The following is a 60,948-nucleotide window of genomic DNA, read 5'->3' on the forward strand; positions in this document are numbered from 1 at the left end:
GAGACCCAAAACGTTGCTTTCAAGTTTCACTACTTCAATGTTCATTGATATGTATATCTCCGGATTTGATCCTTGAACATGAAATCCCAGTCTCCTTTGTCCCACTTGAGTCATTGATTTCTGGAAGAAGTCCTTTGGTTGAGTTGTTGACTTTGACTTTGGGGTGTAATCAAGTGCCTCATTGCCCTTTACACCTAGTCATGCTAAATAATACCCTATCTCCACTTTGACTTTGGATGTGGATAGGCTGCAGACATATCACTCTCTTGGCCATGGAACGAAATAATTTTGTATCATATAAACCAAAATACAATCAACACTAGAGACTAGAAAATCAAATCGATATGTTTTAGGATATCAATAATATATATTTTGGCCCATATTTTATAACGGACAATTAAAAAGCTTTTCTCTTTTCTAAAGTAAGAAAGCGAAATTTGCATTTAGTATGCGAAACTGTGATGTGACAAATGTATTATTGTTTCCAGATGGACATATCCCGGAAGACGTGTGCTTTTCCTCTGAAATCCCGGCGGAATTCCTCGACACTATATACTCAAAAACAAAAACAAAAAAAAACAAAAACAAAAAGAGGGAGACGTGATTGTGCGCGTGTCTCTCTCTCTCTCTCATCCTCATTAGGGGGAGAGAGATTGATCCGTTACACTACAATGTCCCCCCAAACTTAGCTAGCTCTCTAGTATATATATATACATACATACATACAATACATACATACATAAGACAGACAGACAGACAGACAGACAGACACACGTACCTGATGACCTCATTCCGCTCTATGGGTTAGCTAGCTACGTAGGTACTACGTACGTGAAACATACTCCTAAACTCCCTCTCTCTCCACCAGCAATCTCGATACTGCTGAAAGCATACATACGCTTACAATTCTCTCCACGATTTTTGATACCTCCTGGGAGCATCCAGATTCCATACAACACACCTGGTAGTCAAAAAGTAAGTGGCTCTCTGTATGACTGTGTGTGTGACTCTCATGTACATAGCTGGTCCCTAACGAATACAGGTACCTATCTATACATACATACATACATACATACATACATACATACATATATATTCATACATATGTATATGTGTACATCAATACGTACGTACGTATATATGGGCATCCAATACATCATCCATCATATACCATACGGGTGAGAGAGTTCCGGCTCCCAAATTCTCCCCAACGAATGAATTCTCGTCTATATTTATTTTCTTAGTACTTCGTATATACATACATATATGTACATACATGTAGTGTACTACTACTTTACTACCTACATGCCTTGTCCTTCTTCCCCCTAGGATGCATACCCAATTAGTACGTACACGGATAGGAGGAAGAGGTAGTTAGGTTACAACTTACTACTACTGGTTCCCTTCCTTATTCACCCACACCCTCCCCATTTTTACCCTTTACCTCAAGTACGCTTCCCATGAAAGAAAAAGAGTAAGCATTTATATATATATATATATATAGAATTCTATTTCTGTCTTCCCCAATCTGTTTCTAAAGTTTCAATTAATGGTTCTTCCCGACGAACACACATCCACCTGTAACTAACTAAGGCACAGGTTCTACAGAACCTAGCTCCGATCCCTTAGCTCTCATTTACAGTCTCTATCCTCTTATAACATAGCTCTACATCCACTAATTTTCATTATCATCTTGACTAGTTTTATCCAGTGACTCCTTAGAGCACAATATTGCCCCTGTTTTCTAGCTTAATTTGTTGTGTTTATATACACATATGCATTGCTTCCACCTCATCCAGTCCTTTTGCCTCTACTTTCAGGCATGCCTCTATGACACTGGCAAACTCAGGCATGTACTATTATTCCAAGATCCATGTGATTATGAGCCAAACAAAGCTGCCACACTGATCTTCCCGTGTGCAGAGATGTGTAATCCAGCGGACCGCACAAAGCAGTGGGTGGTGGCGGACCTTGAAGGAACACTGACCAGGTCCAAGAGGTCATTTCCTTATTATATGCTTATCGCCATTGAGGCTGGGAGTCCTTTCCGAGCATTACTGCTGTTGATTTTGTCACCATTCATATGGATGGTGCAAACTATTGTATCGGAAAACCTAGGAATTCAGATGCTCATCTTCATCTCCACAGTGGGTGTGAGGGCATTCGATGTGGAAAGTGTTGGGAGGGCCGTGTTATGTAGGTTTTATCTTCAAGATCTGCACCCTCAGGCTTATCAAGTGTTTGTATCATGTGGGAAGCGATGTGTGGTTACTGCAAGTCCCAGGATTATGGTGGAGCCATTTCTGAAGGATTTCCTGGGAGTGGAGCACATTCTTGGGACTGAGCTTCACACCATCAAGGGGTTCTGCACTGGGTTTGTGCAAGCTCCGGGTGTTCTTGTGGGTCACAAAAAGAGAGATGCTCTCAGGGGCATGGACATATTGAGACAGCAGCAGCAATTTGATGTTGGGATTGGCAATCACCCGAAAGACTGTTATTTTCTTTCATTATGCAAGGTATGCAAGTTAAGTTCTTACTTCTAATTTAAATATACTGATCTGTCTCTGTTCTGAACAATTAAAGTTGTCCTCTGAGATGAGTGGCATGAATATGAGGAAACGAAAACTGCTTGAACTTCTTTGCCTATTCATTTTTAACACAGCTAAAGAGATGATAGAGACAGAGATCAATGCCTTTTAGAGGAAAAAGATGATGGCCCATGAGATCCATTTTGACCTTACAATTTACAACTAAATTTGTTCTCATCTTATAACCTTGGGAGAGAAATCCAATGGATGTAGCTTAGTTGGTATGGTGTTTGCCAAAGACTTGATGGTCATGCATTCAACCCCTACACTCTGTAGTGTGGTCTAGTTAGTTAAATAGTGCATATACTGTTATTTGAACCAGTCTGATAAGAAAATGGCCTGCCAATTAGGGTAACGCCCCAGAGAGATAGGTATTAGAGAATATGCATCTACAACACATGCTTCCAGGGCTTCAATGTGAATGATGATGATATGTAGTTTGTGTACCACTGACTAGACAGCCGGTTACACTTAAATAGTGCATCAGCAATATGGAAGTGTGGTTTGAGAAGGAACCTGTCAAACTAATGATGGTAAATTTGTTGGTGATATGCAGGAAGCATACATGGTTACATGTGAACAACAAGTACATTCGGTGCCAAAGGAACAGTATCTCAAACCATTGATATTTCACGATGGCAGGCTGGTCAGAAGACCCACAGAGCTGACATGCTTGTGTGTATTTTTGTGGTTGCCAATCGGCTTTTTACTGGCAATCCTTCGAATATGTGTGTGGATATTCTTACCAGTGAATTTAGCACTACCATTATTTGCACTGTTAGGTGTACGAATAAGAGTACAATCTCCTGCATCATCATCATCAGAAAGATTGGCATTGAGAGACCAAAAGGGAGTTTTATTCGTGTGCACACATAAGACAGTTATGGATGGTATGGTGCTATCTATGGCAGTCGGTAAGAAGACAGCAGTAGCCATCTATAGCGTAAGTAAGTTTGTAGAGGCACTTACACCCACGAGGACAGTAAGGTTGGTGCGGGATCGGGTACGAGATGCAGAAGCAATGAGGAAAGTATTGAAGAATGAAAACCTCACAATTTGTCCGGAAGGAACCACATGCAGGGAGCCTTATTTGCTCAGGTTTAGCTCTCTCTTTGCAGAGCTGAGTGATACTATTGTGCCTGTGGGATTGAATGTGCATCAGAGCTTGTTCCATGGGAGCACAGCACGAGGCAACAAAATCATGGATCCCTTGTTCTTCTTCATGAACCCCTCCCCAATGTACACTGTGAACATCCTCATGCCCTTGACGAAAGAAGAATCATGTGCCTCAGGAAGATCTGCATTTGAAGTCGCAAACTACATCCAGATGTTGCTGGGTCTTGTCATGGGTTATGAATGTACACAATTCACGAGAAAGCATAAATATCGTATTCTGGCTGGCAACGATGGCATTGTTTCCTCATCCAACTAAAAGTAGTCTTTGTGGAGGATGGGCATTTTTGTTTTTGCTAGTTACCGCAACTGCATTCTATTTATTCCTTACGGTGAATACCAAACTCACTTGATTCTTTGGATTGGAGGCTAGCACAGGATTTTTCAATATCAACATTATTTCGTGGTTTCCTCCCAGCATTGTCGGGTAGTTTTCCGATATAATTAAGAGAATAACAGAATTATGTATAAATGGCCCCCTTCAAATGGGAGAAATTTCTGCATTTCTATTGTTTCCTGTTGTGTTATATAACTTCATGGGTGCATTATGTTCTCTCTTGTTGGATATAATCAGCTATATATGCAAGGGAAATACATCTCTCTAGATCAATGGGAAGCAAATTCTTGCACATGGGGCCATGTTAATCAGCTACACATTAACATGTTACCAAATGTGTATCTTTAATACAATCGAGCTGACCATGTCTCATGGATCCTTGAGGTTGGCCTTGCTTCCTGTCTTTTTGTCATTGTGTAAGCAGGTGTTAGAATTTTTATTTTTGAGAACAAGCTATAAGATGTACATTGTTTCAGCTTTCATCTCTTGAACAAGCTCTTAGTTAGATGTATATTGTTTTGCTTTCACAGGTCTCACATCGGCCTTTTTAGAGACTTTGATACATTTATTCTCTCTCTCTCTCTCTCTCTCTCTCTCATGGGCCAATTTTGGCCTTAGAAGTCGTTAATATATCTTTCTTTCTCTCTCTGTGTGCATATTGTTTTTCGGCTTTGAATCGTGATGTGGCTATCAAGCTTCTACAATTGTAGCTTTCAGGTGTATTTACCCTATAACATTGTAGAAACTATCAACAAATAAGAGGACATCACATGATATCATGTTTATTGGTCGCATATGACATTTCAGGCATAGTCGTTTTCCAGGTTTGAACCAGCAGACGCATAACTTTGTAGCTTTCAGTTGTACTTTATAAGACTATGGCGATAAGTAGAAACTGTCAACAACCGGATGACATATTTGAGATACAGGTAATTGGCTTTTAGCATTTAATGTAGAGAGTATGTACATAAATAAAAAGGTAAACCGCCTGATATTAGATAATGTGGTCTGTCTACACCAGAGAATGCTCAAAATCTCACCCTAAGTCTACAAGCGTTTTGACACACGCGTATATGTAAGAATTTCTTGTTAAAAAAATAAAAGAAAATCTCTACGCTCGCACAGGTCACATGTGCCATTACAAATCTGAAAAATACGCCACTGCATCCATCACCGGAGGCAAACCACTTGTGCAATTTACTCACATGTAAAGAGAGAGAGACAGAGAGAGAGAGAGATGGTAACCTGTGAATCCTTCTGACGCTCCCATTTGGGGGGTAGAACATAAATGGCACCGTGTGACAGTCGAAAAGAATCAACGTCTCATTCATTGCACTTCTCTCTCTACCTTTCGTTCATTCCACCTTCTCTCTCTCTCTCTCTCTCTCTCTCATACTCATATTTGTATTCAAGGCTTCCCGCGTCCTGCCACTTTTTTGGGGGTGGGGGTAAGAAAGGTGTGTATTATGTATGTATGTATGTATGTATGTATGTATGTATGTGTGTATGTATAGCTGTTGCTCGCTGCATGCGTTGACGCAAAACAAACAAACAATGGTGGGGTTGGAGTTCACTCACTGACTCGTCATCTGTCCATTCTGACTTTTGGAAGATATTGTCACTCTACACGAGGATTGAATTCACTTCGTTTAAAAATGCGAAAAAACTGTGAGTGACAACGCTAGCTTCTATGTCAAAATCTGTCCGCACCTCCTTTAAACAATACATGTAACATGATGCTTAGGCTGTGGGTCTATTCTTGTTTGTCCACATAAATCCGAGGCACGTCTCTAAAAACTTTTTCGGTGTCTCCATTACATATTCAATGTTTGACTTTTGCTTATCATTGGCTCATAAATCTTATGGTTTATACACATTCTATCAATTGTCTATCACTTCAAACAATTGTAATTTTTAGTCACCCATATGTATGTTGTAAGTACAATTCTAATTGTAGGAGTAGAGGTGTATTAATGTCTTCAAAGAGGCCAATGTTGCCTATGAAAGCAAAACAATGTACCAAACGCTTGTTTGTCAATCAAGAACTGAAAAATAATAAAGTGTATAGCTTGTTTCATTGTCTGGAAATGAAAATGAATAAAATGGAGATATCAAAAGTAAACTTGATCTGTTGACCCAACCATAAACCCACATGGGACCTTCCATCTTGATTGGATTGCCACACTTTGTTCATTTTTGGTGTATCCTAACTGTAAGAGCTCCAAGCTACAACTCTTTCCAATGCAATCACTTAAAACATACTATGGAATCTGCCTTAGATACATAGTATATAGCACAACAACAAATGTTATGCTTCTCTCATATAGCTAGAATAGCATATTGTTGCTTTGTCTAATCTCTCATAACCATGGCGTTGTGAGAGCCTCCTTGAACTTCTTGTTGTTTTCTTGTAGGCTTGGGAATTGTAGGCGCTCCACCTATTTAACCACCTCATTTATGATAAAAATTCTAACTCTGTTTGGAAACGTTGTCTCGAAGATTTGCGCGTGCGTGTGCTACTCGAGCGACCACTGGGGTCTTGGACTGGGGAGGACATTTGCGGAATTATCGAAGAGATGACGATCAATGTAAGATTGGATGAACTTTGTTCACTTGAGAAGAAGAAAGATTCTACACTTGAGAAGTAGAAAAATATGAAGAAGATAAAGACAAATATAATTATATTGATGATAGTGGTGTTGGCGCACATGCACAACCGCCGAAGTCTCTAGAATAGGTGTGGGGATATCCTTTCGTCCTCGATCTTCTTCCTCCTTGTGTTGGGCCTTCGTCTTCCCGTCACCACCTTCCGTCTCTCCGGTCTCACGTTGACATATGGGCGCAACCACCGAAGTCTCTGGAACAAGTGTGGAGAAAGTCTCGACATGGCTATCCGTCGTCGACTCGTCCATAGCCACCTCCGACTCGATGTCGTTTGTCATGGCTACCTCCTCAACCACGTCGGACTCAAACACTCTATCTCCCTTGATCATGCAAGCTTTTCTCATGCTTGCACCTTCATCACTCGATGTTTCGTACACAATGTGTGTTCTGAAACATTTATCCTCCCTCGAAGTGGCGTTCGCCGTCCTTGAATCATCGGCCTCCTCCTTGGCCGTTGTTTCTTCGTAAGACAAGAAGGTGACTTGTTTCGCACCTTCTCTCTCGGTACCGTCATACCGAACCTTAGCTTTTGTATTGACCACTTCATTAACCTGCATTTGTTGGGAGGTCTCTTCTTCCTCGATTACCATTCGCCTCGGTTTTGTCTCCCTTTTAAGCTGCATTTCTTTTGTTGGTGGCGCGTTGCTGCATCTCGTCCCTCTTCGATCGTCCCTCATGGCTCGTCTTGTTGTCATCGATATTCTCGCTCGCCCCTTATCGTGTAGTCGCCATACACTTTCCACTTTGCTCGAATCCTCGATGAGGCCATTTGCACTGTCATCTTCTTTGAGTTTGAGGCTGATGACCATCCTTTCCATTCGATCGATTGACTTCACGAACATAAGGACCTTATCGACCCCCACCAATCTTTGTTCCCGCTCTTAGAGTTGAGAAAAACGACGCTCGAAGTCTACGAATGCTTGTGCCGCGCCTTGGTGGGTCTTCGCCGATGTCACCCATTGGTCAAAGTTGCGTCGATCTCGTCCCTTCAGTCTCTCATAGCCATATTCCTCCAATAGAGCCTTCTCGAAAGTCGCCCACGAATCATGAGCTTCTAGAAGCTCTTTTACATCTTTGAAGATCGGTTGAGACACCACCCGACAAAAGTACTCTAGCCTCATAGCTTCGTCCACACCTCTTGAATCCATCTCCGCATTGTAGACTTTTAGAAAACTTTGGACTTCGGCGCCGTTGAAATAGCTCACTCGCTCAACTACCCTCTCGACGGCTTGTTGGGCTTCATTTCGTCTTTTCCCTTCTCTCAGAAACTCCATCATCCTTTTTGACATTGCCTCCATGAGATATTCAACATCCATCTTCGTCCTCCCATGTTGCTCTTCACGTCGGGTTCACCAAATAATGTCGCAAAGATTCGCGCGTGCGTGTGCTACTTGAGCGACCACTGGGGTCTTGGACTAGGGAGGACGTTCGCGGAATTATCGAAGAGATGACGATCAATGTAAGATTGGATAAACTTTGTTCACTTGAGAAGAAGAAAGATTCTACACTTGAGAAGTAGAAAAATATGAAGAAGATAAAGATGAATATAATTATATTGATGATAGTGGTGTTGGTGATATCACATATTGAGCCCCCCTTTACACAAGCTCCACTAGGGTTTTTATAGCTCTCTTCATGCACAAAACCGTGGGTTTAGAACCATGGTTTTGGGGACACGGTTTTGCTTATGACATGCACAATCCATGGGTTTAGAACCATGGTTTTGGGGACATGGTTTTGCTTATGACATGCACAATCCATGGGTTTAGAACCATGGTTTTGGGGACACGGTTTTGCTTATGACATGCACAATCCATGGGTTTAGAACCATGGTTTTGGGGACACGGTTTTGCTTATGACATGCACAATCCATGGGTTTAGAACCATGGTTTTGGGGACACGGTTTTGCTTATGACATGCACAATCCATGGGTTTAGAACCATGGTTTTGTGCACATGGTTTTCTATGGTTGTTTCGTCTATAATTCGTATATGAAAAGGAAATACATAAAATCTACATTATATAATAGTTGTCCTAGTGGTAAGGCAAACATCTTGTATCTTAGCGGTGCAAGGTTCAAACCTTGCTTGCACCCCTCTATATGAACTCAAGTGCCACTAGTAAGGACTTAGGCTTATTTGCTAAGTGCATGTGCAATGTTGCACATCCTTGGTTTATTCGTCTCACTTGGTTTCACACAGTAGTTGAAAATCGTCACGACAACGTATGTTGTGCCTCATTGATGTTGCATATGGACCTAATGTGGTTACATGGGGAAATGTCTTTTGGATGGATGTAAATGTGGATAAGCATAATTATGAAAGGAAAAAAAATATTATTTACCCTTCAAAGTAGGGGAAGGCAAGTCAAGGATCATTGTTGTAGAATACTTAGCATAAAATACGTGTAGAATACGGTATTCTAAGTATTCTACAAATATTCTAACTATTTTTTTAAAATACTTAGAATACGTATTTTATATATAAAATACGTTAATTATGTTAAATACTTAGAATACTTGTAAAATACATTAAATACTTCTTAAAGTTTAAAGTTTAAAAAAAAAAAACAAATTAAAACTTTTTTGAAATGATAAATACTTGTTAAATACGTAGAATACATCAAATTTTTAGAATACGTAGAATACGTCAAATTTTAAAAAACAGTAGTTCTAAAACGTAGAATATGTGTAGAATACTTCAGAGTGTTCTAAACCGTATCTAAACATAGAATACACATTTTTTAACAACTATGTTAAGGACGTACTATATTTAGGCTCAAATCAATTGAATTTAGATGCCACAGTATGGGCAACGATATCATCGATGATTTTGTGGAATATATCGATGCAAAAATGTGTTTCAGCCAATAAAGCAAAATCTTGTTCATTATGTGAAGGAAAGCTGGTTGATGCTTATTTCAACTTTAAAAGGTCAATATGACTCCTTCATTGGTAATGAAGATACCATTTTTCGTAAACCACGGTCCTTTAAAAGCAAGTGGAAGGATTCGTTTGTCTTTATGGAGAGAAATGACAAAATGGTTTGGCAATATCTACTCCCTCGATGGTTGTTTCCTCCATAGGTGGAGTTCAGTACCGCGAAGAGAGCTTTGGAATAGGATGGTGGAAATTGGCATGCCATTAGAGTATCATGTCTATTGAACGATTATATGAGCAAGTTAGATGTCAACTAAAATCTGAGAATGATTTCTCAAAACACTTTTTAAGCAACACGGGGTTTAAGCAAGGGTGTCCATTATCACCTACACTCTTTCGTTTATGCATTGAAAATTTGGAAGAAGTGGTTAATCGGGTTTCAAGAGAAGAAGGATTAGACGCCCCAAAACTAATGCAACAAGTTATCTTATTGCTTTTATATGTGGATGATGTGGCTATCTTTTCATATTATGTTGATGGTATGCAATGTTTACTTGGAGCATTAGAAACATTTTGCCAAGGAGTGGACTAACCATAAATGTGGATAAAACAAAAATGATGGTAGTGTGAACCATCCAACCTCACAAATACCGTATGCTTACAAAGCTTTAAGTATTTTGGTATTGATGTACTTGCCACAAATAAATGGAGTGTATGCTTTGAGTTTAGACTTCAAGTTGGTTGGAAAAGTTTTTATATGCTGGAAAATAAATACAACTAAAGTGATACTCATGGATGGGAAGTGAAACTAATGTTATTTAATGTCATGGTAACACAAGTTTTGCTTTATGGAGTAGAAGTGTGGGGACACACTATCTCTCATAATGCATGGAATGAGATTGAGTAGATTCAAAATATATTTTTGTGGAGACAATTGGAAGTAAAATCCATCACCTCCTATCAAGTTATGCTCTTGGAAACAAGTGTTCAACCTAAAGAGATATTGGCGCTACAGAGAGATATAGATACATTAAAAAAGTCAAGAATATGGTAAATCATAGAGTACCACATATTGCTTGGAAATTGGATGTAAACTACAAAAGAATCACAAGAGTAAAATTCTCTCATCTGGTTAGGTAGTTGACATAAAAAATGGTTCAAAAGATGGGATGTGGAAGATCTCCTAGAGCTTTCAAGTGTTGCTATGAAATATGCAGTTATTGAGGAAAGATTAATGCACCCACTAAGGAAGAAGGGGAAAGATGCCAAAAGGACAAATTTAGAATATAACATTGTTGTAAACATCAAACCTGAATGTTGGATTCTATATAAGGCAAGAAGGCCTATTGATCGTATTCAACCTTACCTCATTACTAATATGAGTATTAACTCTTGTAGAGCCCTATAGATTCCTTCATACTCAGTCACACAACCTAGGTATTGAAGTTACATTATGGAATCAAAATCAGCCAAATATAAAGACATGTAAGGTATGCAAGGAAGGGCTAGTAGAGGATGAATATCACTTGCTTTTTACATGCTCTGCATATAGTGCAATTCGTGAAAGCTATGATGATATATTAAGAGAGGGTGATGACTTGAGTATCATACTAAAGAGAACACCTAGAAGGTTGTGCTCATATGTGTATGCCTTATTTGCACACCAAGACTTGGTGCTTCAAAGTATGAATATCCCTTCTTAGGAAGGAGACACATCAAGATAACTTTTGTACTTAGGTCATATGGGTCAATATTGGCCTCTCTATGGATGATAAAAAAATATCTATCTATCTACCTTCTCGGAAATTGTTCTCATACTTTCCTGATGTTCCTCTTGTCCTTCACCTAAGGTTGTCTTAGTGTTTTTGGCCACACTATTTATGATGAAAACCTAATTAATCTTGCTTACAATGAAACTAATTGGGTTGTTGATAATGAGACATCTTAATTACATTTCACATCTAGATAGGATCTTTTTTCACAATATACTTTCATTGATTTCGGAGGTTGTGAAAATGGGAAATCCATGAACTATCAAAGTGGTAGACACAAGAACTATTTGTTTGGAGACCAACACAAGATCGAAGTTGATTCTCAAGGAAGTGTACTTGATATTTGATTGCATCTTATCTCCACTAGCATGCTAGATGATGATGACTACTGCAATATCTTTTTATGGAAGATAGTGGAAGCTTGTTAAGCGTTGGGATAACAACACAACCAGTCACGAATAAGAACGCATCAAGAAGGATGTAGTATGAAGAGGAAATGGCAAGAGGAAAGGAAAGCAAAGAGACGGCCAAATGTGAAAGGCCCATACCCTAAACGTGAAAGCTATATAAACCACATAGTAGTGACTTTGTGGTGGTTCTCCCATTTGTAAAGATCTCCTATTGATTAGAGCTAGAGCTTCCTCTCCTCTTTCTTGTAACCTTTGAGCTTAAGAGAGATTAGTGAAGTGTTGAGTTAGAGAACACTAATCTCTCTCCTTGTTGGTGCTAGACCTCTTAGCAAAGAGGGTTAATAATAGACATACTCTTGCTTCTTATTGTCTATACCTATTGATCTATTGTCTATGAGAGAGAGCTTGAGAGAGTGAGAGAGATATCATGCTTAATCATTTACTAATCGTTGAGTGAGTGTGAGGCTCGGAGGTATCCAACAACCATCTCCGCCCGATTCGCCATCAAGAGGGTATACGCCGGTCTGAATCCCGCTACGACATCGAGGAGCTTACTCCATCAATACATAGATCCTTAACATCTATTTGGCGCCGCTGCCGGGGATACGACCGACGCTTGAAGCCCATTTTCGAGTAGTCAAAAACTCGGAGGCAAACCACTCAACGAAGGAAGAAATCACAAGAGAACCACCATTTTCTATTTTTTATCATTTCATAGTTTAATTAAGTTCCATTTTCCGTTTTTTTTATCATTCCATAGTTTAATTAAGTTCTATTTTCTGTTTTTTCATCATTTCATAGTTTAACTAAGTTCCATTTTCTGTTTTTTCATCATTTCATAGTTTAACTAAGTTCCATTTTCTGTTTTTTCATCATTTCATAGTTTAATTAAGTTCCATTTTCTATTTTTTTTTCATTTCATAGTTTAATTAAGTCGATTTTTTGTTCATTCGCTCGGTTAACATTAAACATTGTGGAGATTAGGCCGTTACGGGGCAAGCATAATCACTGCAAGTCTCGCGGCTTACGATCACTCCACGGGTCACGAAGAGACCGTTGGCGCCAAAAAGTTTGAATTTCCCACGCAAAGTTCGTCGAAAGAACATCCTTCGACGAAAATTCAACGAAGATTCATCCTTCGACGAAGATCCACCCTTCGACGAAGATTCATCCTTCGACGAACCTATAAAAAAGCTTGACCAGAAAACATGGCCGGATCCTCATGGACAAAAATGTTCAAAACCCGACCCGCACGCCTAGAGGAGTCCACGCAAACCGACCAAACCCACGATGTTGGCCCACCTAACCCGACTCAGTACCACGGAGGGTGGCTAACTCCGGGGATACTACCAAACATGAACCTCCCATCGAGCCCAGGAACTAAAGCACTTCTCAACACACCCCCACTACAGGAGAGCCCAATGGCTGACCCACTCAGTGTAGAACAACATATATGAGACGTAGCACAAGAGTTACAAGAGTTACGAGTGATAGAACACGAAATAAATCTATGGACTGTACAACTTGCGAAAGGAGGACAACCGGAAAGCAGCACTCGAGATATCAAAGCCGCTTTGGTAGAAAGGAAGGATAGATTTGCACGAGTGCAACAAAAACTTCACCGCCTAGAAACATCATCGCACATACACCGCCGAAGTTAGGAGCACAGCCCCGTACCGCGTTCGAGCACAATGGGCGATAGCCCGAACGAAACCTGCGCACAACGACACCCGACACCACCACGCATGGGCACAATCCCTACACCTGACCAAGCTACCCCTACACCTCCAAACGTCGAACTCGCACTAGCGCTACAATCCATACAAACTCTCGTAGCATTGATGGAAAAAGAGCGAGCCCCCGTAGACCATCCGAGAAACCTCACAAATGACAGTGGGAAGAGTGCTTCCATTTCTAAACTAGTACCTCGTTTCCTCGGTTTCGGCGATGCCTATGACCATGTCGAGAGGTTCAAACAGATTCGCCGCGCTTATGAACCCCTCACAAAGATCACCAAGGTAGCCGCGTTTGGACTCACACTTGATGACCAAGCCGGAATCTGGTTTTGAACCTTGAATGAAGACATCGCCGCCGATTTCAAGTATGTCATTGAGGATTTCTTGATAAACTTCGCTCGTAGAGGGAATAAATGGAACCCGATTGACCAACTTTTCGCCCTCAAACAAGAAGCGAATGAAACAGTCAGGGACTACATACGTCGCACGAAAAGCTTGCATCATCGTTGTAGTCCGAACGACAAGATGTCGGATGACAAGTTGATGAGCCGTTTCATTAATGGGTTGTTTGATACGACACTCCAAAATTTCCTGATTGCCAAGATGTGTCGATCGTTTGCTGAAGCCTGCACAGTAGTGATGACCTTTGAAGATTTGATGACTGGATTACACATACCCACTCACGCACCCACGAACAACCGCGAGAAATCCTCCAACTCCACCCCTACTCCACCCACACCACCGCGAACACCCTGTATAGAAAGACCCCAAGCATACGCCCAACGAGAAAATGTAAGGTGCACGGTATGTCACGGACACCATACGGGACATGAGTGTCCCCTCCTTCATCAACGACGGCCGCAGTACTGTAAGTGGTGCAAAGCTTTCGTAATGCATACGCAAGAGAACTGTTGGCAAGCCCCCACTAGAAGGTACGACCAAACGTCAATGGTGGAACACCCACGCTCTCCCCCACCACTTAGCCGTCCACCACTACCAGCGATACTCCCTCAACAACCCCCACTACCGCGCATCGGCGCCCGCCTCGCTGAACTGGAGTATACCACAGATAACCAAACCCAGGTTGGAGTGAGCACCCCCGAATATGAAGACTCGTACAGGGAGTATGGCATTGAAGAAGAGGTGTTTTCCCATTTCGTGGATTTTGAAGGCGACCAAATAACAGTGTACGTCCTGAGAGGGGAACAAAGTGGACCCCCTATGGGATACCGCAACAATAATGGTCTAAGAAGGTCAGAATTGAAATGCTTCAACTGTCAAGGCCCACATATGGTTAGCGAGTGCGCAACCAAACATGAGTACTACAACCGGATGGCCCAACGACCACGTCACCTCCCACTCGACACGGCTCCGCAACCACTGGCGCAAGGGGCCACCCAATAGTCGCAAGACCTCATCGAATGGTTCCAAAAAGAGCATCATGCCCAGGGTGCGGTAAAGAACACCTAGTATCTGATTGCCCGGAAAAGAAGAAAAGGGTCGGCACAAATCTGTTGTCCATTGTACCATCCACGATCGGTGCCAATGTCATCACACGAGCCCAACGAGTAGCGCACAATTTAAAATACCAAGATCAAGGTCTCCCCGTGACCGCACGTAAGAGACGCAAATCTAGAAAGAATAACTCCACGCAGACCTCAAAACAAGATCAAGAACCGGAGGGAGACACAGAAACATTACCCGTCAATCCGAATCAAGAACTGCCGGCGCACCTAGCGGCATACCCAAACCCACTAGTTGAGAAACAAAAAGTAGAAGAATACATCAAACTCATACACCACGAACAGTTTGAAAAATCACTTAGCCTCCCCAGCTTAAACTTCAAGCAACTAGAAGAATGGGTAAACCCCTCACCTCCCCCCGTCGTCACACCAACCGACACCCCCATTTGCCATCCTACCTCGATCAAAGAGGTCAACACAACTATACTCCAACAAATCTTAAATTTACGATTGCGACTCACATTACGCGAAGTGCAGAGCTACATTGGCACCTTCACCACCGACAACCCCCTCCTATGACCTCTACTCGCCAAGGAAATAGAGTTCACGCTCGAAGAACTACTCAAACTCGACGTTCAACCGTGGCATGACGTCCTCCGACGCCTCAATGGTGGCCTATCGGCGGGATATGCTGAAGGGATACACACCCACACTCCTCACACGTCCACAGTCCTCAAACAACCCGAAGGACCGCCAGTCGACGTCCACGAAGCCCACTTCGAGAGGGACGACACTAGTTTCACTCTACCAGTCTGTGTCAATGGTAAGACGTGTGACGCCATCATTGACACCGGAGCAGGGGTAAGTATCGTCAGTTACGAATGTTGGCGTAAGTGGGGGAGCCCAAAAATGCTGCCTTTCGATGTCAAACTACAAATGGCAGACGGGTCCATCCAAAGACCGGAAGGCATGATTCCTGCGCATCACTTCACTATCCACGGAGTGGAGTTCAATCTCACCTTCGTCGTCACAAGATCGTCCAACCATGTAGCCTACGAGTGCTTACTAGGAAGACCATTCCTACGTATAAGCCGCCTGGTCATGGATTTTGGGAACGATATAATCTATATGCGAAAGGACAACAAAACCTTTCGCATCAAATCGTACACACAAAAAGTGCATGAACAAGAAGGCAGCCCTCTCGTAGACGATTGGTCAGAAACCATTGAGTTCGAGACCAACCTCCTAGTGTGCAACCCCACAAAGACAGTTCAACTCTTGACCAGAGGCCAACACTTTCCTCAAAGCCCCACCACTTCCAAAGAGGAGAACGCACGTGAGAGAGACGACCAATCCTTCACCTCCGAGACGTCAGAAATGAATTGGGTGCACGCTCTCGCCACAACCGACGCAATGTACCTTGACGAGAATGGAGAAAGAATCTTGTGCTTCAACGTCACCACCCTAGGACCCCGGCGAAAAGACGTAGACGTAAAGGACGAAGAACTGGGACAACGAGTCACGTCCAGGTGACGTCACAACCACTCAAGAGGCTGTGACGGAAATGGACTTCCCAGAGCATTTCAAACTCTATGAACAAGGGAGTAGGGCAATGGCTTGTAAGAGACCGCAACGCAACCCCCAAGGCCTAGGAGAAGTCTATGATGGACCAGCAAGGGTTAAAGAAATCAACCTTGGGAAAGGGGCTGACTCCAAACCGGTGTTCATAGCTACAGATCTCCAACTTGATGAGGAGGCGTCCTTGATCACTCTCCTCACGGAATTTAGCGACGTGTTTTCATGGTCGTACGTCGACATGAAGGGAGTCCTAGCTGAGGTTGTCACACATAGTATCCCCATGCGAGCCGACGCCCGCCCAATCCGGCAAAGGCCACGTCCAATGAACCCTAACTACGCCCAACAAGTGAAAGCCGAAATCAACAAAATGTTGGCTGCAGGCATTATCTACCCAATTGAACGAACTACTTGGGTCTCCCCAATTGTGGTCGTCCCAAAGAAAAACGGCCAGATCCGCATATGTGTAGACTACCGCCAAGTTAACGAAGCCACTATCAAGGACAATTACCCAGTACCCTACATCGAACATTTACTCGAAAGAACCGCGGGAGTAGAAGCGTATAGCTTCATCGACAGGTTCTCCGGGTACAACCAAATCTCGGTGGTCCCTGAGGATCAACACAAGACAGCTTTCGCCACGGAATTTGGTACGTTCGCGTATAAACAGATGCCTTTCGGACTCACGAGCGCCTTGAGCACCTACAAAGAGCGGCGAACCATTTCTTTGCCGCAAGGTTACGATAAGGGGTGGAGTCTTATGTTGACGACTTATGTTGCAATTCGAAATGGCATGACAACTTGGGGCTACTACATTTGACGTTCAAAAAATGCAGAATCTATCAACTCTCTCTCAACCCGCTCAAGTGTCAGTTCTGGGTCAAGCACAGAATAATATTAGGACACGTCGTGTCCCGCCACGGGATCATGACTGATGAGGCAAAAGTAAAACTCATCCTCGACATGCCACCCCCCACGAACGAGAAACAACTACAAGGGTTCATGGGATACGCGGGTTACTGTAGACACTTCATTAAGATGTTCGCGGACAAGGCTAGACCACTCTACTCCCTATTAAAGCAGTTCGTGTGGATATGAGAATGCACACACTCCTTCAAGCTCTTGAAAGAGTGCCTAACTAAGGCCCCCATCCTCCGGCCTCCCGATTGGACCAAAGAATTCCACGTGCACACCGACGCTTCCGCCTTCACGATTGGTACAGTGCTAGCCCAACCCGGTGAAGGGGCACTCGACCTACCGGTCACCTTCGCTAGTCGCCAGCTAAATGCCGCGGAACGAAATTACTCCACGACGGAACAGGAGGCTTTGGTCATGGTCTACAGCGTAAAGAAATTCCGCCACTACCTGTTGGCATCCCGATTCTCGTTTTTTGTAGACCATCAGGCCCTACTCTACTTAGTAAACAAAACTCACGCCACTAGACGCATCTCACGATGGATCATAACGTTACTCGAATTCGACTTCAAGGTAGTAGTGAGAAAAGGGAAAGACCATGTACTCGCCGATCATTTCTCCCGTATTCCCAACGGAGAAGAAGCCACTGGGGTCGATGATGAAACACCAGATGCAGCATTATTCGCGATCGATACCGTACCAACATGGGCATCAAACATAGTTCGCGTCCTAACCGAAGGAGCGTCCTTCCTAAAACAACTACCACGAACACACGTGCGTGCCTTGCTAAAGAAATGTGGCCCCTTCACGATGCTCCGAGGCAATCTGTACCGTCGACGATCTACTTCGGAGGTGTATAACAGACCATGACGTCGTCACCACCCTCGAACAAGCTCATTGCGGGAGCGGAAGTGGTCATTTCAATCACAAGACCACTGCGTGCAAGATCCTCCAGTCCGGCCTATGGTGGCCAACACTCTTCAAAGACACATACGCGTACGTACATCGCTGTGACGAGTGCCAACGTTTCAAACACCCGCTAAAAGCGGATTCTAATATGTTAAACTCGGTAGTGGCATGGCAACCATTCGAGAAATGGGGTATCGACTTTATCGGCCCAATCAGCCCAGCTTCCAACCTCAACCGATACATAATAACCGCCACCGACTACGCCACCAAGTGGGTTGAAGCTAAAGCTTGCGTTAACGCCGACGCGCGTAGTACTGCCAAATTCCTATATGAAAATTTCATCGTACGGTTTGGATGTCCGCTCGAAATCATTAGTGACCAAGGCTCACATTTCCTGAACGAGGTGATAGCACATTTATTAGGCGAGTTTATGGTGACACACCGCAAAAGTTCTCCTTATTACCCTCGATGCAACGGACAAGTGGAAAGCACGAATAAGGTGCTATGTGCAGTACTCACAAAGATAGTCGTTGCCTCACGATCTGATTGGAGCACCAAACTCCAAGTAGCATTATGGGCTTTCCGTACTTCCTACAAAGTCACAACTCGCCACACACCATTCAAACTGGTGTACGGGCAAGAAGTAGTATTACCCGTCGAGTTCCTTGTCCCCAGCCTCAGGATCGTCGTACAAGAATGATGGGAAGGGGACCCCCTCCCGTCACGCCTAGAGAACCTAGAACAACTGACAGAAACTCGCCTTCTCGCATTCCAGGCACTCTTGGCAGAGAAAGCCAATAGAAAGGTGTGGCATGACAATAAAGTCAAGAACAAAGACCTTGCGAAAGGCAACATGGCCCTCAAAATCTCCTCTCAACGACACAAGAAGAAGCTGAAGTTACGGGGTGAAGGCCCGTATGTGGTTTCAGAGATTACCAAGATAGGAGCATGTCGCCTACGCACGATCGAAGGTTTTGACATCCCCGGGTTCATTAATGGGAGCAGGCTCAAACGTTACTATCGACCCTTCACACTCGAGGCTCTACTCACGGCTCGACAATGAGAGGTAGAGGCCAAACTTAAAGCCTCTGAAGGCCGAATGGCCCGGCTTGAAACCAACCTGCACAATACGCAAGCGAAATTGAATCGACAGGGACACGCCCATCTGACAGCCATGGCTCTGGCGGCCAACTCTAATGATGGAACAATACAACTACAATGTTGTGTCGACGACATGCCTTTGACGGCGGTAATCGACACAATAGCATTGCTAACCCTTTTCTCCTTCGAAACATGGAGACGTCTAGGTTGCCCAAACCTTGAAGTGTGCAACGACAACTTCCGTGGCTTCGATGGGTCCACATCATGTTGCCTGGGAACTTTCAGGTGTAACATCAAGACAGAATACAGCGCGCACGTAATCCAAGTTCGGGTACTCCCACCCGGAGTGATGCACACACAATGCCTCCTCAGTTTAGATTGGTTTCGCATAAGCGAATGTCTCCTATCACCCAGCAAACACATCGTCTCTTTTCAAACAGGAGGTGGACTGAAGTCCGAGGACCTCATCGCGACAACACTCGAATCACATCTCGTTGTCCTCATTGATCCCCAAAGCGTGGAGCTACCCAAACAAGCAACACACCAACACCCACAGGCCATAGAACACAGACACCCAAACCACGAGAATGGGTGAACGTCCACGCAGTTTTCGCTGAAGGCCCACGCTACGGAGAACGTGCGGTGAGGTGAGTCAGAAAAATACTCACAACCGCACAAGGTTGGCACAATGGCGCCACTAGCTTCTGGGTTCCGAAACGAAATCAACTCCCCGCTCGCGATCAAAACACCCCTACATGGGACATTGATGAACCCCAAGGCGCGGAGTCGCTCAACCAAAACGAACGTCAACACCCACTAGCCACCCAAGACCAGCGCGACGTTAACGTCAGAACACAGACACCCAAACCACGGGAATGGGTGAATGTTCACGTTGTTTTTGCGGACAGACAACGTTGTGGAGAATCCGCCATTTGGCAAGTCAAAAAGACACTCACAACAGCACAAGGTTGGCACAAAGGCGCCACTAGCTTCTAGGTCTCGAAACGAAGCCGACTCCCTAGTCGCGATCATACCGCGCCTGCAAGGGACACCCGAAAAGCACACACATCAACCCGGTATCCCACCCAGGCTAAAGCCATAGGAATCGACAAGCCTAAACAACTGAGAGACCGAACACCCCGTAGGAATGTTTCACAAATCCTCCCCACCCCCTTAACAAACATGCCGCAGGTTTGGATCCTTAAAAGTCACGGACCCGGAACCTCACACGATACCCGAGTGACACTCCCTCCACAGTTGCATCCTCAAGGTTCCTCAAAAGCCCTTAATTTACTCAATCCCCTACCACGTTCCCCATAGACCCCCGTTCAGACCCCCGTCACCATCGGTATCCGAATCTTCTCCATCGATTCGTCCTTACCCTTCCAACCTCGCATCCCCGTCGGATGTCCCTCATTGCCGTGGTTTATGTTTTATTAATTGTATTAGTTTTTATTTATTATTCTTTACTTTTTTTTTTATTTTTTTTTATTTTTTTTTATTTTTTTATTTTTATTTTATTTATTTTATTTTTTTATTTTTTTTTTATTTTTTTTTATTTTTTTATTTTTATTTTTTTTATTTTTATTTTTTTATGTTTTACGATCTTTACCATTATTTTATTGATTTAATTTATTTGTAATGACTATTATTGTCAGTTTGATTTGTATTTATTTATTTATTCTTTTCTTTCTTTTTTATTGTTATGATTTTTATTATTTTATTATTTTTTCTATACCGATTATTATTATCTTTATTTATTTATTTATTTATTTTATTTTATTTTATTTTAATTTTGTTTTTTGAGTGGTTTTTTTTCTTCTTTCTCCTTTTTCCTTTTTCTTTTTTCGTTTTCCTTCTTCTTCTCCTTTTCTCCTTCTTCTTTGCTCTATCTCCCCTCCCTCCTTTTTTAGCTCTCCTCTTTCTACTTGTCTCCTTCCTTCTCACTCCACGCTCTGCAGCACTCTTCCCCCCCTCCCCGCTCACACTATTCCTCCCCTCCCCCCCCAATCTCTGTTCGTGGCTTCCTCCCACCCTGAGTGTCCCCGCCCCTACTCCACCGATTGCCTTCCCCGGTCACCGCCTCATCTCCTCCACACCTTGCTTTCCCACGCCTCGGGTAGACCCTTCCCCCCCCCCCCCCCCCCTCTCTCGTGTGTCGTACCTATCCTTCATTCCTCTGCGGGGGCCATGGCCGTCGCCACGACGATGTCCTCCTCCTGTCACCGGCACACTACGGGCCTCCCAGCCACGACGTCTACAGTCCCCCCGTGGCGGCCATAGCCGTTGCCCCGTCGCCACCGCCCTCCTCGTGGCGCTGCCTGTCCACGTTGCCTCCCGAGGTTTTTTCGTCCCCCCCCAAGGTGGCCGCGACCACTGTCCCGGCGTTTTTTCGTTCCCCCCGAGGTGGCCGCGACAGCCGCCTCGTCGTTTCACCCTCCCCACGTCGTTGGCCGTTTCCAGACCACTCCACCTCCTGGTTCGAGGGACGCAACCCCTCGAGTCACACAATGTTTGAGGGGCCCAACCGCTCGAATCACCCAATGTTCGAGGGGCCCAACCCCTCGAACTACCCGTTGTTTGAGGAGTCCAACCCCTCGAACCACACCCAGCCCAACCCTTCGAACTACACAGTGTTCGAGGGGCCCAACCCCTCGAACTACCCGTTGTTCGAGGAGTCCAACCCCTCGAACCACACCCAGCCCAACCCCTCGAACTACACAGTGTTCGAGGGGCCCAACCCCTCGAACTACCCATTGTTCGAGGAGTCCACACCCAGCCCAACTCCTCGAACCACGCGTTGTTCAAGGAGCCCAATTCCTCGAACCACACGTCGTTCGAGGAGTCCAAGTCTTAGACCACGTAACCCTTAGTTGTTACATTACTATGAAATTAGGACCCCAGGTAAAAAATAATAATAATAATAAAGAGGGGGAAGCTATTGAAACTACCCGAACTTGTTGATTCGTGACCACATTTACCTATACTAATATTTTTCCTCGTAGGTTGCCAACGATGACGCCTCCCCAATTCATCAAACTCCTCCACACATACTACCCCGACGCAGAGTGCAGTTGCTTGGTCATTCCAACGGTGTTCAACAATACCCGATGTACTTTCCGGGTTCCCATGGCCGCCACGTAGCTCAAGTAGCTCGAACCTGACGTGTTCGCCACTCAATCACAACTTGGCCTCAAGTTCTTCCTTGGGATCGGCCGTGGGGCATCCTACCCGAACTGGTCAACCGTTTCCTCATCGGGTACAACCCCGATACAGGCCACGTCGATATGCAGCTTTTCGCAGAGTCCCCCCCGTCGCATTCCAGTTCACCGCGGCCGACGTTTGTGCTACGCTGCATTTACCCCTCAAGGGCGCCCCTTCCGCACCACGAGGACCCCGGGGGTTATCCCCGGCATCATTCTTGTCGCCTACGCCGAATATTCTGGACGTGAAGGGTGGCGTTACACCGAAATCCCTCTCCATCTCCATGACCATTGTAGCGCCATTGCCCAAATCGGCGACACCGCATCTACTGATGCCACCGCTCGTATCACCGATGAGTACCTCAAGTGGGCAGATGATCCGCAACCGGTCCAGTGGGCTCACGAGCTTGTCCGCCGGGTCCGAGAATGGTACACACGGCCCAAATCGACTGTCAATTTCGCGTGGTTCCTCACCTACTACCTGTGCGCAAAGTTCAGCATCGGACCCCCCGCCCCTCCCTTCGTACGTTGCCAAGAACGCTTCCGCAAGATCACTGTCCCAGGCCAACTCGAATGCCTTCGCCTCTCCGAACGCGACTTTTTACGACAGGTACACCAAGGTGAACAGGCACACAAACAACCCCCGATCACCCACGTGTCAGCCGAAGCTAACCTCGACACCCCTGAGGATATCACGAATCGTGTCAAGGAATTCCAGACACACGAGTTCACCCCCACCGAAATCCAGGCCTTGTCCACCACTTTTCACTATGTGTCACATCAAAACACAACCACGACTCCGCGTTCCCGCAGCTACACCACTGAGTCAATCTTGCGCGACCAACGGAACCCGCCAACCCCGCCTCCACCCACCTCGCCAACCCCACCACCCCACGAATCCTCTCCCCCCGCTCCGGCCACAACTACCCCACCTTCCCCGTCCACCACCACCAACGACACCCCGCAACCTCGACCCCATAAACTCGCCCGCCACGCCGCCCCCGACACCGAAACCCCCGACCGGCCTCCAACCGCAACCTCGGCAATTCCCCTCCAACCCACCCTCGCCCCCGCCCAAATGGCAACCCCGCTACCGCCACCCCCACCCCCGACCTCCGTGCCCTACTTGACCTCCCTCACTGCAATTACTACCCACCCTACCCCCTCCCTCGTCGTTCCCCCCAAACCCTTAACCGACATGGTGGCCGACCTCCTCAAGATGACTGCCGTCGTGAACCGTCGCCTACTTCAAGTTCAGGCACAGGCCCAACAGACCGCTACCGACCAACACGAGACCTCTACACGGAACGAGATCTTGGTTGCTGAGGTACGGAGCGCCCTCCATACCAACGCATGCCAAGTGGCCGCCCACGACCTCCTCAAGCAAGAACTCCTGAGACGCAAACCCGACACCAACAACTCACTGACGAATTCCAACAAGCTCGGACAACCTAGCACCACGACCAGGAACGCGCAACGCAAACACATGCCGAACTTTCGGCCGAGTACGTCCACCTCACCACCCAACACCAACTGACTGAAGCCCGCCTCGCAACAATGACGGCTAATCTCTCCGAACGGTCCGAGGCCCTGGCCTCCGCCATGGCCACCACTCACCAACTCACGAGCGAGATCACCACCCTCAAGGCTGAACGAGACGCCATGATCCACCAAGTCGAAGTCGCCAATGAACGCAATCAATGTCTCCTCATCAAACACTGCCGCCAATGCACCGACCTCGAAAAGGACATCCTTCAACTCCACACGTCCAAAGCCGCCCTTGAACACGCCCTCACCCCCGGTGTGACGGACCCCTCCACCGTTCAGACCCCTCTCCTTCCCCCAGCTGGCTCTCCGAATATGATCCAGGCATTCTCGGTGTACGTGACCTCGACCTCCCTGCTCTCTGAACTTTTCACTGCACCGCACACACCACGCACCCTCCTCATCCAAGTAACGTGCGTCCTTCGGTCGTTAGCCGCCACGCGTCGCATATTCTTTGATGACACCACACCCCCAGACCGGCAAACCTTCATCCGAGTACTCCCCGAAGACAACCACGCCCTCGCCCTCTTCATGTTGAACCAGGAAGCCACCGAAGAACCTGCTCCCCCAGCCGGCGACCTCTTCCCCCAACACCTCCCCATTTTGTTGCTCGAAGGTATGGCCTACCTTCACACCGCCCTCACCCCCGACTTAGACATCTCCGATCTGATCTATTTCACCTACCCTTCTGATGTCACGATGTAAGTCACCGAAGACCAGCTAGCCCACCTCTTCACAACACTGGTGCACTTACACCACATCGCCGACACCCTCACCCACACCCTGTTGGAAAACACAACGACCTCCGTACCCCCTTTCGGTTTCCTCTGGCTAATACGCTCTTGGCAAACCGCCTGGGACGTCGGGGTTCGTACTCACATATTCAACATCGAATACGCCACGTTCAACTAGCCCACCGACCTCGAGGCTGACGACATACCGGAATTAGCCCTATACCTCAACGTTTCCCGCTAGTATCAACTCATGACGTTTGATGAGGTTCGTGCCCGTGCCCTCCTACCCCTGCACCCCCCTTCTCCCCCCCCCAGAGATCGACCTGGAGGGGACCACGACTCACCTGATGAACTCGACACCCAGCCACCGCCTCGCCCTCGCCCTCCCTCCTCCCCGCCTCCAAGCCCCCCCCCACCCCCACCACCTAGTAGCCCACCTCCCTTCCCCCCTCACCACTCGCCCCCACACCCTCACCTCAGTGAACACCGCGTCCCCGACCACACACATCTCGTGTTCGGTGACAACCCATTTCGCACACCCCCCTCGGTTCACCCCCTTCCCCCCCCCCACCACCCGACACTTTCCCCCTCCACACACGGGCCGTCACCCACCCCGGTCGGACATTCACGGAGGCCATCCTCCGCAAAGCTCTCCCCTTCAACCATCCCCTCGCCCACCTCATGCTCCACCAACAACTACCCCTCCCCATCTTCACTACAGCTCCCTTACTCCACACCCCGAGCGCCCGCTTCAACGTTGCGGCCTTCTACACTGATTTGGTCAACCACTACCAACTCACCCACGGCCTCCAAACCGCCCTTGATTGCATCGAAAGTGGTACCAGTTGGGACACTCGTCTTGACAATCAGTCTGCCGCCCCCATTCCATGGGAGTTCGACTTCTGCGAGACCCCCCTACTCCTCACCCGCCTCTACAACTATTACCCTGAAGTCGCCTCCGAACCCCAAGTCGACGTCTTCCTTTACCCCCATGTTTACCGCAATAAGATGTCTACTTGGGCAGCCGCAAACCCCACCCCCACTCGAGGGTGGCACCACCCCGTCGCCAACCCCCTCCTCGAACCTCCCGGCACCCAACCCCCATGGCATCTCCCTTGGTTCGCACACACATCCTTCCGCGAATGGCTCGCCCTCCACCCCCCCGAGTTGCGCACCAACCCCACCTTTTTTCCCCTTCCTCGTCGTTGGCCATGGCCCGATTTTCACGCCGCCCAGGCACGCCTACCCACCCTTCAATTCAACTGGACGTTATTCCCCTGACCCCCGCGCACATCCCCGACCGAACCCGACATGATCCGGGTCATGCGACAATTCCTACGTACATACCTCGACGTCCCGGACCCCGACATTCAAGCCAGCCTTCGTTTTCTACAACTTCTACTCATTCTCCGTCACTCTAGCCTGTACGAAGCCCCCCCCTTCCAACGGCACAACCACCCAGCGCGGGGCCTCGCGTTCGATTTGAACAAAGGTCCAACTCGCCGCGAACTGGGCGGCCTCTGGACCCGCGTCAACATACTCCCCGCAACCTACAAACAGGATTTTGAAACCATGATCGACACGCGTTTTTTCCCCGCTTACATAAGCTTTAGTCGAAACCCCCCTTCTCCCTTCGCCAGCCACAACACCTGCACCTGGCTCACCGGCCCCAAGAAAGATTTCTTCACAACAACCGACCAACTGCAGGAAATCCGGCTACCACCACTGAACATCCGCCGACTTCGCCATCATCTCCGCCGCCACCCACCCCCCGACGAACCCCCCTACTCAATTCTACTCGCCCCCGACGCCCGAAGCTCCCCTCCCACAGTGCACTCGGGAGTGTGCACTCATTAGGTTGGGGGAGATGTTAAGCGTTGGGATAACAACACAACCAGTCACGAATAAGAACGCATCAAGAAGGACGTAGTACGAAGAGGAAACGGCAAGAGGAAAGGAAAGCAAAGAGACGGTCAAATGTGAAAGGCCCATACCCTAAACGTGAAAGCTATATAAACCACATAGTAGTGACTTTGTGGTGGTTCTCCCATTTGTAAAGATCTCCTATTGATTAGAGCTAGAGCTTCCTCTCCTCTTTCTTGTAACCTTTGAGCTTAAGAGAGATTAGTGAAGTGTTGAGTTAGAGAACACTAATCTCTCTCCTTGTTGGTGCTAGACCTCTTAGCAAAGAGGGTTAATAATAGACATACTCTTGCTTCTTATTGTCTATACCTATTGATCTATTTTCTACGAGAGAGAGCTTGAGAGAGTGAGAGAGATATCATGCTTAATGATTTACTAATCGTTGAGTGAGTGTGAGGCTTGGAGGTATCCGACAACCATCTCCGCCCGATTCGCCATCAAGAGGGTATACGCCGGTCCGAATCCCGCCACGACATCGAGGAGCTTACTCCATCGATACATAGATCCTTAACAAAGCTCATTAAGGGCTCTTTTGTTGTTGCTTGAGGCAAGAAATGTTTTTAGGTTTATATTAAATACAAGCTTCCATTTCTACTAGCCTTGTGAATGCAATTGAAATCAACAACCTGTCAAAGCTATGGCAAAAAAGGTTGTCTCGCACTAGTGCAAAGGAACATGATTGTGTAAGACAAGAAGAGCTTGCTTCCGTGCCCAAAAGATGTGAAGTTAGAAATATGTGTTCATCCGGTGGTTGGAAAACAAAGTAAAGTATCCTTCAAACATCATTCTTCTTCAAGAGAGGAAGAGATACTTCAGTTGGCATACTCAAATGTTTGTGGTCTTTCAAAGGTAAAGTCAATTGGTGGTTCACTCTACTTTGTTACTTTTATTGATAACCAATCTAGAAAACGTTGAGTTAGAACGTTGAAAACAAAGGATCAAGTATTTAATGTGTCTAAAGGATTTCATGTTTATGTTGAAATATAGATGGGAAAGAAGTGGAAATGCATTCACACCAATAATGATGGCAAATATCGTGGATCATTTTATTCATATTGTTGAGAGATAATATTAAGCATCAAAAGACACCACCAAATACCTCACAACTGAATGGCTTGGCGTAAGGGGTGAATGTAACTCTAGTGGAACTTAGATGTTGATCTCATACGTGAAGTTGTCCAAATCTCTTTTTGTTAAGGCCTTGAGTGTCATTCCATATGTTATTAGTGTTGAGCGGACAAGCTCAACATGATTCGCATTGGCTGAATAATCCAAGAGCCTGATTGGTGTCCAAAACAGAGAGTTGGATCGGTGTCCGGATCTGAGTGCAACTGGTAGGCCGTTAGAGGCTTACGATCCTAGCCTAGTACGTAGGCATATTTTTGGGAGTCAGTGTCAGTCGCTCGGTATGAGCATTGAAGTGCTTGTCAGTACTTCTATCAGTCCTTTTAAGGACTTGTATAAAAGTGCTCTCTGAGTACATTGTATGTACAGAGTGATATTTTTGAAATTGAGTTTACTGTTTTGTGCTCTCTATCTCTCCCGTATACTCTTTGTGTTTCGTGAAGCTTCCATTAAACCTTGTCTCTATTTTCTGTTGCTATCTGGCTGAGCCGGTTTGTCTAAGCTTCTGCAAATTAACCTTTACATGGTATCAGAGTGCCAGGGTTAGAACATCCTCTACTACCACAAGAGCTTTCGAAACAGACGAAAACCTAATTTCTGGTAAGAACAGATAGAAGAAGGAAATTGACAGAGGAATGTCTAGCTCACTTCAGATAGAGAAGCTTGATAGAAATAACTACGCATCTTGGTCATACAAGATGCACCAGTACTTGCTCGGACATGGATACTAGAGCTATGTCGAGGGAGCGAACGAAGTAGCATCGGAGCCGGCACACAAGGACTTCCCAGCATGGGAGCAAGCAACGAGTAGACTATTATACTGCCTCACATCCTATGTGCACGATCAAATGCCTGGCTACATTAAAGACGCGTTTAATGGAACTTGCCAAGAACCCTAAGTGGGCATTCTCTGAGTTACAGAGAGATGTAATAGGTTCTTTTCTTCCTGTACTCCTATTCACATAGTGGAATATCTGTTTTTGTGGTTTTCCCTTGTTTAGGGTTTCCACGTAAAAACTATGTACTATGTATTCTCTGTATTTTGCTATTTTTTCTGTTTCCACATTCAATGTATCTCAGTCCATCTTTCTCATAGATATACGGTCAGAACACAACAAACTAGTATCAGAGCAATGAGGTGCAAGAATGGAAAGAGGTGTGAGCCGCTGAAGATCCACGATAGGTCAAGGTGATGAACGAGGAGATGCAAGCTCTTAGTTAGAACGAGACATGGGATCTCATCCCTCACTCACCTCACAAGAAGGCAAACGGTTGTAGATGGATATTCAAGGTGAAGTATAATACTGACAGCTCTGTCAATTGCTATAAAGCCCGACTCATTGCAAGAGGTTGTACGCACAAACATTGTGTCGACCATAGATTGACCCATGCGTGATATTCATGTTATTCTCCATCCGTAATATTCGTAATATTCGAGAATTACAAAATGACCCCAAAAATATGAAAGAACCATTTGTTTATTTATTTATTTATTATTTATTATTAAAAAAAACAAATACTTTTACATCTATTATTAAAATATTATTAGTGTGACTCATGAGGTCCCTTTTTTAATGTCAAATAAAATTATTAAATTTTGTGGGAGAGTAAAAAGTGGGGGATTGATAAACCTTTTATTTATTTTTTATTAAAAATAAAACAAATACTTTTAAGTGTTACATCAATTATAAAAATATTATTAGTGTGAGGTTCCATTTTTAATGTCAAATAAAAATATCAAATTTTGTGGAAGTCTAAAAAGTGGGAAATCAATGAACCTTTTATTTATTTATTTATAAAAAAATAAAACAAATACTTTTAAGTTTTATATCTATTATAAAAATATTATTAGTGTGAGGTCCCCTTTTTAATGTCAAATAAAAATATCAAACTTTGTGGGAGAGTAAAAAGTGGGGAATTAATGAACCTCTTCTTTTATTTTTAGAAATAAAACAAGTACTTTTAAGTTTACATCCATTATAAAAATATTATTACTCTAAGTGTACTTTTTAATGAAGTAAAAATATCCCCTTTTAATTGTCAAAGTCCTCTTTGTTATATGATATATGATAATAACTAAGAAACTAAAAAGTAGGAACTTTATGAACTCTCTTTTTTTTAACGAATATTTTTTCGTGCATTCGTATGCATATTCATATACATTCGTTTGGTAACCCCACAAATGTGAATATGTCAATCTATGGTGTCGACAATGAGGAGACCTTAGCCTCGATGGCAAAGATGACGACTATTTGAACAATCATTGCACTTGTGGTGGCAAAAGGGTAGTACCTCCACTCGCTTGGAGGCACTTGTGGCTCAATTCTTCTTCTTGAAATTGAAGATGGATGGTAGAGCTCAAGAAGTGATGCATGGAGGACATTGTGAATTCGCTAATGTCGTGGAAGATCAAGATGGAAAGCTACTTGTTGCAGGGGTGAGTTGTTGGAATATGCCGGTGTAATAGCCAAACCAGGTGCAACTAGCCAATGGCGATCAACCCTCTCTTTATGTCATTTCTAAGCAATGGAAAGTTCGAGGGATACATCATGATGCACTTCTTCCATCAGACAAGTTCGTTCTTTAGCAAATGACAAAGCCATTAGGGATAGCTATGCTAAAGTGTTGTTGGAATCTGTAGTTGTAGGTGAGTATTGTTGTAGGCGAACTCAGACATTGGAAGAAATTTGATCCAACCATCTTGTTGATAACTTATCATACATCGGAGATATTGCTCTAGGATCTAATTTACTCGTTCAGTTTGCCCATCTGTCTTAGGATGGAAGGTTGTCGAAAGCTTTGTGGAAGTTCCAAAAGTCTGGAAGAGGCATTTCCAAAATTTGTACATAAATTGGGGGCCACGATCAAAGATAATGTCGTTTAGTAAACTGTGAAGGCGCACAATATTTGTTAACAATATGTCTATTGTTTCCATCCCTGAAATTTCCTTAGAACATGGAATAAAATGTGCCATCTTTGTGAATCTATCAATCTTTGTAAAATGGGCCTCCATCTCGATGGACGTTATGACCAAACTTTCGGAAATTGATGGATTTAATTTAGCATTGGTCACAACATTTAAATCCATCAATTTCTGAAAGGTCGGTCATAATATCCATCGAGATGGAGGCCCATGACCTATTTGGAGTCAGTAGAGGTTGAAGTAGACCGTAGGGACGATGATGTACTGCTTTGGTGTGAGCACATGTATCACATGTTTTCATGAATTCTTTAACAAGTTTCCAAGGTTGTAGCCACCAGTAACTTCTAGATATTAACTCCAAAGTTTTTGCAACGCCAAATTGTCCAACTAGGGCATGATCATGACATTCCTTCACGACAAGGACCATCTAGGATATACATCAAGTTGTACGAAAAAAGAAAACCATCCCGAAACACAAATTGGTTATGAACATTCCGTACCCCCCCTATGGTTGAGTTGTCAAGATTCTCCCTAATCTCTTTGGCAAATTTTTCTATGGAAGTATTTGTGGCTATTGCGTTGAGTAATGATTCATCCGCTACCATATAAGTTGCAAAGAGTTGAATTTGATGGGGTCATAGGAAACAATGTGATTTTTTGTTGTAGGTCGCATCCCTTGGCCGAATTTTGAATTCCAAAAGCTGAGATAGGGCATCGGCTTTACCATGTTGGGCACTACGACGAAAAACAATTTCAAAGTCATAATCAGCCAGGAAGTTTGACCATCACGCTTGCCTCCAGTTCAAAATACTAGTGGTGAAGTAGACAAGGTTCTTGTGATCGGTCACCACTTGGACACGGTGTTGGGCACCCGCCAAGGACTCCATTATTCAAAGGCCGCAATAATGGTAGAGAGTTCTTTGTCATAAAATAGGTAGTTGATCTCGGGGGTGTGAACTTCCGAGAATAAAAGGAAACAGGATGGAGAATTTCATTTTCATCTGGTTGAGAGAGAATGGCATCGATGGTGAAGTCAGAGGCATCAGTTTTAACAGTAAATGGTTTGGTTTGATCTAGGTGGGGAACCTTTCTTTAGTGTCTCGAATGCCAGTTGGGTTGTAGGAGTCCAGCAAAAAGGGGAATCCTTCCAAGTGAGTGTTATAAGTGGTCACGCTAGTGCAGAGAATCCTTGAATGAATCGACAATAGAAGTTGGTAAAACCCAAAAAGGATTGCACATCATTGACCCTGGTGGGAACTTCCCACTCTTGAATTGTTGCGACTTTATTCTTGTCCATAGTGAGACATCAGAGAAAATGACATGTAACCCAAGGAATTCAACTAAGGTTCGATCAAATTCACACTTCAGATCGTGTTTGGCATAAAGTCCATGTTCGCAGAGTTTGGACAAGATAATTCGGACATGTTAGGTGTGCTCAATGGAGTCCTATGAGAAGATACATATGTCGTCGAGATAGACGACCACAAATTGGTCCAAATACTCTCGGAAGATGTTGTTCATCGTATGTTTAAAAACGGTAGGAGCGTTTGTGAGACCAAATGTCATTACCATGTATTCAAAATGCCCATACCTTGTTTGAAATTTCATTTTTCACTCATCTCCAGGCTTGATACGCACATGGTCCAAGTTGTAGGCGCCTTTGAGATCGATTTTGGAGAAGAAGTTGGTTAAGAAGTTTGGACAAGCTCAAGCCCGGTTTGCCCTTTGGTGGAGACCTCTCCTCCCCTGTGGATCAACTTTCGGCAAGACTAACAAACGACGAGCCGCACTCAACAATAAACCATAATAATGGTAAAATATTATTGTTAAATCAATTATGCTATCAAGAACAATAATAATAACACTAAAAAAGCAAAATAGAATTAATAAGTAAACAATAAAAAATATCATGACAATAATAGTAAAAAATAAGTAATTAAATTAATAAATTAAATATAGATATAATATAATAATAATTTGATAATAGTGTTTTTAATTTTAACTAAATAAAATAAAATAAATTCTCTAGTAATTTAAATTCAATAGTAATAGTATATTTAAATAAGTAAATAATTATGAAAGTAAATAACCAAATAATAATCATAATCATAATGGAAATTATTAGTCAAATATACATATATTAATAATCGAACAATAAAGTAAATTATTATTATTATTATTATTATTATTATTGATTAAAAACCTACCTCTATCGTTGACAAATACTTACACACAATTAACCTACAATTCAAAACACTCACTAATCTGGACATCGACATTCTTTAACATCAAATATTGAAAACTTGAGTTAACCCATTCTCTCTAGTTCAAGTCCCTGATGGTCTTACTCAAATTTCACACGTGCAAGTGTAACTTCGTGACACTGGTGCTTCTCTATGGGGTGGAAGTATTGGGTGGTAGCATCCCTAAATGCATAGGGAAAATGTGGAGGTTCACTCTTCACACATTATACTACACATGTTGCACCTAACTACAAAACCATATTCTTCGCCAAACGAGGAAACCGTACACAACAATATATGTTAAGTTAAAGCACATCCCATTGTATGTCATTTGAACCATTGCTTCCATGCGACTTAGCTCACATGCATTGCATTGTGAGATGGGGTGTTGGGGCACAAGTGATGAACGTGATCAACTATGCATACTTTGCCCTAACAAGTTCGGGAGTCTAAGTATCACACTTTGATACAATGTTTTGCCTTTGATCATATTCAACTATGCTTTCCACACATCTTCATTCAAACCCAATCCTTACACGAATTTCTCTTATAACCACAATATGCACTCTTGATTGCAACATTCATAGGTAAAGTTCTTGAACATTGAGAGTCACTACTCACATTCACATGTATTATGTGAAATGTAATATTTTTGGTCTCATAAGTCATATCTGACCTCAGAAGACAATATGTCACCATACGAAAAACCTAATATCGTTCAAAGTAGCATGCATATGTTGTAACAAAGGGCTTTTGGAATCAATGTAAATGGTTTCTTACAAATGAGTTTGCAATCAAGTAACTCGCACATGTTCTAGCAAAGAACTAGCACACATTACAAAAGACTATGTGGCCAATTCCTTCAACCTTGCAAAGTTTCAAGGTTCCCTAAACACAACACAATATCTTTTGCAATTGCTTAGTTGTGAACATGAGGGACACATCCACCTAATCCCATGTTGAGTGATTGTCTTGATGATGACAAGGAAGATCCAAATGACAATGACATTAACATAACATGACAACCTCATATTTCATTATACCCATACAAATGGTTAAATAATATTAATATTAATCACATAATAGTAGCATTACTCATATTTTGACAGCAAAACCACACTTCCTCCAACGTCACCATACTAAATGCACTTTTGAACACTAACAAATAAACCTTGCTGCTAGTAGCCACGCAAATTGAAACATCAACAACAATTGACTAAGGCAAGTCAACATGCCAATTTACATATCAAAAAGCAATCATGCAAGTCAAAAACCCAATTGACTAAACATTTATCTACACTTGGACATTGTTTAGAAATGAAGGAACACATGTAGTGTTAATGAAAGGGACAAAGGAATAATAAAAGAGACAAGAGGAATGGAAAGACTCCTGACATAATGTGAAAAGGCCCAAGGATATTGTAAAAGCTATAAAAGATTATAAGCCTTTTACACTTCTTCTTTAACATTTAATAAACTTGAGCTAGAGTTTTAACCCTCTCTTAATATCTTTAATCTCTCATTACCTATAATCCAAATTATTTACTTAATTGTACCTTAAGGTCCAAACCTCAAGTCTTAAGCTTAAGTGTTTAGGTTGGTGGTAGTAGCTCTTGTTGAGCATCCCTTCGTCTCTATAAGTGATTGTTTTGTTGTTTCCATTCTTTGCTTTCTCTAATAGGCTTAGGAGTGGATTCACTCCTACTCCTATGCCTCCCACCAACGACAGAGTAGATGTCATCTCTATACCATTGATATTGGTTCTAGTGTAGTTACGTATATAGAGAGAGAACAATCTCCTAGAGTGGCAATTACACAATTGGACCTTTATCTTACAATAAACAAATCATTAAGATATACCACAATATGAGAGTTAACAATCCACGACCTAAGTTCTCTCATATACTTAGGACTAGAGGGTTAACACTATAACTATCACAATCAAATACTAATATTAATTAAAAGATTTAAGGAAAACATAGCTTTAAGGGGATCAACCATCACCAAGCAAAGGATAAGAGGTGAATATGAACTACAACTCCCCATATAATTAAATATGCTCATTTTATTATACCTTCGAATCAAGATGAATTCCAATCCAAAGAACAAATGCTTTCTCTCACCAATAGAATCTCAACGGTGTCTATGAGATGGTAGTGAAGGTGGGTTAATTCATCCCTGTTATACAGCTCAATTCCTTAGATCCTATATCACCACGTCACGATAACCAACTTCCTACTTAGCCTATCCTTAAGGCAATGGTTTGTTATCAAATCATGAAGGGCTGTCATAATAACTAGGTTTCAATTTGCAAACATTTTTATTTACCATTTTTCAAAAATTTCCTTGTCACATTGCAGGAATTTGAGTTAAGTTTGGTAATATGAAAATGCCTGATACATCGTAATAGCTAACTACCTTGCATTTGATTGAACCAGGATTATCAGAAGGCTTGATACCTTGCATTGCTTAAACCAGGCTTGTCATTCCTTTCGAAGGGAAACAAATCTACTTCTGATTTCAGTCATCACATTTTTTACGCATAATTGTTTTATAATATACCCATTGCATTGTCCAAGCCTTGATATCTTTATTATTAATAAAAATATCTCAATCTATTGTTAACATATAATCTCCCCAAACAAGCCAGGATATTTATAAACAGTGAAACTGAGCACTACTGAAAAAAAATGGAAATGATCAAGGTGGAATTTAAGTCACACTAATGATTTCCTCTATATACTTGCATACACTCAGTCCATCTCCAAATGAAGCTTCTTCTACATGAATTCACCATTCCTTTTGAGGGTGGGATTCCATGGCACAAAACCTCAGTCATTTTAGTATACAAGCTGTGGCTCAAATTCGGCTACATCTACAGAGCCAGACTCGATAGGAGGCATGAAATAGGCTGCTATGAGCTCCGATACTAAACCTGCAATAGCAGGGATTTTTTGGATGTTCTTGACAATATCAGGGGCATCACTAGACCCGATAGCTACCAACTTCTCATTATATGCCACCATTCTATCAAGCTTAGCTTTGAACTCCGGGTTCTCAACATCCAAAACAGCAGGGAAGATTCTAGCAGTCGTTCGGTTCGTCTATCAATAGTTAAGGAAAGAATAATGTAAGCAAGTCCTCTCAACAAAAACATTGCAATGAATAAAGGGTTTAACAAATATTTTACCTCGATGATAACATGCATGTCAAATTCCTTAGTGTTCAACCCAATACCCTCATAGAATGCAGTCCTTTGGGTGTCATTTAGGTACATTGTAACATACACCTAATGTGAAATAAAGATAGCTCAAGTTATACATTGGCAACCGTTTGGTTCAAGAACATGAAAAAGACAACAAAAACTTACCGAAAGACAGAAGAACCTCGACCAGAGCTTGGCTTGCCAGTCATTCAAAAACTGCGGCTGAGCTTTCAAGAGTGCAGAAAAGAAATCACCATGCCTGTTCTCATCTTGGCACCAATTCTCAAAATATTTAAAGATGGGGTATAGCTGGTATTCTGGGTTGGTCTTAAGATGTCGGTAGATTGTGATGTAGCGCCAGTAGCCAATCTTCTCAGATAGATAAGTAGCATAGAAGATAAACTTGGGCTTGAAGAAGGTGTATGTTCTTGCTTTGGTGAGGAATCCGAGATCAAGGGCCAAGTTGAAGTCCGAAAGGCCTTTATTAAGAAACCTATCAGTCAAGACATCCCAGTAAGATAACATGGGCAGCCAGCCAATCCATTGAGTTCTGAAGAGAAGCAAAAGACACTATACACAAAGGATTCCTTACCCCGCATGTCGAGCCTCATCACGAGACATGAGAGTGAAGATTTCAGCCACTACCGGATTGGTTTTCTGTACAAAGCACAAAGAAGAACAGCATTTGTGATTATCATTGAGGTTCTAATACTCCAATCGTATAACCAGGTTTCACAAGAAAACATGAAAAACTAAACTTCCCAAAGCACAATAACAAGATGTCCTATATATTTTCAAACCAATCCTATGCTCATTCGCCGGGAGTTGGAGAATATCATTTTTAATATACATGTACATAAGGGCGTCACACATAAAATACGCATACGCGTAACGATCTCTTGCACAATTATGCTCCACACAAAACACACTAAGTATCCTCTCAAAATGTATACAACAATAATTCACAGGTAAATCGTTGAATGCATAGGCCTCTCATTGCACAATGAGGCATCAAAGGTAGACAGATAAACATAAACGTTCTTATATATACATATACAGAGACAGATGTAGGTAGGTTGGTACATACATACATACATAATCGTATCAAAGATAAAGAGGAAACAAATCATAGAGATTCTGACGGATACCTTCAGTCTTCGGCCAAGTTCCTTGTAGAGTAGAAAGCCCGAGAATTCGGCAGTGCAAGATCTCTCAAGAAACTCAACAAAAATCTGCCTCATGGGACCTTGAATATCCTCGGCGGCCTTTTTAAATTCAGCATTCCTCACAAAATGGGTCTGGTTATAATCAGTCTTGAACTCTTGAAGCAAAGCATCAAACTCTTCTTGTTTAAGATTTGGATTCATCTCAGTGTTGAACATCTGTTCCATCTCATCAAAATCGGTGGTATAGAATCGAGGAGTGAGGAGAGTGTCTTTTGGAATTGGTTTGGCCCCTGCTTTGGGCTTATCTGCAGTTTCCATGGAAACTCTGTGAGCAGAGAGAGTAGAAGAAGAAGAGAGAGGGGAATATGTCAGAGACAGAGAACCCAGGCGAGAAGAAGATGATGATGATGATGATGCGGACAAGGAAATAGGAGGAGTGAGCGTGGCAGAGACGCGAGAGATAGAGAGTTCTGAAACGCAGGGAGCCATTGCCATAGCCATTTCAGTTCTCCGATCGATGTGTGCGTGTGCTTTAGAGAGAGAGAGAGAGAGAGAGAGAGAGGAGAAAATAAGCGAGGAGATACAGAAACAGCAGCAGAGCAGAGCAGAGCACAGAGAGAGAGAGAGAGAGAGAGAGAGAGAGAGAGAGTGTGTGTGTGTGTGTGTGTGTGTGGATAGCGTGTGGTGGTGTTATTTGGAGAGGCCTGAAAAACGATTGGTTGAGTTGAGATATGCCCCTATCTATCGTCAATCTCCCTCTCCCTCTCCCTCTCCCTCTCTCGCGTTGGGCTCAAATATCTCTCTTTTGTTCCTTCATGCATATTTGTGTGTATGCATGGACCAAACAAATGCTTGCTTCGGCCCTCTCCCCGTCATGTCGTCATCACCTTCTAAGCTTTTCCGTCCTCACAGACACAATACCAAAATCCGAGTGTTGGTCATGTGTGTGTGTGTGTGTGTGTGTGTGTGTGTGTGAGAGAGAGGAGCACACACACGTTTATTGTCTGTCTACCCATCCATTCGTTCGGCCTCCTTTTCCAGGCTTGAAACAATCTAAGGTATGTTTACATTGAGTTTCCCTAGCAAAATATCCATAACGATTTAGTACAAAGCCAGTAAACAATCTAGGGTATGTTTACATTGAGTTTCCCTAGCAAAATATCCATAACGACTTAGTACAAAGCCATTGGTCCCGATACTACTTCATTAAAGGAAATTGACCAATGAGAAGGCGTTCTCTACTTCTCTTCCCGGAGTAAATCCTTGTTTGACGTCCACTCTCCATCTTTACTAAAGGCGTGATAATATCTCAAGCTAGCAATACAAGTTTGGATAGAGATATGGCACACCAACCAATCATTAGTCAGTGAAAAATGGCCCTATGAATAAATTTTGAGTTTTTCACCTAGCCCCTCAAGCTTATGGAATTATGAGGATGTCTTCTTTAGTCTTTCTTCAAGTAAGATTTATATCAAATCTCGAAAAAGTGTGTAAAATCCCTTTTGAATGCATGCAAATTAACCTTATGTTCAAGTTGGTAATATGGTTTGTCATGTGAACAACTAACTAAACCTTTCCTTGCGATGAGCTTATTAGAATTTCGTATAGTCTTACGAGGTGAATAGAAGGTTTCATGGTTTATAGGACCTAGCAATGCACATCATGCATTATTCTGCATCAACAAATCCCAAGCTGCTTAGTCAAAATCTCAAGGTTGGACACAATCATTATAAGATGTCGTAAGATGGTGAGTGTGCCTCCATCTAACGCTTCTTTGGGTGGAGACTCTCTCCACAATGCAATGCAATGCAATCCTTTTGTTAAGCTATTAGTTTTGAACCACTCAATAGTGTACTGCATGCTACATGTTTGGGCATCAACTGATTAATGAGGACATAAGCCCATCATCACCATAAGTTTACAAAGCAAAAAACTTTGCCATTATATACTTTACTTCAAGAATTTTAAGCCATGCTCTAAATTAGACCATTAGATCGAATTTGTGGAAATGACCAAAAGATTTGACATGATGCTTCTGTTATGTTTTAGCACAATATATTGTTATTTGAGATCAATTAGTTCATCATATTCTCATAATTAATTGGAAAGTCTACAACCTTCCTAGTTATTGGGAGGGCAAAGCACGCTTCTAAGGAAGAGGAATATGCAAGCAATTAGAACTAGTGTGGACAACGCAACAAGGAATACAATGATAAACTCTAGATCTATGTATAAAGTATATTTTGGAGAATCTTGATGAGGATAAAGAAGTGTGATATGGGTAATGATATAAGTGTTTTTATGAGCACACCTCTACCACGTAAGATCCTCAACATTTGGATCCCAAGTCGGAGAAATGTATACTCATAGGGTACTCACTCAAGCAAAAAGGGTATAAGTGCTTTAACCCTTCCACCAAGAAGGTATGAGTGAGTAGGGATGTCGTATTCGACGAGTCGGCATCTTGGTTTACAGCTAAATCAGCCCTATCCGACACAGTCAAAACCGAGTTTGACACATATGTGGAGGAGGAGGATCGACCAAGGCTCACATAAGAGGAAAGTCCAATCTCAACCAAGTTGAGTGGACCATAAGAGCCTCCAAGCGACCAAAGCACGTCGCAGCTGAGTCTAAAACGGAACAAAGGAAAGGCCAAAATGCTTGAGTATGAAGATTCAGATAGAAATGAATCGGACCACTCACCTGACAATGAGCATGGTGGACTAGAATCTAGATGTGCCCATCATGAGGACACTAGGAGAACCGCGTGACTCCACCCGAGAGAAGAACGTAGTCAGCCGATTTGGGATTTGGCTACGACGACTACATGGCATATCATATGCATTCATGATGAGGGGAGGCGATAGTCCGAGAGCCGAAAACCTTTTCTGAAGCCGTTAAAGACCCAAGATGGGTTGAAGCGATGAATAAGGAAATGTAAGCCCTCTCCCGAAACACGACATGGGATCTCTTCCCCTCTTCACCCCATCAACAGGCAATCGGGATGCCGATGGATATACAAGGTGAAGCACAATGCCGACGGCACCATCAATAGGTATAAGGCTCGGCTTGTTGCCAAAGGGTATCCGTAGACCCACAGGGTCGATTACGAAGAGACCTTTGCCCTGGTGGCAATGATGACTACAATTTGAACCGTGACCGCGCTTGCAGCAACAAAAGGGTGGCACCTCCACCAAATGGACGTGAAGAACGCATTCCTCCAAAGCGAGTTAGAAGAGGAGGTGTACATGATACAATTGCTTAGATTTGGGTTGACCACGCATCCGACTGTTGTCTGCCAACTCAAAAAGCCTCTCTACGATCTCAAGCAGGCACCAAGAGCATGGCATTCAAAGATAACACAATATCTTCACCAAATCGGCTTTCGAATGTCCAAGTCAGGCAATTCTTTGTTCGTCGGGAATGACTCCAGAGGACAACTATTTATCATAATTTATGCGAATGACCTGATCATTGGAGGAGAGCCCCTTGGGGACATTGAACATACCAAAAGGCTACTCTCCGACCTATTCGAAATGACCGATATGAAGGAGCTGGACCATTACTTTCTAGTAATAGAAATAATTCAGTCCCTCGATGGCATCATGATCTCCCAACGACACTATATCCTCGATCTTCTCTACAAGTTTGGGATGACAAAGTGTAAGCATGTCACTACCCCTCTCGATCGTAACTTGAAGCTAGATGTTGACTCCGGCACAAGAGAGTGTGAGCCGATGCTCTATCAACAGCTAATCAGAAGCCTCTTCTACCTCACAATTACCTGACCCGACCTGAGTTACCCGGCCGGACTCCTTAGCCAGTTCATGCAAACTCCAAGACATCCATCTTGACTATGCTAAGCGAGCGCTCAAGTATGTGAGTGGAACCATGGATATCGACATCCTCTACAAATCAACCGCATTGATACGACTCGAATGGTACACATATGCTGACTGGGCCGGCTACAAAGCCGATAGACGATCAACCGCAGGGTTCGTCTTCTCCCTTGACAGCGGAGCCATCTCCTGGAGCAACAAAAAGCAACCGACAATCGCACTGTCGAGCATAGAGGTTGAATACAAGGGTGCGATAGTTACCACCTGTGAAGCCGTTTGGTTGAAACGGACATTGAAGGATCTGGACATTCCCATATTAGATCCGAATCTCCTCTACTACAACAGTATGAGCAGTATTCACCTAGCTTAGAACCCAATTTTCCACACTCGTACCAAGCACATCGAAGTGCACTATCACTTCATCCGAGAATGTGTTCTGGACGAGGATCTCGACCAACAACACATCAACATGAACCTGCAGACGACCGACATATTCACCAAGGCCCTAGGAGTCGACAAGTTGCGACAGTTCACGATGAATGTGGGTCTTTCGATCGTCAACCAACCGCGCTTGAGGGGGCTTAAGGAGGAGTGAATTGGCCATTCGAAGCCGAAGTCGGAGTTGACTCAAAGCCGACCCGAAGACCAATCTGAACCAACCATCGACAATCGGAAGTTGTGTTTGAGGGGGCGTGTTGAGAATCAAACTCAACTTCCCATGTGTGGGAACACACTCTAGGATAGTCAAGTGTGTGACCACCCCACCTCCTTGTATAATAACTAGTGTGTCATAGTAGTTAATATCCTATGACACATATTCTTTAAGTAGTTAAGACTCGACCTCTTTCCCAAGAGACGACTCTAGTGAGAGAACCTAGAGAGAAGGTGACTACATAAGCACCTTCTCCTTCTCTTTGTAGTTGTTGGATTATTCTTGCTCCTTGTTAATATAGTTTTACTATTTTTTATGTAACTCTTGAGTTCTCTCTCTCTCTCTACATCGCACACACTCTCTCCACACACGCACGCACGGTTCTTTCGTTGCACAGAATCATCACCAATTCTTTTGTTAAGCTATTAGTTTTGAACCACTCAATAGTGTACTACATGCTACATGATTGGGCATCAACTAATTAATGAGGACATAAACCCACCACCACAAGTTTACAAAACACAAAAATTTGCCATTATATACTTTACTTCAAGAAATTTAAGCCATGCTCTAAATTAGATCATTAGATCGAATTTGTGAAAATGACCAAAAGATTCAACACGATGCTTTGCGTGTTATGTTTTAGCACAATATATTGTTAATTGTGATCAATTAGTTCATCATATTCTCATGATTAATAGGAAAAATCTACACCCTTCCTAGTTATTGAGAGGACAAAACGTGCTTCTAAGGAAGTGGAATATGCAAGCAATTAGAACTAGTGTGGACAATGCAACAAGGAATACATTGATAAATTGTAGATCTCTATATAAAATATATTTTGGAGAATCTTGACGAGGATAAAGGAGTGTGATATGGGTAATGATCTTATGAGCACACCTATCACTTTAAGGATTCAAGATGTCACAAATTGACCCAACCTATCCATTCATGGATGGACATATGGTTATATACCATTTAGAGAGTCATAGGCTATACATTGAACATTAGTTATGTATAGGGGTTGGTAGTATATAAAGGTCTAGGCCATAACTACAATATGTGGATATGATTCTCAGCTCGAGGTTGCTGAAAATTGTTTTTATGCTTAGAAATACCTTAGTGAATATGTATTCTCAAAGGACAATATCTGCATGCAAAGGCCATCAAAGTTGGGTTTGATGGAAATGTGGTCGTGGGAAACTCTTTGATTCATATCTACATAAAATGTGGTCTGATAATGGAAGCAAGAATGGTCCGGAATGTGATTGCATCTGGATATGCTGACTATGGGCTTGGAAAAGCAAGTGTTTTATTGCATGGAGCAAATGCACAGTCTCTAACAAAGGCTGGACATGGAGGTCACAAAAACAAGTGCTCAAGAAGAAGAGCACAAGAAATTTTAATTTACACACACAATCACACACGCACACATCTAACAACAAAAAATGATGAACGAAGAAGAGAGGGCAAGGAGCTCAAATTCTATTGGTTGATCTCTGTGTGTCTGTCTGTGTATGTTCTCCTCGGATGTGAAGGACTGTCTGTTTCTTGCTTTCTTTAGCGAGCGATGAAGGCCGTGTACCGGATCGGGTTCTGGATCCGTGAGACTGGACAAGCTCTCGACCGCCTGGGCTCTCGTCTTCAAGGAACCTATGCTTTCCAGGAACAGAGTAAGTGTACACGTTTTTTATCCACACGCTCACCAAAACCCTCACCGCTCTTCTTTTTTCGTCTTGTTAACCGTTAAAATTTGTTTTCGCTTAATATTCTGCGTCCGTTGCAATCCTGAAAATGTTGTCACTATTCTGCTCCTTTCGTAGTCTAACGCCTCAACTTGGTTTTTTTCCATGAACCGCACATATACATATAGAGTAGAAAATTTAACCTTATGTTGCTGAATCAAGATTGAGTTCAAACTATGTATAGGAAACTTAGACAGGGTCAATCTTATGACCTCTGTCCAAACTGCATACTAACTACCTTGGTTTCATCTGAGGAAGCATGATAGCTGAAAAAACTCTTGACAATAATAATAATGTCTGTTCACCTTTTGAATTGCAACCAGTGACAATGACCGGTTTGCTCCGTATGTGTTAGATGAGTAAGAAAATGGGATGTATTGGATAGTAATGATTAATATATGAGTTAGGCTGTTGAGAAGGCATTTTATTTCTGCTCAACAGCTGGACATCAATATTAGCGAATCAATCTTCATCATGATCTCTAAAAATAATTGAGAAGAAATGGAGCCTGGTCATATAGCTGAGCCATGGTATTTGAGGCGTGACATTTTTGTACCCCATGACTGTTAGAATGGCAACTTAAGGAGAGTAAAAGATTTAAGGAAAATCATCAAATACAAGGTTGTACCTGATATTGGAGTATTTCTGAAAGTGTTTCAAATGTTTCCCTTGAAAAGCAAAAACACAGACCTTCTTTATAATCCAGTAACCAAGTTATATATTATAAATGCGAATTTTAAAATAAAATGCCTAGTGGAACACATACTGAGTATATGAAATGATTAACGGACTGAAAGTTCACAAGTGAAGCTTTCCCTATTGATGGTGTTAAGTTTGATTTTGGAAATTGGCTTGAACTCGGGATCCTTATCTCAGGTTTTTGATACCCATGTCTCTTTTCGTAAGGCCCCAAGATGAAACATAATGAAGCTTCAAAACGACAAAACTCACTGAAGTATATCGCCTTTCACGTGACTCCAAAACTGGTGTGTGTCTAATGAATATGTATTGGTTCTGCAATCAGCACCCCTTGGAAATATGTCTGCACTATGCCCATTTTTGCTTTCTCAAGGTTGTCTTGTGCCTCTCTTTCTATACATTTAGTTTTATGACACACAGGCTCTTAGCATTATGCATACTTCAGTATCTATATTATATTCTAATTTATACTTGTATTAATATAGTCTCGAGGCACCGGACTCTTATGAACCTCTATGATAAAGTCCCTGTCATACCACAGAATGCATTTGTTGCCCCAAGCGCAGCTGTTGTTGGAGATGTGAAAGTGGGTTCTGGTTCTTCTATTTGGCATGGTTGTGTCCTCAGAGGTAAGAGACACAAACTTCAATAACCAGTTTCTGTGTTTCTCCTTAAAAAAGCTCTTAATTTTCATGAGCAAAACTGAAGATATTTAGATTCATAATTACAGGAGACATAAATGGAATTAGTGTTGGAATTGGAACCAATATTCAAGATCATTCTCTTGTTCATGTATCTAAGACAAATATCCTTGGCACATCCATGCCAGTTGCCATTGGTAGCAGAGTAACAATCGGTAATGCTTGCATATTTTCAACATATTATTTTATCATTTGAGGTGATTTGCGTTGGTAGAACTGATTACACGGTTTATTTCCTATCAGGTCATAGCTCTGTATTACATGGATGCACTATTGAGGACGACATATTGATTGGGCCAGGTGCAACTCTCCTTGATGGTGTGCATGTTGAGAAGAATTCTATGGTTGCTGCTGGAGCTGTAGTGAAAGAGAATACACGCATCCCAACTGGAGAGGTAAATATGAAGATTGAATGTATGGTTTAAAGATTGTTTGAGTATATGGTAGATAGGGATGGCCTTGAAATTGTGCAAGCAAATAATGCTACAATCCTTTATCATCCTGGATTAATGCAGTGACAATCGAGCACTTTTTAATGATTGATTATTCTATTATACAAACTTTAAAGAAATGAAAATGTGTTTATTTTGACTGTGTTGCAGGTTTGGGCTGGAAACCCAGCTACATTCTCAAGAAAGTTATCAGAAGAAGAGATTGCGTCCTTTGCCAAGTCAGCAGAAAACTATGCAAAGTTAGCTGAAACATATGCCCGAGAGAATAGCAGAACATATGAAGAAATCCAATCTGACAAGACTCTACACAAGAAATGGGAGGTCCCAAGTCAAGACTACGATTCACATATTGGTGTAGTTCATGAAAAGACCCCTGTTCATCTGACCTTGAGAGAGCCTACAACAGCTTAGTGTTGAAGTGACCAAAATAAATGATTTGATGCTTTTCAATGAAGAGGGGATGAAGGCATCTGATCGTCTCCTTAGGCTCCCTTCAGGAAAGAAAGTACATTGGTACACTGCTTACTTCGTTTACCCTTTATACCTGGAGACTAAATAAATTCAGATATATATAGCCTTTGGTGGCTGCCATGCATCTGATTGTTTGAGCATTTTTGTATGGAAGGTTTTTATTTTTGTTTGTTTTGCGCTCGTTGACATTTGACCTGCCTTTACCAGATGGTAATCAGTGATATAACGGTAATACTTTTTTGTGCATGATTAGTGTCTCGAAAGAGCTAAACTCAATTAGGTATCCATGAGATCTGTAAAGGGAACTACATATAGGAAGCATATTTCAACTCACTGAGGTTTTGGATTTGAACAACCAATGAATAAGTCATGCAGGTTGTTATTTTATTTCTCCAGTTTTTGAATATGATATTTTTAATCCTAAAGAGAAATGCCCTTATAATTCATTAGGTGCTATAACAAGTTCTCAACTTAAGCTTTGTTTGATGCAACTAAATCTGTGGAACCTTAATCACGGGCGTGTCTTTGGTTTTATTAAGTCATACAGAACCAATTAGTTTGTGAAGAATAGGCACGCAATAAATAAACCAGAACACACTAGACTGTAGAGGCCAGTCCAAACGCTCTTCGGATATATAGAAGCTATATAAAAATTGTCTCCATCATTTGCATGATCCCTCGAGACATTTTGTATTTGGTTTCATTGTATTCCAAAAAGAGACTAGTTCATTCGAAATTTGAATTGCTTGAAAGATGAGAGTAATAATATGGAGAAGCCATAGGCAAGAATACAATTGAAGCATCAATTTTCACAAAAGCAATTCATAAAAAGTTTTCCTTATTTACAAAATCGAGACCAAAATCAGCTGAAACAAATGGACTTGAAAACCATAGAATTGACATGTCCATGAAGCCTTGATTTAACAATAGTATTGTGACATCTCTATGATTATGAAATGCATCCATGTCATAAAGCAAAAATATCAACTATTTTTCCACACGTGACCAGTTTAATATGGCACAAGTGCACTTGGAAGAACGTCAGTATTTCCAAGTATAAATGAATATTATACTGTGTTTTTGAAGGCTCTTATTCAAGGGTACTATAACTCAAGGATAGAGGAAGGGCATCATTTGCAAATGCATGCGTAGGGCACATCCTAGGATAACACTTGCATTTTACCTTCAATCTAGTCACACAGTATGCTTTAGGGAATCTTATCACTCTTTTAACTGAAGTTAAAACTTCACTCAAACTAAATTTAAAAAAGAAAACAACGTGCATGAGGTCATCAGAATGTCCATGTGATTTATATTCTGCAATATACATGAACATGAGTACAACACTATTTAACAATGTCACCAAGACCATATATGGTTTCAAGTAGTACTAAAAAGAGTTATAGGTCAAATGTAACTGCCTACAAAAAGCTTAAGGAATTTACAGATCTAATTAATCTTCTGATTTGGTTTGAACAACAAGTCGATAGAATAGCTTTTCTTCACCAGCGTCGTCTGTTCGAAATATCTTCACCACATCTCCTCTTTTGAACCCATAATACCTTGCCACAGGATCATCCTCTTGCATGTAAGGAAGCTTTTGGAACACATTTGTGACAAGAAACCTGATAAGATTCACCTCTTGATTTAAACAAAATGGACCCATTGACATTACTGCCATTTCTTGTTTACCTGTTTCTCGTCTACCGCATAACCCTCTAATAATGCTTGCTTTTCCACTGTGCTGAGTAATTTGTGCTTTGGAATCAATGCATGATCCATGATATTCACAAGCAACTCTGATTCCTGTGACAAAGATTAAATTTGTACTATAGATGGTCACAACTAACAAAGTACTCACTTGAAAATATGTAAATGCAGAATGTGTTTGAATGATCCTTTACCAGGAAAACTTCCATATGATATTTTGTTTTTTCAATGACAGGAATGCATTTTTTGGCATCATTCTTGAGTGGTCGTCGAAGCACCATTATGGATCTTTGCGCACTTTCTTCCTTCATCTGCTCAACTACTGTCATGATTGTGGGGACTTTCACATCCATCTGATCCGGAAATACAACAATGATCTAGACACAAGAAATCACTAGATGATGAGGTCAATACATCATAGATACAATACATGTACACACACATATTATAAGCTTGGTGAACTCAGTAGGATTTGCTAAATCTGCTGGTAATGTGTATATATGCATATGTCTTTACATATTTGTTTGAGTAGGTGAATCTCTGTGTACATGTATATACATGTGTAGGTATATGCATGTACACAGAGAGACAAATCTACACATACAAATATGTATAGAGACGTTTCCATACACATTACCAGCAAGATTTAGCCCAATCCTAATGGATTCACCGAGCTTATAATGCACATTAAGAAAGGAATAAAACAATATTACCCTATCGGAGCAGGAAGAATGGTGTTGGGCAGAAATGGTGAGGGCATGGCGGGCAGGATCATCCCCGAACAGAGTTCGGAAGCGTCGGATGGGCATAGCGAGGTCGGAATCAGAGATGGAGTATCCCCGATCATACAGCATCCGCAGAAGCGTCCTTCTCACATAGAACAACCCCAGGTAGGAGCTGGAGGCGTTCTCAGCTGTAGTAGTAAACTCGCAGTTGAAGTGAGATGAAGCATCAGTATCAGACGGCGCCATCATCATGAGCAAAATGTCTACGAATTGTGATGGGCTCAATTAGAGAAAGTGGAAACCCCTGGACCTGAAATAGTGACAGTATGAGGTGGGGAAAGAGGCAGTATGTATATGTATGTATGTAGTTGAATTCAAGAAACATATGGGCATGAACTTACCTCCGTTGCAATTGAAGGAGGAGGATTATGGATATGGTGGTGGTTGATGGTGAGGTCCGCTTTCCTGTCGGGCACATACGTATGTATAGACAGAATGAAATATAATAGTATGTAATGATAGAAGTAAGAAAAGAAGGTTGGGGGGGGGGGGGGGGGGGAGATGATTTTGTAATTGATTTTGTAATTGCAATAAGATTTTGCTTTTTTATATTTCAAAAGAAACAAACCTCCCATGACCACTTTTGGCCTCGGAAGCCTATACACTTACCTTGCTTTCTTTCTTTGTCCAACTCCTTTCTCTTTCTAACCTCAACATAATGTTTTCTTGCCAAATAATAGAAGAAGTGACCTATGTTGATTCAACATACCAATAAAAAGAGCATATCACTTTTGAATGTTTTGCATAGGATGACATCAAGCATGATTTCCAAGAATTCTTAGAAGGTTGCACAAAGATTTCAAGAACCCCCTATATTCTCGAGCAAGTTGGGTCAACACTTTTGAGGTCGACTTTTTCTTTTTTTCTAAAGATTTTCTTTCATAGTATTAAGAAAAAACGCCCGAAGGCTACAACTTGAACCTAGTTGCCCAAGAGGTTACAACTTTTCCTATACAATGATGTAAAATAATCCCAGGACCAAATATTCGAACTTTGTAGAAGGTGTTGACGTTTGTTGATATTCAAGAAAGAGTCCATAGAAGTCGATAGTGCCATTGAGGCTCTTGAGTTGACATTGTAAATAGGGGCAACTTTTTCCTTCTCTTATTCATAGTCGGCCTCCTTAGCTAGTTCATGCAAACTCCGTGAGACGTCCATCTCGACTGTGCTAAGCGAGTGCTCAGGTATGTGAGTGGAACCTGTTGGGTGACAGGTCCCTCTGGATGGGAAGGGAGAAGAACAGTGCTGACGAACCGGATGAGGAGTACCCGGCTACGGAGAGCCGGATGGTGCAGACCCGGTATGAACCGGATGAGGAGTACCCGGCTATGGAGAGCCGGATGGTGCAGACCCGGTGAGAACCGGATGAAGAGACATATTCGTAAATATGTTTCTGAGAGTCCATCGAGGCTATATTTGTAAATAGCCGAAAAGTTATATTAGTATAAATATGACTTAGGGCAAAATTTTAGGTGTTGTTGTCATTCCTGTTTTCGCACGAGATTAGAGCACGTAACAGTGTACAGAGAGAGAGAGAGAGAAAGAGGTCGCTGCCTGTACACAGAGAGAGAGAGAAAGAGTGAGGAGGCGTGTTGAGAATCAAACTCAACTTCCTGTGTGTGGGAACACACTCTAGGACACTCAAGTGTGTGAGCACCCCACCTCCTTGTATAATAACTAGTTTGTCATTGAAGTCAATATCTTATGACACATATTGTTTAAGTAGTTAAGACTCGACCTCTTTCCCAAGAGGTGACTCTAGTGAAAGAACCTAGAGAGAAGGTGACTACATAAGCACCTTCCCCTTCTCTTTGTAATTGTTGGCTTATTCTTGCTTCTTGTTAATACAATTTAAACACCGGGTCATTTGGAAGAGGTAATATGTCGCAATTTAAGAACAGTCCGTCCAAAAAAGGCACAAAGTAGGTCATTTCACAAAAAGGACCATCGCATGCGTAAAGGGTTTTGGAAATTGAATCAAAATATATTGATTTATACCATGGCCAAAAATTTAGGGCTTTCAAAAAATGCCCCTAATAATTGACATGTGAAATTTACAAGAGAAAGTAAAAAAATTACAAAATGACTAACATATTTTATACATATTTTTGAATCGCCATATTGATGTAACATACAATATTTACATTTCATATATTTACATTGTCTTCATCTAATTGTAATGCAACGTCACCGTGATTCTGAGACATAGTCCTTGTTCGTCTCCGTGTTGCGTCAACATGCACATCTGGGATCTTCTCTTTTATTATCTTGATTGTAGTCTGTCTTAGATGGCCTGTTTCGGTCAAAGAGAAGTCATACACGAGTATGTTGACATTATAAAGTGCTAGAGTAGACATGCTTGGTAGATTCTTTCATCATCCTTAATAGATTTTACTTGATTGCCTTCATCATCCTTAATAATTTCAATGATTTTGGCAATCCTGAAGCCTGGATGACCCAACTTAGCACCCCCAGCTAATGTTGCAACCAACATACCAACTTGTAGCTCATGTAGATTGCCTTGCCACCTCACCTCTGTAGCATGCGATAATCTTGGTCCCATGTAAATATCTCTTTGTCATGGACGAACTAGATTATTTAATTCAAGATTATCTAGTGGTTGTAAATGAGTTGTGCTTGTCATTGATGAGCCACCAAGTGCCCATTCGAGTTGATTTTGTAGTGGCCAATACCATGTAAAGTGGTTATCTAATATTGTATGTTGATGATTAAAGAAGGCATCCCACCAATCCACATCCCGATCACCAACGTAATTTTTGGTTCGCTCAATATTTTTCTATTTTGCCTCAAGGCACCGCATCCAATATATCTTTTGCTCTTCAATTGAACTTCCAACATCCAATCTTTTATGATCATCATAGGGCATTTGCTGAGGACCATAGATTATTGCATCTGGGAAATGCAGTAAGAGCCTACATCCGTCTTGTGGCTCCCACTACGAACTAGATGAGTATTGTTTGGCATACAACATGGTCTGGTTGTGACTGACCACACATTTTTGGATGAGGAAGACGTGGTTAAAATTTATATTATTAAGCGGAGCAAGAACCCTACATCCACTCCCATCACCATCCACACAAAAGCGTTTGAAATCATATACTTTATCTAAATGTTGCACATCTGGCTTGGGGGTATAAGCTTCAGTGATAAACCTTGATAGCATAGGAAGTGTGAAATCATTGCACCTCGCTAATGTCTTGGAGAGCCTACTAAACATTTGATCTATGTGATCATGTGTATGACCAACTAGCAAGAAGTTGACCTTAATCTTTTTGAAAACACCCTTGTCTACTAACATGCTCAAATAACCAAACACGGCTGAGTTCTTGTTTTCTCTCGCCGTGTTGTCAAGTTGCACGTATAGTACTAGTGAGAGTAAACCTGGCCAACTCTGCAGAACTCTTTGTATGACTGTCACTGTAAGATTAGGTTCATTGTGGATATTTGGATAAGTTAGGAACACTTGAGGCCTTATTTTCTGATAATACAGAAGACATCTAACCAAGTGCATCTACACTAGGCATTCATCTCCAACATCCTTGGGCAACCTTCGAAAATGTGTCAAACAAGTTTTCTTCTGATCCATCCCATCTATAATCAAGCACATATATCTTTCTAGCGATTGAAGCGCTTTTTGACGATGGTGCATAGCTTTAGATATTTCCAACGCCCGGCTTTCTCGATGTTCTCTCAATAAATTCTTATATTTTGTTATTTCTTCATCTGTTGTCCCACTCTTTGCCATGCTTTTTAAACTCGCGCATATAGAACAAACACCCATCCGGACCTTGCGAGGTATGACCACATTGTTAAACTTCGATCTCCATAAACTATTAAAATGTCGATATTGTATGTAAGGTACACTTTCCAATAACATGCCATCCTTATATGCTTGGTATACCTCACGACGAGTGAAGTTATCTGACAAATGTAACCTTCTAGTGGTGGGCATAACATCACATTGCTTCGAGAAATATATCTCCATCCATCTAACAACATGTCGCCCAATTAGACCCTTACATGTAGATTCTGTATTGTTGAATTCTTTGTAGCCTCATGTTCCCGATGCTATAGGCAATTTTAAAGGCAACTCGACAACTTTTCATAGTAAGTGAAAGGTAATATTACACTTGTTGAGAACATGACACTACCAGATGGTCCTTAACAAGTTGCATATTGGCAATCAAGAAAGTATCTTGTTCGTGACCATTAAGAGATTTTGACAAACAAGCTCAACATTGGGTGCTCAATGAGAGGCCGTAGTGGTGCATAAACCGGGAGGCCGTTGGATAGATATTCCGCGGAGGAATATATTTTGGGAGTCAGTGTAGGGGCTCATTGATGAGCATTGAAGTACGTGTCAATACTTCTGTCAGTCTGTATAGACCTGTATAAAAGTGCTCTTTGAGCACATCCTATGTACAAAGTTTTAGAGTATTGTTTTGGAATAGAGTATTTTTGTGTAATGCTCTCTCTGTCTCTCCTGCATACGTTGTGTTGATTAAGCTTTCCATTAAACCTTCCTTGTTTCTTGTCTTTTGTCTATTGTTACGTAGTTGTGTCTGTTAAGCTTCCACACATATTCTTTTCCATGGTATCAGAGCGTGAGGGTTGAGATCCTCTACTGCCGACAAACAGACAAACCTTAATCACAGTGAAGAATAGAAGAAGGAAAGAATGAACAAAGGAATGGCTAGCTCGCTTTTGACGGAGAAGCTCGACCGAAGCAGCTATGCATCTTAGTCATACAAGATGCACTAGTACCTGCTCGGGCATGACTATTGAAGTTATGTCAATGGAGCTAATGACGCAGCACCCGAATCAACACAGAGAGATTTCCCAGCCTTGGAATAGGCGGCAAACAGAGTTCTCTACTGCTTCGCATCCTGTGTGAGCGATCAACTTTTGAGCTACATTCGGGATGCGAGGACACTGAAGGATGCTTGGGGAAATCTGAAAAAGATTTTCCCCATGAGCACCATAGCCAGAAAGCTCCAACTTAAGCAAGAGTTGAGCAATGTTCAACAATGAGATATGTCGGTGGCTGATTACACCTCCAAGATCAAGGACATATGTGACTCTCTCGCCTCCGTCGATGTAAACATCGAGGAGGAAAAAATGGTTTAGGTTTGCCTCAGAGGGTTAGCGTCGAAGTTCGGAGCATTCCAAACTGATGTATGTACGAGGGAGAATATGCCATCGTTTTTCATGTTACAATCGATGCTCCTAGTAGAGGAAAACCACGCGGGTGCGTCAATAATTACGCACGCCCACAACAAGATGATGTACACGGAGGAAGATAGGCCTTGTGGTTGTGGCGGATGACGCGAGTCAGCGCACAATGGAGGCAACCCATAGGAGTAATATGGAAGGCATGGTCGTAATGCCAACAGTAGTTCCGGAGCCTCTGGAAGTTGGGGGAGTCGAGGCGGCGCCGAAACCGGTAAGGAAAGCCTACCGCGGAATGCTGGTACTGTGGCAAGAAAGGCCATAGGGAGAGCGAGTGCTGGAAGAAACGCGCCGATTTGGAGAAAACCGCATCCGGATCCGGGCAGACTGAACAAGGAAATCGGCAATGATTGCACTATGCCGAGCACTCCAAACCAACCGAAAATGGATCAGGCCCAACCTTCATAATGAAGCACAAAGCCAATTCGATGGTGGTGAACACCTCAACATGTTGACTCCGGAGTGTCAAATCATATGACAAGTCACGAGGAATGGTTCTTGTACTTGGAGAAACTGGAAAAACAAGGAGTGGTTGAAACTGGAGAGGACACTCCGCATACCATCGAACATGTTGGTGAAGTTCCCCTCAGCCATGTCGGGCAGAAAGGGAAACTCATGAACATGCTACATGTCCCGACAATAACAAAGAACTTGGTGTCCGTCGGACAGGTCGTCGATAAGGGGATGCAAGTTCAATTCACGCATCTCGGTTGCTACATCGAAGAAGAGGGGAAAGTCATTGCACAAGGGCATCAAGTAGGGAGGATGTTTATCCTCAACACCAATGAAGTCGGAACCACGTTGTTCGTGAAAGGACATAAGGTCAAGTCGGACATCGACCTATGGCACAAGTGGTTCAGCCATGTTAACTTTCCGTGGCTTCGTGAAATGCAGACGAAGAACATTGTTTTCGGATTGCCGAAATTTAGTGGCCGGAACGACCAAGTTTGCGAAGCCTACCGGCTCGGGAAGCAACACCAACTTCCATTCCCCAACGAGTGTAATCGGAGTCAAAATCCGCTCGATATGATCCATTCGGATGTATGGGGACCGGCACAGAACGTGAGCATCGGAGGAAGCCGTCACTTCGTAACCTCCATCGATGACTTCACTTGGCACACTTGGGCGTGCTTGATCGCGAAAAAGAGCGAAGTCTTTGCGTGTTTCCTGAAGGTGAAGAGCCTTGCTGAAAGGGAAACTGGGCAAAAGATCAAGTGCCTAAGGTCCGCGGGCGGGAAGGAGTACTTCTCCAACCAGTTCTCGAGTTATCTATAGAAGGATGGAATTCGACGCGAATTCTCGTGTAGATACATGACGCAACATAATGGTGTGGCTAAGAGGAAGAATCAGATGATAGAGGAGGCGGCAAGGGTAATGCTTGAAGAGAAGCATCTACCGAAGTTCTATTGGACCGAAGCGATCGGAACAACCGTCTACCTCCAGAATGGGGCATCTGCCAATGGAGGAGTGTCGCCACATGAGTTGTACTTCAAGAAGAAGCCGAACTTGGCACACTTGAGGGTTTTCGGTAGCATCGCGTATGTGCTTGTGCCGAAGGAGAAACAGAGGAAGCTGGATGCCAAAGCCGAGAAGTGTATCTTGGTTGGCTACTTGGATGAACAGAAGGGTTATAAGTGTTATAATCCCTGAACCAAACAAGCTCGCATAAGTCGTGATGTTGTGTTTGACGAGTCCGTGTCGTGGTACTTGCCTTCGCCTCCAACCCCTGACTACTCCATTCCGATTCCTGATGAAGAGGTGAGCGAGGCTGAAAAGCCTCGGGACGAAGGAGACATCGGAGCTCTTGAAGAGAGTCTGATTTCATTCAGGCTAAGTGGGCCGAATGAGCGACTGAGTCAGCATGACCAGTCAGACGCAGAGCCGGTGAGTAGTGGAGACTCGGTCGTGCATTCCCCGCGCAGGAAGCCAAGGAGATGGTTTACGCACAAAGAGAAGGGAAAGAAGAAGATGTGGCCCGGAGTACGGCATTGATAAAGACGAGTCGGATCGAAGAGAATCCGACTCCGAGAAGAACGAAGATGAACCTTCGGAAACGAAGTTCGCGTCGGCCAAGAGGGCCTCAAAACCGGCTAATGAACAATTATGCCGATCTACCCGCCAAAAGAACCCTGTGGTGCGGTTCGGATACAACGAGTACATGGCACATCATTATGCATGCATGACACGAGTGGTGGAAGTGCATGAGCCGGAGAGCTACGTAGAAGTGGTGAAGGACGCAAGTTGGCGTCTCGCAATGGAGGAAGAGATGCATGTATTAGCGGAAAATGAAACTTGGGACCTGGTTGATGCCCCGAAGGGTGTAAAGCCGATTAGATATAGGTGGGTGTACAAGGTCAAGTACAACACCGACGGCTTTGTCAACCGCTACAAGGCCCGGTTAGTGGCGAAGGGATCACACAACAACATGGCATCGACTACGATGAGACCTTTGCGCCGGTCCCAAAGATGACAACCGTCTATGTCTTGCTTGCAGTAGCCGCGGTAAAGGGGTAGCATTTACATCAGATGGATGTAAAGAATGCGTTCCTACAAGAAAAACTTGAGGAATAGTGTACACGGTACAACCCCCCGCATTTCATTCCGGAAAGAACACCTCGACGGTATGCCAACTGAAGAAGTCCCTCTATGGACTAAAACAAGTCCTGTGTGCGTGGAACGTGAAGATCACGTAGTGCTTGCGTCATGTAGGGTTTGCGACATCCAAATCGGACTCTTCATTGTTCGTCCAACAAGGTGGACCGGTTAGTATTTTACTTTATGTTGATGATTTAGTCATCACCGGCGCCGACCTAGATGAAATCGACCGCGTAAAGTCCCAGCTCGTGTCATCATTCGGCATGAAGGACCTAGGAGACATTCAATACTTCCTAAGGATCGAAGTGATCCACACCCCCGAAGGCATACTGATCAGCCAATGACATTACGTGCTAAGTATGCACTTCAAGTTCGGGATGACAAACTATAAGTCCATCTCAACTCCTCTGGACAGAAACGTCGAGATTCGGGAAAGGCATGCGACCCGACATGGTTCCGACAGATTGTCAGAAGCCTAATTGATTTGATGATCACTCGGCCGGATCTAAGTTACCCGGTCGGCTTGGTCAGTCAATTTATGTCGCAGCCCACAGCCGAACACCTTTAGTGTGCGCAAAGCAAATTGCGCTATGTTCGCGACACTAAGGATTGGGTGCTACTATATCGAACCGGTATTCCTGAACAACTCGTTGGCTACTCGGATTCCAACTGGGCTGGAAACACTAACGATCGTAGATCCACTTCTGGGTTCGCTTTCTCGCTTGGGAGCGTCGTGATCGCTTGGAGCAACAACAAGAAGCCAATAGTTGCAATGTCGAGCACAGAGGCTGAGTATCGAGGAGTGGCTATCGCGACATGTGAAACCATTTGGCTCAAGAGGCTACTCAAGGATTTGTAGGTGGAGGTGTCTGCTCCGACGACGATCTACTGCAACAACCTCAGCAACATCTAAGTTGCGAAGAACCCTGTCTCCCACGCCCGGACCAAGCACATTGAGGTGCACTACCATTTTGTCCGCGAGCGTGTCCTCTCCTGTGAAGTCAAACTAGCGCGTATGTTCCGAGAGATCGTCAGATTGCCGACATCTTCACCAAGCCCCTTGGTCTCGACAAGTTGCGGCAATTCTCAAGTGCACTTGGTTTGTGGCACTTCGACATGCCGAACTTGAGGGGGAGAAAAGCCTAGGAAAGGGAGCAGGAAAGGAACGAAAATGACCGCGAAGCCGAGTCGGATGAAGAATTCGATTTCAGGTCGGCCGAAGGGAAGAGCCGGAGTCAGCCGAACAAGGGGGGAGATGAAGCCAAGAAAGGTGAGAAGGCCAAGAACAAGACATGGTCTGATGTGGTTAAGGGCTTGAAGAGAGAAGACGAATTGGAGACAGCCAATTCGGGCAAGAGCGGAAACGAATCGAAGATAGGAGATTTGGTTCGAATGTTTGATTCAGAGACGCCAAATCAATTGAAGACCAAGTGGAGGAAAGGGTAGCGGAAGAGGCGTCAACAAGGGAGTTGAGAAAGGCCGCACGAGAAGACAAGCCAACCGAAAGGGTCGAGGTGCGCGGAATCGAACGGGTCGAGGAGCGCGAGTGAGGCGTGAAGACAGGAGAAGCCAGAAGGAAGATCTGGAAGAGTAGGCGGAACATCAAGTTGAGCTTGAGGGGGAGTGTTGAGATACAAGCTCAACATTGGGTGCATAAACCGGGTGTGCAACGAGAGGCCGTAGCGATGCGTAACCCGGGAGGCCGTTGGATAGATATTCCGCGGAGGAATATATTTTGGGAGTTAGTGTAGGGGCTCATTGATGAGCATTGAAGTAAGTGTTAGTACTTCTGTCAATCCGTATGGACCTGTACAAAAGTGCTCTCTGAGCACATCCTATGTACAAAGTCTTAGAGTACTGTTTTGGAATAGAGTTTTTCTGTGTTTTGTTCTCTCTGTCTCTCCCGTGTTCGCTGTGTTGATTAAGCTTTCCATTAAAGCTTCCTTGTCTCTTGTATTTTGACTGTTGTTACCTGGTTGTGTCTGTTAAGCTTCCGCACGTATTCTTTTTCAAGAGACAAATACTTTTGTCACAACCCCCGCAAGTTTTCATTTCCAAATTTTGATAGACAAAGGCTCCCACAAAATACCTTGCATATATCAATCGCAATTTGGCGATACGAACACAGAAAATTATATCATTTAACACACTTGTCAAGGAACTCTTCGAGAATTTAGAGGCTTGTTGCCACAATCGTCGTCAACATTCGATAAACTAGACTCGTCATGATTTGTATCCACTTGAATCTTTCTTATTTTACCGAAGTTAAAAGGCTCTATCGATTAAAGTGACGTCGAACTTTGCTCTCGATCGTCGTTTGACTTTATATGGCACCGTTTATTATGAACATGTATATTCCTCGATTGAGAATAATGAGTTATCAGATAATTTAAAAGGCTCAATAGAAAACAGAGAATTTTTACTCGAGTTTGAGGACATTTTGAGTAAGGCTAACTAAGATCAACTAAATCCAAAATAGTCTCAAGTTTAGTTCTATAATAAGCACCATGTCCAAAAACATTATATATTTTTTTAAATTTTAAAAAAAGAAGAAAAAAGAAGAAAAAAGAGAGAGGGAAAGTCATCTTCTCATTGTCATTATCGTGTTCAACCAACAGAAGAGCACAGGAGCACAGAGCAACCAAGACTTCTAGTTTTCGCCTCCCCGATCAAGTCGACCCCAACGTCAACAACATGAACAAGGGAAAGACGATTGCTAGGTATTTTTTCTGAACTATATTTTTAGATTCTTCAAAGATTCCTAAAACATTCCTTTTTGTGCCCTAAACCCTAAACCCTAAACAACATGAACAAGGGAAAGACGATTGCTAGGTATTTTTTCTGAACTATATTTTTAGATTCTTCAAAGATTCCTAAAACATTCCTTTTTGTGTTTGTTAATTTCTGCATCCAGAATTCGATGCTTTCTATCGAGTTCTCATAATTTCAATGAGAACTCGACTCTCCACTTACAACGAGAACTCGATGCAGTGCATCGAGTTCTCGTTGAAAGGGTCACATTTCATGATCAATATAGTAGAATTGGTCAGTTTCTTGCTGTTTTTTTTGCTTTTTTCTCAATGTTTTTTATGTAACATTACATTTAAAAACGGGTGATTTTCGCCTACTTTTGCGGAACTTTACCGTTGTTTATTTTTAAGATTATTGATATATCATTGTGTTATTACCTGTTGTTTTTAGTGAATCATGATGTCAGAAGGTCCCATTCTTCAAATTGAAGATTCCTCCCCAACAAAAAATCCTTCCGACACCATGCCCAAGCCTAAGTCACGAAAAATGTTTATTGAGTTGGGAGGTGATGGGACTATGAAGTCTTCAGTCGCATACACGATGAACACTTTAGGCGAAAAGAGTAGTGGGGAACCTCACCTGAAGAGCTACCCTCATGTCGAGTGGACATTAATCTATAGCGAGGAAGAAGGAAATTTGCTCCTTATTTTTGCAAAATCGGAAGGTGAGGGCAAGTTGCAGGTGGGGAAGACCTTCATCTACGGCCATGTAAAGAACATTGAATACAAAGACAACGACTCATCGAACCTCTTGTTCGATGTTGATAGCTCGGTGGGGATGCGCAGAGTCAGGATAGATGAACAAAATTTCGTAACTGACTCCTGCCACCTGAAAGTTTTGAAAAAAGGTGTTCAACCAAAAATAATTTGAGTGTTGCTTTGCGCCCTTATATTAAGGGAGAGCTGATGGTTGCACAAGCAACCACACCACCGAAGTCTGCCAAGAAATCAAAACTAGAACATAAGAAGTACAAGAAAAGGCAACAACCTGAGGAGGACGAGCCCGAGGTACTTGAGTTCATGGAAGATGAGGAGGAAGATACCGAGCTCGAAGTTATTCCTCCAGGGGGGCACATTGCATCGGGAATTCTCACCTCAGAGAAAAATCGGATCAGAGGAAACATTGTAAGGACGAAGCTTGTCCATAAAGGACAACTATTTCACTTGCCGATCTCCTCTATTAAGAGGCCACCCATTGATCCTGAAATAGGAAGACGGGCTCTAGAAATAAGAGAGCCACATTCAGTGCATGTGCAAAACTTAAAAAGCAAAATGAAGATAAATCCACATGCCACTTTAGTGCCATTCTTAGTAATGGTAGACCCTGATCAGTGCTCAACTGTTGCTGACTTTAAGTACAGTTTGGCTGATGACTACACATACTACGTGACTGGAGGATCCCACTCTGCTGAAGCTCGACGTCCACTTGTGAAGTAGTATCCTCTTACCCCATTCTTCAAATATGTAGAATGTAAAGTGTACGCTGGCCTTACACATGAAGAAGCCAAGTTGCTAGCTTGGGATCATAACAATGATAATGATTACAGATTGAAGATGTTATGTATCGAGTCCATCAGGTTCTTCCATCATGAGTACCTTGATGTGTTGCAAAAATATGGTCCTAGGCTGCATCCTGGATTGCGACGACAAT

At 43.0% G+C, this 60,948-nt stretch overlaps 5 protein-coding genes across 5 annotated transcripts; 3 read left to right on the top strand and 2 right to left on the bottom strand.

Moving 5' to 3' along the window:
* The first annotated feature begins 1,508 nt into the window (after window positions 1–1,508).
* On the top strand, window positions 1,509–4,313 carry LOC147851229 (glycerol-3-phosphate acyltransferase RAM2-like). The gene is made up of 2 exons (XM_087335808.1): window positions 1,509–2,516; window positions 3,145–4,313. The coding sequence occupies exons 1-2, from the start codon at window positions 1,776–1,778 to the stop codon at window positions 4,018–4,020; spliced, it is 1,617 nt and encodes a 538-aa protein (XP_087191934.1). The 5' UTR covers window positions 1,509–1,775; the 3' UTR covers window positions 4,021–4,313.
* Window positions 4,314–9,914: 5,601 nt separating this feature from the next.
* LOC147851230 (uncharacterized) lies at window positions 9,915–10,232 on the top strand. The gene has a single exon (XM_087335581.1). The coding sequence runs from the start codon at window positions 9,915–9,917 to the stop codon at window positions 10,230–10,232; it is 318 nt and encodes a 105-aa protein (XP_087191707.1).
* A 25,693-nt stretch (window positions 10,233–35,925) lies between these two features.
* Window positions 35,926–38,154, bottom strand: CRD1 (dicarboxylate diiron protein, putative (Crd1)). Its single transcript, XM_087335645.1, has 5 exons — window positions 37,571–38,154; window positions 37,015–37,079; window positions 36,588–36,915; window positions 36,408–36,506; window positions 35,926–36,321 (listed from the first exon to the last, which is right to left on the bottom strand). The coding sequence occupies exons 1-5, from the start codon at window positions 38,087–38,089 to the stop codon at window positions 36,058–36,060; spliced, it is 1,275 nt and encodes a 424-aa protein (XP_087191771.1). The 5' UTR covers window positions 38,090–38,154; the 3' UTR covers window positions 35,926–36,057.
* A 5,446-nt stretch (window positions 38,155–43,600) lies between these two features.
* LOC147851232 (gamma carbonic anhydrase 1, mitochondrial-like) lies at window positions 43,601–46,316 on the top strand. The gene is made up of 5 exons (XM_087335764.1): window positions 43,601–43,752; window positions 45,009–45,152; window positions 45,254–45,379; window positions 45,468–45,619; window positions 45,827–46,316. Exons 1-5 carry the CDS (start codon window positions 43,650–43,652, stop codon window positions 46,085–46,087), a joined length of 786 nt encoding a protein of 261 aa, XP_087191890.1. The 5' UTR covers window positions 43,601–43,649; the 3' UTR covers window positions 46,088–46,316.
* A 1,120-nt stretch (window positions 46,317–47,436) lies between these two features.
* LOC147851233 (DNA-directed RNA polymerases II and IV subunit 5A-like) lies at window positions 47,437–48,871 on the bottom strand. The gene is made up of 4 exons (XM_087335456.1): window positions 48,571–48,871; window positions 48,052–48,234; window positions 47,840–47,953; window positions 47,437–47,744 (listed from the first exon to the last, which is right to left on the bottom strand). The coding sequence occupies exons 1-4, from the start codon at window positions 48,832–48,834 to the stop codon at window positions 47,601–47,603; spliced, it is 705 nt and encodes a 234-aa protein (XP_087191582.1). The 5' UTR covers window positions 48,835–48,871; the 3' UTR covers window positions 47,437–47,600.
* Between the last annotated feature and the right edge of the window lie 12,077 nt (window positions 48,872–60,948).

Source organism: Azolla caroliniana, unplaced genomic scaffold, assembly GCF_043228905.1.
Source record: "Azolla caroliniana isolate FFs.n. ecotype wild unplaced genomic scaffold, voAzoCaro1.0.p SCAF_20, whole genome shotgun sequence".
NCBI classification, from domain to species: Eukaryota; Viridiplantae; Streptophyta; class Polypodiopsida; order Salviniales; family Salviniaceae; genus Azolla; species Azolla caroliniana.

Coding starts and splice junctions, on each gene's coding strand:
- LOC147851233 (XM_087335456.1), bottom strand. CDS start 48,834: ATGATGATGGCGCCGTCTGATACTGATGCTTCATCTCACTTCAACTGC. Junction 48,235..48,570: donor ATTCTTCCTGCTCCGATAGG/GTAATATTGTTT, acceptor TCTTGTGTCTAG/ATCATTGTTGTATTTCCGGA. Junction 47,745..47,839: donor ATGCGGTAGACGAGAAACAG/GTAAACAAGAAA, acceptor GTGTTCCAAAAG/CTTCCTTACATGCAAGAGGA.
- LOC147851229 (XM_087335808.1), top strand. CDS start 1,776: ATGCATTGCTTCCACCTCATCCAGTCCTTTTGCCTCTACTTTCAGGCA. Junction 2,517..3,144: donor ATTTTCTTTCATTATGCAAG/GTATGCAAGTTA, acceptor GGTGATATGCAG/GAAGCATACATGGTTACATG.
- CRD1 (XM_087335645.1), bottom strand. CDS start 38,089: ATGGCTATGGCAATGGCTCCCTGCGTTTCAGAACTCTCTATCTCTCGC. Junction 36,507..36,587: donor CGAGGTTCTTCTGTCTTTCG/GTAAGTTTTTGT, acceptor ATTTCACATTAG/GTGTATGTTACAATGTACCT. Junction 36,322..36,407: donor ACATGCATGTTATCATCGAG/GTAAAATATTTG, acceptor AACTATTGATAG/ACGAACCGAACGACTGCTAG.
- LOC147851232 (XM_087335764.1), top strand. CDS start 43,650: ATGAAGGCCGTGTACCGGATCGGGTTCTGGATCCGTGAGACTGGACAA. Junction 45,153..45,253: donor GCATGGTTGTGTCCTCAGAG/GTAAGAGACACA, acceptor TCATAATTACAG/GAGACATAAATGGAATTAGT. Junction 45,380..45,467: donor TGGTAGCAGAGTAACAATCG/GTAATGCTTGCA, acceptor ATTTCCTATCAG/GTCATAGCTCTGTATTACAT.
- LOC147851230 (XM_087335581.1), top strand. CDS start 9,915: ATGTCTATTGAACGATTATATGAGCAAGTTAGATGTCAACTAAAATCT.